The sequence below is a fragment of the Chiloscyllium plagiosum genome, unplaced genomic scaffold, assembly GCF_037043375.1.
Source record: "Chiloscyllium plagiosum isolate Xiang-an unplaced genomic scaffold, Cpla_swu_hap1 HiC_scaffold_13, whole genome shotgun sequence".
NCBI lineage: Eukaryota > Metazoa > Chordata > Chondrichthyes > Orectolobiformes > Hemiscylliidae > Chiloscyllium > Chiloscyllium plagiosum.
In genome coordinates, this window is record NW_028270151.1 from 103916437 (window position 1) to 103988525 (window position 72089).

At 44.9% G+C, this 72089-nt stretch overlaps 1 long non-coding RNA gene across 1 annotated transcript; it reads right to left on the reverse strand.

Annotated features, from left to right (window-relative positions):
- Positions 1-24040: 24040 nt before the first annotated feature.
- Positions 24041-47242, reverse strand: LOC148148399 (uncharacterized). Its single transcript, XR_015759058.1, has 6 exons — positions 47178-47242; positions 43885-43967; positions 40657-40743; positions 31798-31904; positions 27249-27355; positions 24041-24152 (listed from the first exon to the last, which is right to left on the reverse strand). It is a non-coding gene; the product is annotated as an uncharacterized LOC148148399 (long non-coding RNA).
- Positions 47243-72089: the final 24847 nt, after the last annotated feature.

Sequence of the window (72089 nt, forward strand, 5' to 3'; positions counted from 1 at the left end):
ACATAAAGTGTTTTGAGTAAATGTACAGGATGCTGGGCTTCATTAATAGAGGGAATGATAATATACTCATGGAAAAGATGCTGACCGTTGACAAAGTTCTAGTTAGGTCACAGTCAATCATTGCATCCAATTGTGGTCAACAGATTCCTGGTCAGGATGAGGAAGTTAAAATACCACAGAGGGGCCTGTTCCATACTTTGCTTCTCTTTCAGGATGCATTGGTGACTCAAGGGTTAAACATTATCCTGCCAAAGGTCTTACTGCCGTATTGTAAGAGTACAAGGCCTGTACTCTTCCAATACAGACTGAACACCTTAGTAGCGGTGAGGCAGACCGTATCTTCGAAATAGAACCTCTTGGAGCCACACATGTGGATTCCACCATAACCCCAGACAGAGCAATTTACCCTTTCCAGACAAGACTGAGAGCCCTGGGCACAACCCTGTTAAACTGCCTCCTGCTCTGATTGTCTCACTTCCCCTCCATATGAGCATAGGTAAGTGAATCCCCCATTTACTGAAAGAAGAACCCTTCTGCCTTAATCTCTTCCCATCAACACATAATCATGGACAATACGATAATCAGTTTCTGTAATCCATCACACATTATCACAGGACATTGGCATTCATCAAGCTTTGTAAATTCATAATTACCAGCTTTAAACTATGTAGTAGCAATCGCCCATGTGACTGATATGCCTTTGTCTACTTCTTATTAAATATACTGTCTCTGTGGGTAAGGCAGAGGTTCGTGAAGATGAGTCTGTACAGGTAGACACTCGACTACTTTAGAGATGCTTTGAAACTCTTGCGGGCTGTCCGATAATAAAGCTACTGCTGTTGTCCAGAAAACTTGTGTTGTCTGGATTTGTGGAACAAAACAGACATTAAATACATTTTTGATAAAGCTGTATAAGATTATAACAGACCTAGATATAGCAGACAAAAATATCTGTATTTGATATTAAGACCAGATGTAAGGTTTAGAGAGAGCGGAAGATGAGCAAGTGTTTCTGTTGACTGTATTGGCTGGAAGTATGCAGAACATGTTGCCTATTATGGTGGTGCAAGTAGAGAATATCAATGATTGATAAAAACAATTAGATCAGTTCTGAGGGAAATAAACTTGCAGAGTTTGGGGTACGTATGGGGAATGAGAATATGGGATTCTGCTACAGAGAGCCAGCTTGGATTTGATGGGCCTCTTTCTGTGCTATAATGATTTTATTTGGACTTGCTTAACTTGCTCTGGTCACCGATTAAGTTGTCATTTAGGTAAATCTGCTCAGTGTTCCTACTCAGACCAATACAGGCTGTCCCTCCACAGCAGGAGATAATGTTTACTGCTTTATACTGGGTTCTTTTGGGGGGGGGGGGGGGGGGGGGGGGCGAACGGTGTGTGTAACAGTCTGCTAGCATTTATCTGAAATGGCAAAACACCAGTGCAGCCAGACTAGGGATCGACTCTGGAAATGTGGGGAATGCCAGAAGGGAATTCTTTACCCATCCCACCTGGAAACTGGCCAAACCAGTCAGACTGAGGAGCTGTTCACTTGCTCTGTGTGTGTGTGGTGGAAGGGATTCACTCAGGCAGCCATCCTGCTGAGACACCAGTCAATTTACTGATAGCCACAGTTGAAGGATGTTTTTCTCTTTTTCATGCCAAGTAATGAACAATGGTTTTGGCAGCTGATAAAGTTGTGCACACAGAGATCTTAGCTTTGGAAATGTTCACAACATTGTTGAACATGCACAGATTCACACTGGGTACAGATTTTTATTTTCCTTTATTCATTCACAGGATGAGGGTGTCGCTGGCCCGGCAGCATTTACTGCCCATCCCTAATTGCCCAGAGGGCAGGTAAGAGTCAACCACATTGCTGTGGGTCTGAGGTCACAATGTTGGCCACACCAGGTAAGGATGGCAGCTTCCTTCTGGAAAGGGCATTAGTGAACCAGATGGGTTTTTCTGACAATCGATTAATGGTCATCATTAGACTCTAAATTCACAAGTTTTTTTTTAATTGATTTCAAATCCTCCCATCTGCTGCAGCAGGCATTGAACCCAGGTCTTCAGAACACTATCTGGGGTTTTAGATTAATTGTCTCGCGACAATACCACTCGGCCAATACTTCCCCACATCGCTGTCCATCTGCACAGAGTGAACAGTGATTTTCTGGTTCATCAGAACTGGGTAATCACACATACGTTTGCTCAATGATTGCAGGAGTTGGATGTTGATTGGCAATTGACATCCATCTCCAAACCATGTATCCTGGGGTTTGTTTCTGGTGATGATTGGAAGCACCATCAGTCTTGTTATCTTTTGGGGATAAAAACAGTTTCAATTAGCTTTCTGTTAAATGCATGGCAATCAATTCTATCTCACAACTCTCAGGCAGATTAGTTTCTTTTGAAGGGCTCTCCATCTCCCCAACCTCCTCCATCCTCACCCCCAACAGTACAATAATCTCATAGAGTCTCTTTGTGACTATGAATGAGACAATCTGATCTGCTGCTTCTTTCCCTAATCCTGTGTCAAGTTGGATCTTAAACTCCCCTTACTGCAGTTGTGATCCTGCATCATTGTACAGTGTTGCTCGTATTTCATGTCTTGGCCTATCAGTGTTCATGATACTGCATGTAGTATATGGGGCCAACAATGTAGGAGTTTAGCTCTTTCCTTCCACCAACAGCAGTAGAATTGTACTCCAACAAAACTTACAGAATCACGGCCCCGCATATCCCCCAACTTACCTCTTACCATCAAACTAGAGTATCAATCCTCATTTAACTGAGAGAATTCAGGAGGGCATGTCAGTCACAGCAGCATGAATACCTAAAAGTGAGGTGTTAACCTGATGAAGTTACCAAAGAGGACTACTTGTGTGCGTAACAGCATAAGCAGCAAGTAAGAGACAGAGTGAAGCAATCCGGGAAACAACAGAACAGATCTAAGATCTGCAGTCCAACAAAATCCAGTTGTGAATGAAGTCAGAGCACAGCTGGAGTTCTGAGAACAATTCTCTTCAAGATATTAACCAACAAGAATGTCAAACTGGATTAATTATCATAAAACTCAAGTCCTTTTGATATTCATATATTTACAATCAGTGTTCAATTCACCAAATGTAGCTGAAGGTAAAGATAATCTTCAAGTGATTGTAACCGTGGAGACATCTGAATACTTGATCAGCAAATTAAAGCCTGTTGTGTTAAGATAGTAATAATTTTAAAGAGATTTTAAAAAGTAAGGTGACTTGAGTACAATGGAAGAAGTTGATTGGTGGGTAGCTGATAATGTTGTTTTAATCTGAAGTTAATTTAAGATTAGTTAACAAATAAACACATGGTATGGAATCCCAGCCCCATGGAGTGCACATCCAGTTCCATGTGGGAAAACCAGGACACTTCTTGTGTGAGCGACAACCACAAGAACACGGAGGTGACGTGGGAAATGTCAGGAACACTCGTTTGACCACAGTTAAAGTACTGCACACACTTCTGATACCCTTATTCCAGGGTTAATGTGATCACACCAGAGAGGGTACAGAGGTGATTGATCAAAATATTTCTACAATTGGAAAATTTCTGCTCTGAGGAAAGGTTGGATAGGCTGGGGATGATTTCCGAGGAGGATGAGGTGAGATTTAATTGAAGTGATAAAATGCTGAGGAATCCAGATCGAGTGGATAGGAAGGAGCTATTCATTAACTGAGAAGTCAGAAACTGGAGGATTTAGATTGAAATTAATTCCCAGAAAGAAGGGGAGGGGAGAATTCATTTCACTCGGAGATGGTGGGGAGCAGGAACTCATTGATGGGGTGGCAGGGGCAGTAACCAGCTTCACATTACAATAAAAGGACATGGATGTAACTGAGATGCTGGAACATGCAGGGCTGCGGACTAAAGTCTGCAGAATGGGATCATTGTGATATATTTAATATTTCTCCAGAATATTAAACTCAAGTCCAATTTGAGAATTTATGAACATCATCCGACCTGAATTCCAAATGTCAGAATAAATTTATCAGAAAGTACAGCACAGATCGAGGCCACTTGGCCCATCCTGCATGTGTTGGCTGTAATAGAATGACCCAGGCTTTACAGCGTTCTGTACTCACCAATGAGAGCAACAATTTCAGATTGCATACTCTGCCCTCTATGTTGTTATAATCTGTTTTTTCAATGTATTTCTTTGACAGCTGCTCACCTTGTTTCCTGGTTTCTTTCCCAGCCCCAACTCCATTCCCCATGGCCTTGAGGGGCTACCATTTCTGCTGTTTAATCTCTCCTGCCTTCCCCCATGTGACAGACTGTCTTTTTGTCCTTGTCTCACCCCCACCTTGCTCACAACTTGTTACATTTCTGATGGTTCCCAGACCTCTGTGACTTCACTGCGCCCCCTGGGTCAGTGGCACGAGTTTTGAATTCTCTTCCTCATGAGATAATCGGAAATCTTTCTGGCTGCAGTTTCCCCCAGATTTTATTTTGAAAAAAAAGAGGATTTGCGTCAGAGTCAAGTATTTGTGAGCCTTCATCCACAATCCTGAGCACTTAGACATAATATGTGACCCTCCCACAGATGTGCAGGTTTGATGGATTGGCTGTGCAAACATGGCCTGTAGTGTGTAGGTTAGGTGGGTTGGGTTAGCCATGGTAAATGTGGGGTTATGGAGGTAGGGTGGGACAGTAGGTCATTGCAGACTTGATGGTCCGAATAGTCTCTTTGTGCGCCTAAGAGACTCTGTAATTCTAACTAGTTGTGATTGTTGTCACGTTTTCCTAAGTCCAGGTTCATTCAACTCAGGTACACATACTGCCTTTTGTGTTTCTGTGGGTGCTCACTCAATCCTTTCCTTCTGTTTTACATCAATTTCACACTGTATGTGAGGGTGGGAATGAATGTGTAAACCGAAACCCGTCACAAGTCAGGAACTGTTTCTGCTACTAGCATCACTCAACAGGAAAATAAAGATTCAGTCACAAATCTGACAGAAACACAGAAGTTATAATCACCAGGAAAGGCTTAACAGCTTAAAACTCTTTTCTTAAGAAAAGAGGCGGCTGAGAGACAACCTGGTACAAGTAGGAAGCTTTGTGTCTGTGTTTTCAGAGATTTGAGGTTGAAATCATTGGGTTGGAAGCATGTTTCATTGCCCCAGGTCATCAAAGGTGCTATCTAAATGTGCATCTTTCTTTTTGCCTATCTGTCTGAGTCAACAATCAGACAGATATGTTATTGTCTGACTGTTTTCCCAAATCCCTGATTGAATTTGCCTCCCCCCACAATCTCAGATGCCAGCTGCCTCTAGCCCACCCACATGGACATGTTGAAGAGCATGACAGGAGAATGGATTGAAACCGAGTTCAATGCCAGAATGAAATAGGAAGAAGGAAATAAACGGGATTTTTGGATCCCAAGGGATACAGACTCCAGGATTAGTCCTTGTGGGCATTCCCGCAGTAACACGAGACAGCATTCCATGATGAGAGTTAAATCCGGGTGGCAGTAGAGGGAGCCACTGAACATGAGCAGGTTTAGTTCAAACACAGGAGGTTTGTTCAGTCACTAACAGTGTGTTAGACATGGGTGTGAAGTGAACAGTGAGGGGAAATGTTACCACAAGCTGCAGATGGATAACTTTCATTGGAACAGGAGGAAGCCATTCAGCCCTTCATGGCTGATTTGTGGCCTAAGTTGCAATGTTCAAAACTCTCCAAACTCATCAATAAACTCCTCTGCAACAGACAAGATCAATATTCAAAAACGAAACATCTGTAAATGCTGGGAAATCAGGAACAAAAACAGAAATTGCTGGAAAAAAATCAGCAGATCTGGCAGCATCTGTGGAGAGTGAACCTTTGGGTCCAGTGACCGGTCAGGTGACCAGCTGCAGCTGACCTTTCTGCCTTTTCTGTAACACTCTCTGGAACAGGTTCTGGTGCGAGGGGAATGAGACTGTCAATAACAACTGAGAGAAACAGGAGGACGTGCTCAATCAGAATAAAACACATTTTGGTCTTTCACTTTTAATTCAACTGCAAAAATTATTCATTATCATTTCAGAAATAAGATAATAGGCCAGAAATCAACTCTTCATGTCATGGTGTCTGAGAAACTGTTAATTCTGACCTGGTCCAGCCTACATGTGAATCTAGACACTGAATAACGTGGTTGACTCTGAACGATCTCTTGGGCAGTTAGAATGGATGACAAATGCTGCCCCAGCAAGTGATGCTATGATCTAATGAACAAACAAAACAAATCCAATCGCTGTGGTTAGTTGTGAACTCGCTGGTGTTATTGGAAGACGACGAATGGGAAGGTTTATGGGGTAAAGGGAGAAGAATAGCATTCGGTGAGGTGATCCTTTGGAGAGCTGATGAGGCAATCAGCCTTCTTTTGCGCAGTGACAATTCTGTGAATATTTCATTCTGAGCCCTCTAAGGAAATATCAGGGCAGGGTTTGTAAAGAGGTCAGATTGAATGAGTGTCTTGGTGAACACAAGTGAGACACAAGTACAGAGAGGCTTTGGGATGGATTAAATTATATTTTATACATTTGCATAGTCATCAACATTACAGCAGTTAAAACTGGGAGTATAATTAGAGCAGCAAATAAATCTTAAATATTGATGCAGATAAAGGGAATGCTGGGTAAACATACCGTAGTTAGTGCTTATTTTATTTCAGGCACACCAGCCTAGGAGCACATCCTTCCTGTACCTTTCCTCTCGAGCTCTTTAAGATTTTTGTTCATTGAAGTGTTTCATGTTTAGATACTCCAGAGAAGACAGCTTCAAGCTCCTCAATCTCTCCTGCCAGGGCAATGCTGCTGTTAGAATTCAATTCACTGGCATGTTACTGGCTTCTTCACGGACTGGAACTGGCAATTGAGACTGAAAGGTTACTGTATAAAATATCTTCAATGGTATTGCCAGACGTGAGTGGTTTTAGGACAATGACCTTGGCTTGCAGGCATTGAGTGTCAGAGCACTTCCTGTTGTGGGGCATCCTGTTTAGATTCAATCTAAACAGATTAACTATTAGAACTGACTTGCACTGGCTCCGTCAAAGTGGTCAGAGCATTATGGCTGTCATCGAAGCTGGTAACAAACTTCCCATGGGTTAAAAATCGTAAATGATAGAGTAGGTACGAGGTCTGATAACACTGTTGGAGTATCGATGTTGTTGTTAATCAGATTAACTCGGCAGGAGTTGACTGAATTTATATTGTCTCTTTCTGAATCTCAGGATGTCTCTCTGGGCAATAAGTCTCCACAAACAGCAATGTGACAAGGAGCAGGGATCATCTGTTTTGATTTAAATTGCTCTATAGCATTGCTGCTTCACAGCATCAGGTACAAGGTTGGAGTCCAGCCTTGGTCAACAGCCTGGGTGGAGTTTGCACATTCTCCCCAGGATAGTGTGGGTCCACTCCAGGTGCTCTGGTTTCCTCCCACAATCCAAATATTTGTGGGTGGATCAGTCATGCTAAATTGTCCATAGTGTCCAGGATTGTGCAGACTCGGTGGATCAGCCATGGGAAATGCAGTGTTACAGGGATGGAGTGCTCCAGATGGGATGCTCTTTGGTTAGTTGGTGGGGTTTGATGGATCAATGCTCTCCTTCCACACTGTAGGGATTTTATTCCATGATTGAGGATAAAGGCGACACAACAGGGTGTCCTTGGAGAAGGAGCATGTGGTGTGCATCAATTCTCCCGATGCCTTTAGATAGAGGTGGGCACTGCAGTGGATACAGTGCTTTATCTCCATCGCTGCCTCCTTACCCCCAACTCTACTTTGATTTGGTCCCTTCCCACTTTGTCATTTGTAATGGTTTGCTTTGCCTGTAAGGGGCGTTGTTTATAAATATTCAATTGGTTACATGGGTGGTTTACTGCTGGTGATTATATGTGAACCAAAATGGTGTAATGATGATGTTGATGGTGAGAAGGTTGCTCAGCTGTGTGAGAGAAATGGGGAATAAAGAATGCTTCACAGCTCACAGAATGAGAACTGAACATCAGTTAAATCAAACCAAAGGTTCAGACAGGGAGGGAATATTTCCCTGGAGCTTGAGTAACTGGAAAGTGATGGTGTCCGGGAATAGACAGGATTTTGTTTTACAAGGCATTTGAAATTTTAAAAACTGTTATATTCAGATAGTTTCATTTCTTTTCTTTTAGTTTTATTTATTGTGGAATAAATAGCTACAATATTTTAAAATCAAATTCACAAACCTTGTGTTAAAGACAAATGTTAAATAAAATCCATCAAACCGTCCCTCACTGAAAACTGATGTGGACGCGCATTCGCCTGCAGAATCCCTTCCCTGCCTACTTCTTCCTACCCGGGCTCCATGGCTATATACATACCTGGGAGATAGCAGCAGGAGGCCATTCGGCCTTTCAATCCTGCTCCACCATTCAATGGGAATCAGCTGGCCATCTAGCTCAGTCTCCTGTTCCTGCTGTGTTCCAATCCCCTTTCATGACTTTACCTCGAAGAACTATATCTAAGTCCTCCTTTGGCTTCACTGCCTTTTGTTCCAGTGGTGTTGCGGTGTTACTGTGTAGGTGTAGGCAGGGGTAATGTGATGGTTCTGCCTTCTGGAGGACGCACTCAGCGTCCCTCATCATCCTGCAGTAACATCAACGGGGTTTCAGCAACTAAAGATAGAAACCGTTTCCAGGATATGGGCATCACTGGCTCAGCCAGCATTTATTCCCCATTTCTCGTTACCGTTGAGAAGGTGGTAGTGAGCTGCTGTCTTGAACCACTCACAGTCCGTTTGGCCCAGATAGACCGACAATGCTGGGAGGGAGAGTGTCGCTGGATTTTGTCCAAGTTATTCTCCATCTTTGGTTCTTGAAATGCTGGTTAACTTAATCACGATCTGCACATGATTTTGAGATTTCAGTCTGCAAATCTTCACCATCGAGCACCCTGTATAAAGGAATATGTACAGGTTAGAAATTCAGAGCAGACAATTCTAGCTTCTCTGGAATATCTTTTTCCCTTTCTTCTGCCAAAGCTGTAACGCTCCAGCCCACTTACTCTCTCCCACCATTCTGCCTCTGCTGTCCCGAATGTACCCGCCGCCATTCTCATGGAGTTACTGGTAAACAGATCCATGCCACCAATTCCCGTCCCTGGTTAGACTCTGCACCCTTTCTGGGTTTACTCCATTTCCCTTCAGTTGCTGCAAGTCAATAATGTAACAGCAGAATGAATCAAAAGGAGACAGAAAGGGAGGTGGCAGATCCTGGACAGAAGAGGAACCTTCAGTCTGGGAGAATGGGTCACATCCTTCTTTGTTTCCCATTGGTTGATTCCCAGCATTATGACAAGTTGGGGATGGAACTTGGGCCCATGTGGGTATGGTGACACTTTGACCCCACCAACCTGTCAATACCAGAAGCTGATACGTTTCTCCTCCAGCCAATCACAATGTCAAATGCTTCCCGCTAATTGCTCCAAAGCACATGCTCCAAAATCCACCCATATTATGTACATGTGCAGTGCTGGGCTTCCCCGCACATGCGTGGTCCCTGCCTCAGGGATTGTGGGAGTTGTAGCCCCCATGAAGCCACTGAAGACATGTTTCTGGATAGTGAATGAAAGGTGAGGGCTGGAGGGTGTTGTGTATAGGATCCCCATTCAGGCACGGGTTGTTACTGGATTTTACTGAGACATCGGCTTCCACAACCTGATTTCTGACATAAGGAACATAGATTCAGCCAATTGTGGGGTGGGGAGGTTAATAAGGGGTAGCAGATTTTAAGCAGATGTAGCTCAGTGGCTAGCACTGCTGCCTCACAGCGTCAGGGACCCAGATTTTATTTCAGCCAGAGGCGACTGTGTGGAGTTTATACGTTCTCAGCATGTCTGCATGGGTTTCCTAGGGTGCTCGAACTTCCTCCCACAGTCCAAAGATGTGTAGGTTAGGTGGATTGCCTATGCTAAATTGCCCACAGTGTCCGTCTATGTGCCGGTTAGGCCATTAGCTATGGGAAATGCAGGGTTACAGGGATAGGGTGGGTCTGAATGGGATGCTCATCATAGGTTGGTGTGGACTCGTTGGATGAATACCCTGTTTCTGCACTGTAGGGATTCTATTATATTCTCATGAAGAAGAATGTACTTATCTCAATGTGTTGTGAATCTGGGGAATTCCCTATTCAAAATGCGGTGGTTGCCAGGACAATGAGCAGATTTAATGAAGAGATGCAGATGTTTATTTTGCAATGAGATGAAGGGTGAGAGAGAACAGGTGGGAAAATCCAGCTGAGACCGAGGTGAGCTCAATCATCATGGTATTAAATGGTGGAGCTGGTTCGAAGGGCTGCATTGCTTCTCCTGTGCTCAGTGCTTATCTTCTTACGGTAATAACTGGAAAGCTGAATCCAAAAATCACCACCTTCACCAAAGGAGATTTTGAAAAATTCAGGATAGTCAGGTGGATTAGCTTTCCAAACTTAGGTAGTGAGGAGGCATATAGGAGATATTGATTTTGCAATTTTAAACTGAGGGGAGACAGTGATTTATGGTTTTAGACTGTGCAGTACATTCACACCGTCCAGAGTACTCTGTTGTGAATATCTATCCTATACTTTACTACAAAGCCAAGGTCTTTGACAATGAAACGCAAAACACCCAGGAAACATCGCCTCACCTTGTAATCTGATAAAAGACTTCTGACAAATCTGGTTGAATTTAGAACACAGATGGAAAGCTGGAAGATTAGATCCAATCCCAAGATCCTGTGCTTAAACAAAGGAGACTACAATAGGATGAGGCAGGAGTTGGCTAATGTAAACTGGAAGCAAAGACTTTACCGTGGGAAAGTTGACGGACAGTGGGGGAAATACCAAAGCAATTTTTCGAAGTGCTCAGCAAAAGTATATAGCAGTGAAAAGGAAGGACTGTAGGAAAAGGAGTAATCTGCCATGAGTGGCTAAGGAAATAAGGGAGTCTATCAAATTGAAATAGAAGGCATACAAATTGGCAAAGACCAAGGAGAAACTAGGAGATTAGAAAAACTTTAAAGATCAACAGAAAGCTAGATGGGATTGGGGGAGAAAAGTGATGAGTAGCTATCCCCAGGGCCGGAATAGCAGTTTACACTGCTGGAGGGGAACCTATTGTGTGGGGAACATATGGCCTCTGTAATTGTTGAAGCACTTAACTGTTACCATAGAGATAATCCTGACCAAGTTACAAATCACAGCACACTCCAAACGCTTGTATTCCCAAATAAACCTGTTGGACTATAACCTGGTGTTGTGTGATTTAGAAGTTTGTCCACCCCACCACCGGCTCCTCCACATCAGAATCCTGATAGATACCCCACTGAAACTGAAGCGTCTGTCAGATACTTGAGGGAGCCACAGGGGCGTGGGGGAGGGGTGTGCGTTTTAACCACAAAGTGTTGGGCTGAACTCGAATTTTTAACTGCCGTTGCCATGGAGATAATACTGAGAGACAGCGTCCATTCAAAACCACAAACCACAAAGGTATAAGAATGGGAGCGGCACATCGGACAGGCGGGGAGTTACCTGATGCTGCCTGGAGGTGTTCTGCATGTACACTATCCAGGTAACTGCCATGTCTCATTAATGAAGACTCAAAGAAGACCTCTCAGAGTTCTGTGCCCAGTTATTCCTATCCAGCAGGGTTCAGGAATATGGGTACACAGCAGTCAGTCTTCACAGTGGAGGATACGAAGTACATGCCAGTAATTGATAAGGAGACTGAGGAAGGTGAGGACCTAGAAATAACCATTATCGTGAAAGAGTTAGAGCTGGGCAAGCTAATGGAGCTAAAGGTAGACAAGTCTCATTGCCCTGATGGAACACATCCCAGGATACCAACAGAGTTAGAGGGAGAAATAGCAGATGGACTTAGAGTTATAGCATCCTGCAGCAGATACAGGCCCTTTGGCCCAAACTGGCCCATACTGACCAGAATGTCCATCCACGCTAACCCCATTTCCCTGCACTTGGCCCATTTGCTTCTGACCCTTTGCTATCCATGTAATTATCCAAATGTCTTTTACCTATTGTGAGTGTACCCACCTCAACCACTTCCACTGGCAGCTCATTCCATATACATACCACCCTCTGTGTAAAACAGTTGCCCCTCAGTTTCCCTTTTATTAGTTCCCCTCTAACCTTCAACTGACGCCATCCAGTCCTTGATTCCCTGGGAAAAAGACTGAATGCACTCACCTTACCCATGCCTCTCATGGTCTTATACACTTCTAGAAAAGTACCCCCTCAGTTTCCTCTGCTCTAAACAAAAAGATCCTCGCTTGTCCAACCTCTTCCTATTTCTCAGACCCCTGAGCCCTGGCAACATCCTTGTTCTGCAGTTTTTACAGTTTAATAACTGAAACCTACACTACATTCTTCATATTTCCAGTATTTCCTCATGGTGCTGGAACAGACGTGACAACGTCAATGGATTGCAATCCATGATCGAGAATGAACTCTTTTCTAACAATCCTGTTTTCATAGTGTTTCCCATGGTGCAGGTATCCTTGTGTCTTTCTGGTTGCATGGTTAATTAAAGACTTGTCCTTCTACAAAGCAAAGCTGTGGCTTACTTGTTCCTGGGAAACGTGCCATGATTTTTCAGACTTTCAAAAACAAATGAAACCTCTCTCTACACTAACATGGACTTGGCTGTACCTTAGTAATGTTTCCAGTCACACTGACATTTGAAATATTCACCCACGGACAGAATACACAGCTTTCCTTCCACATGAAAAAGCCAATGATATTCAGATCGGCACGGATCAAGTAACTATCAGATCTGAACATGAAGTTCAATTTGAATTTCTCATCCACAAATCCACCCTTTCAGTACTCGACAACTGAGAAAACAACTCACCACGTTAATACAGGATGGATCTTTATAAGACAATTATAGTATTAAATTGTAGTTTCTTGTTCCCCAAAGTTTTAACTCTCAGTCAAACAATTTATTTCTTCTGTGAACTGAAATCCAAACCAATCTCCTCACTCCTTTCCTCCACGCCCAGTTCTCACACTCTTTCTCCTCTCTTTGAATTCACTTTCCTAGCTCTTCCTGCATACACTGCTTCCTGCACACTCTGGCCAAATCTCGTCTTACTAAAATGAACCAAATTAGAGCTCTAATTGCAGGCCCGTCCTTGTCGCTTTGCATAAAAACCCTGAATCTTCACAAAAGAGTTCTGATAACTTTTTGCAAAATGCTGCACCACTGATACTCTGATCACGTCAGGGGGTCAGGAAACGGGCCACACCCCTGGGTCCTGCTCCCAGAGAGAGGAAGATGCCCATGACAGATTAATCCCTCACACCACAACCTCCTTCCCAGGCACTGTGCATACTCCCACAATTGGCTAGCACTGCACCCATACACTGGTCTCCTCTCCTACAGCACGTGCTCCCGAACATACAGGAGTCCGGGTGATTGACAGCAGCTGCTGCCCAATATATCAAAATCCCTCCAGTATGGAAACTGGCCCTTCGGCCAAACAAGTCCATACTGACCCTGCAAAAGTAACTTACACAGACCCATTCCCCGACCCGATATTTACCCCTGACTAATGTAACTAATACTATGGGCAATTTAGAATGGCCAATTCACCTGTCCTGCCCATCTTTGGATTGGGGGAGGAAACCGGAGCACCCGGAGGAAACCCGCTCAGACACGGGGAGAATGCACAAACTCTGGGTTTGGCTGGAATCGAAACCGGGTACCTGGTGCTGTGGGGCAGCAGTGCTAACCACTGAGCCGTCTCTACAGACGGGAAGGGGTGGGGCTGGAGAACTGGGGTAATGAGATTGTAAACAATGAATGAATGTGGAGGACATTGGGGGATGGACAGGTCAGTGAGCGACAGGATCTGTGCAGCAGCAGGAGGGAATCCTGGACAAACTGAGCAATGGGAGAGTCTGACAGGAGAGAAACTACAGGAAGGTTCTGTTTGGAGGCTCAGGCAGGGACAGCTGGGAGACACGGTGGCACAGTGGTTAGCACTGCTGCCTCACAGTGCCAGAGACCCGGGTTCAATTCCTGACTCAGGCGACTGACTGTGTGGAGTTTGCACATTCTCCCCGTGTCTGCGTGGGTTTCCTCCGGGTGCTCCGGTTTCCTCCCACAGTCCAAAGATGTGCGGGTCAGGTGAATTGGCCATGCTAAATTGCCCATAGTGTTAGGTTAAAGGGGTAAATGTAGGGGAATGGGTGGGTTGCGCTTCGGTGGGTCGGTGTGGACTTGTTGGGCCGAAGGGCCTGTTTCCACACTAAGTAATCTAATCTAAACAGCTTTGTGCATGGGAAATCATGTCTCATGAATTTGACTCAGTTTTTTTGAAGAAGTAACAAAGAGGATTGCTGAGGTCAGAGCATGGACATGATCTACATGGATTCAGTAACGTGTTTGACAAGGTTCCTCATGGGAGACTGGTCAGCAAGGTTAGATCGCATGGAGTACAGAACTGGCCCGAAGGTAGAAGGCAGAGGGGGCTTTTCAGGCTGAAGGCCTGTGACCAGTGGAGTGTCACAAGGATCGGTGCTGGATCCACTACTTTTCATCACTTATATCCATGATTTGGATGTGAACATAAGAGGTATTGTTAGTAAGTTTGCAGATGACACCAAAATGGGAGGTGTAGCAGACAGTGAAAAGATTACCTCAGAGTACAAGGGGATCTGGATCAGAAGGGTGAATGGGGTGAGGAGTTCAGTTCAGAAAAATGCAAGCTGCTGCATTTTGGAAAAGCAAACTTTAGCAGGACTTATACAGTTTATAGTAAGTTCCAGGGGAGTGCTGCTAAACAAAGAGTCCTTGGAGTGCAGGTTCATAGTTCCTTGACAGTAGAGTAGCAAGTAGATAGGATAGTGAAGGCGGCAATTGGTCTGCTTGCCTTTTTTGGTCAGAGCATTGAGTGTAGCGGCTGGGAGGTCATATTGGGGCTGTACAGGACATTGATTTGGCAACTTTTGTAATATTCCATGCAATTCTGGTCTCCTTCCTATCAGATGGATGTTCTCAAACTTGAAAGGGGTCAGAAAAGAAGTAGAGGATGTTGCCAGGGTTGGATAGGCTGTTTTCCCTGGAGCGTCAGAGGCTGAACGGTGACCTGAAAGAGATTTTTAAAATCAGGCCGGGCATGGATAGGGTAAATAGACAAGATATTTTCCCTGCGGAGGGGGGAGTACAGAACTAGGGGACTGGGAAGGGAGGGTAGGCAGAGAGGGGGTGGGCGGAGGGTCAGAGAGGGTGGATGGATCGAGAGGGTTGGGACAGAAATGGGTGGGGACAGAGGAGGGGATAGAGAGGGGAGGCACAGAAATGGATGGGGACAGAAAGTGGGATTAGAGAGGAGGGGAACAGACAGGGCGATCAGAGGGGGCGACTGACGGTTGGGGGGGCGACCGACAAAGAGGGGGAACAGACTGAGGGGGGGGGGGGGGGGGGGCAACCGATGGAGGGGGGGAAGAAGACGGGTGTGCGACCGACAGGGGGGCGACTGACAGAGGTGGGACAGACCGAGGGGGCAAAAGATGGGGGGACAGACCGACAGATTGTGGGACAGACCAACGGGGGAGGGGCGACCGACGAGGTGGGGGGGCGACAAAGGACTGACCGACAGAGGGGGGGAACCATACAGAGTGGGGGGAGACGGGGGGAACAGAGAGGGGGAAGATGGAGAGTTATTTTATAGATCTACAACTCAACCCTGTTCGTGTTTTCTCCTCCTCACCTTAATTTCCTCTGAAGGGCTCAGAACAACTGCATAGTTCCTGGAAAGTGGAGTTTCAGGGAGATCAGGTGCTGAATGTGGCATTTGGGACACTGACCTTTAATGGAATGTGCTGGTCAATAAATGGACTCTGGTTTGATTCCACTGTCTGTGTGGTATTTGCACATTCTCCCCGTGTGTCTGCGTGGGCTTCCTCTGGGTGCTCTTAATTTCCTCCCACAATTCCAAAGACATGCACTTTAGATGGATTAGCTTTGGGTAATGGTAGGTTACAGAGTTAGGGTGGAATACTGTTCCGATGGTTGGTATGGTCTCATGGGCAGAAAGGCCTGCTTCCACACTGTGGGGATTCTGTCACTGAGATAGGGGTTAGGAGGTCACGTTGTGGCTGAGTAGGGCATTGGTGAGGCCAGTTTTAGGATACTGCATTCAATTGTGGTCTCCATGATTTCAGAAAGATGTTACCAGAATAGGACTCAACCTCTTAATGGCAAGTTCTTGGGAAGTATTGACAAACAAACAGACCACGCAGTGTAGGTTGATTGTTCCTTGAAAGTGTGGTTGAAGGTAGACAGGTCGGTGAAGGTGGTGTGCTGTATGCTAGCTGTTATTGGGCAGTGCATTGAGGATAGGAGTTGGGAGATCATGTTTCGGTTGTACAGTTTATTGGCTCGGCCACTTTTGGAATCCCCAGACTGCTTTCAATTCCAGTCTCCCTGTTACAGGAAAAATGTTGGGAAACTTGCAAGAGTTCAGAAAAGTTTTACCTTGTGGTGCCAGTATTGGAACATTTGAACCATAGGAAGAGGCTGAATAGGCTGAGGCTATTTCCCTGCAGCACTGGACACTTTAGGTGGCTTTATCGAACTTTATAAAATTATGAGGAGCAATGATAGGGTGACTAGTCATGGTTTCTTTTTTCCCAGGGTAGGGGAGACCAAACAAATGTGAATCTTTTTTCCAATGTGGAAATGACAAATTCTAGAGGAGAGATGGCAAGTTTAAAGGATGTGAAAACCGAAACAACTGAAGATCCTGGAAACCAGGAAGAGAAACAGAAGTTTCTGGAAAAAGCTTAGCAGGTCTAACAGCAGGTGCGAAAATAAATTAGAGTTAACGTATCTGAGGAAGGGTGACCAGACCAGAAACCTTAACTGATTTTCATTCACAGATGCTGCATGACCTGCTGAACATTTCCAACAACATCTGTACAAGTTTAAAGGAAGTTGTTTGGAGTATATACCTGAGAGTAACTTTATAAAGTGCGAGTCAGACCACATCTGGAGAAATGACAGAAGTTTTGGTCCCTTTATTTAAGGAAACACATCATTTCATCAGAGGCATTTCACAGAAAATTGACTGGGATGATCCCTGGTTTGCAGGGATTATTTTTTAAGAAAAGACTGAAGACGTTGGGACTCTACTCACTGGATTTGGGAGGAATGAGAGGGGATCTCATTGTAACATGCAGGATACTTAAGGAGTTTGACAGGGTAAATACTGAGTGGATTAGATTAGATTAGATTACTTACAGTGTGGAAACAGGCCCTTCGGCCCAACAAGTCCACACTGCCCTGCCGAAGCGCAACCCACCCATACCCCTACATTTACCCCTTACCTAACACTACGGGCAATTTGAGCATGGCCAACTCACCTGACCTGCACATCTTTGCACTGTGGGAGGAAACCAGAGCACCCGGAGGAAACTCACGCAGACACGGGGAGAACGTGCAAACTCCACACAGTCAGTCGCCTGAGGCAGGAATTGAACCCGGGTCTCTGGCGCTGTGAGGCAGCAGCGCTAACCACTGTGTGCCGCCGTGTGATGTTTCCCATGTGAGGGGTTTCATTAGCAATGGAGCTGGAATGAGGTGGAGATCAGCAACATTTTAAGAGATTGGAATTCCTGGTGTTTGTGATTGTGTAGGTGTCTGATCAGAAGGTCACCTTGGGGTCAGATATGAGAGCAATATTATGAAGAGTGCGGTTCTGCCTCAGACAGTTCCCAGGGAGAGGGAGGGGCTCAGCAGTAAGGGAAAGTAATTTGTAATAGCAACTGAAGGCAATGGGTTTAATCATTGCAACGTTCCGTTGTAGGAAATTGCAGCCAATCGCGTAGTGGGAGTGTGATGAGCAGTTTGATAACTGAGTAATGGAGAGGGATGATGGGGAGGGAGAGCTGGGCATTGTCAGTGTACATGTGAAACCTAACACGGTGCTTTTGGACGATGTCACCTCCTGGCAGTGTGTAGGTGAGAAACAGGACGGACCAAGGCGAGATCCTTGAGGGACACCAAATACAAGGAATTCAGAAAGGAAAGGGAGAGTCGGGATGGAGCAGGTTTTCCAACAACGGTGGGGTCAAATATTAGTTTGTAGCAGAATGGGAGAGAAAGACATAACCAGAAAAGACAGACAGGTAGAACAAGGAACAATATGTGATTTGGTGAGGGGGAGTGATGAGGAGGAGGAGCAGCCCAACTCCAAAAGCACTATTTCTACATTAGTGACATCACCCAACTCCACCCTAGTCTCAGCTCATTGACCGAAATACTCGTCCATCCCTGTGTTATCTCCAGACTTCATTATCCAAACACTCCTGGGCAGCCTCCCACATTCAACTTAAATGTAATCTCAAGAGTATCTAAAACCCTCCTGCCCAAGTGCTCACTTGTACCAAAACTTGTTGATCCATCAAAAGGCTCCTATTAACAAGCAACAATTTAAAATTCTCACCCTTGATGTAATTCCTGGCTGTGAACACCCCTGTCTCCCTGCACCACACAATCTGTGAGACCCCGACAACTCATTTTCTTTCAGACTCCCAACGATGTGTTTATTCATTGCTTCAACTGTCCAGCTGTTTCTACTGTTGCCAAGGCAACACAGTCTGGAATTCCCACCCTAACCCCCTCAGACCTGCTTTCCTCCTTTAAGGTATTCCTGAAAACCTGCTTATTTGGCAATTCTTTTGATCACCTGACCTAATATCCCCATCTGTGGCCTTATGTCAGAAGTTCTCAATAGTATTTCTGTGGAATTATAAACATGTTAAAAAAACTGTTGTTGATTTGCACATACATTGTCAACTCTTCACTGTCGCTGAGTGAATAATCTATAACAGCTCTTACCCAACCACATTGTGGGAGCACCTTCACCACACGAATTGCAGCTGTACAAGGAATTCAAACATCACCTTCTCCCCAGGCAATGGGGCTTTGGCACTGAGCAATGGTATCTGTGGAGCGAAAAACACACAGTTGATATTTCAGGGAGTGCAAAATGCATTATAGGGAGGGAAAATGGTGCAGAATTTGGATTTTGAAATTTGCGTTTTACAATGTGCACTAAGTTCTATAAAACCTCTCATCCCATACCATGAAAATTTCCTACTCTTCCTGGTCTATGTCCTTCCTTTCCCCTGCCCTTCACCTTCACACATTTCCAATGCCTTGGTCACAACAACACTATGCTGTCAGTGAAGTTTATCACGTGGTTGAGTATTGTCCCGCCCCTCATTCACTCCGATTGGTTGAAGGACCAACTAGCACCTCTAGCCCCCGCTCCCCCACTCTTATTGGTCGTGCGCTGACATCAATAATTCGAGGCCCATTGTGGGCTGGAGCATGCTCAGTGCTTCCTGCTTTTGCTGCTGTTCATTAGGTATGAGAGAGAGAGGGCTCATCCCTATTTCTCTTGATGTCAGACAATAACAACAACTACCTGCATTGTATGGAGCCTTTCACATTGACAAATCTCCTAAAATGCATCACGAATGATGGAAACGTTGATTAAAGAGAACGATTTTTAGATACACCCTTAAGGCGGACAGAGGGGGTTCGGGAGGATATTCCAAAGGTTTGTGTCCTTGGCAGCTTCAATCGTGGAGTGATATAGGTGGGCAACAGTTTACAATGGAGACAGTGGCTAACCATAGGTTAACAACCTCATGTCGTAGCCCCCTACCCCACACACCAGGCCTTGTTCTCACAGCCTGCCATTACACACTACCTATGGTTAGCCACTAACAGTCTCCATTAACAGCTAGTCACCCTCCCCCAGCCAGATGGTTATCCTTTATCCAACTGTTCCTCTCACTCTATCCCCACCTATCCTTTACTCCTTTTATCCTCCCCCCACACTATCTTCTGCACAAACTGACTTTTATTCTCAGTAACATCTGTTCTGTGGAAGGGACACCGGATCTTAAACTTTAACTCTGATTTCTCTTCACAGATACTGCCAGACCTGCTGAGCTTTTCCAGAACCTCCTGGTTGTTGTTTCTGATTTACATCTTCCGCAGTTCTTTTGGTTTTAATTTACTGGGAGTTTGTAATTCAGGTCCAACAGCCTCTGTCCCAGTCTCTGCTGTCTCTCCCAACCCCAAACAGTGACACTGCACTTGCACAGCTCATGGACAGGTGTTGTCTTGCTGGCCACACCCCTCATTCAATCCCATTGGCTGCAGGACCACACAGACTCTTCTCCCATTGGTCTAGAGCTGCTGTCAATCAGCCGGGCCCGATTGCGATGAGAGTGGAGGGCTAATCCCTCTCTCTGCCCTGGGATGAGCTTCATCATTCACAGTGAATGGTGCAGTATCACAGAGCACAGGGGCTGGGGGCTATTCAGCCCATTGGGGCTGTACTCTCTCCCTCTGGAGATGCTGCAAGTCTGTCCCAAGTCCCCTCCCATGTGCCCACAGCCCCCCAAATCTTTCCTTAAAAAGTAAATCCCAAGTCTGTTTCAGAATACCTGCTGAATCTGTGTCGTTCAGACTGTTCCAGATGCTCAGAACTTTGAGTAAAATAGTGTTCACATTTTCACCTTGTATTATTTGCCAATTACTTGAATGTAGTTACTAAAGATTGTGAAAGTGTTAACAATTCCTCTCTCTCTCTCTGCAAATTCAAGACCTTGGAACCAAATCTGCACCAGATCGAAATCACTGCTTCATCTTCTCAGCTCCAAGGATAATTATCTGTGCTTCAGCTAGCTCTCCACAAAATAGAGGAATACATCTTAATTTATTAAGATCAAAGAAACAGACCTTCGGTCCAATTCGTCCGTGCCAACAAGGAATCCTAAACTAATGGATTCCCATTTACCATCTATTGTCCTGCATCCATCAAAACCCTTCCTATTCATGTACCCAATTGGAAGCCTTTTAAATGTTGTGATTTTATCAGCCTCCACTACTTCAGCTGGTAGCCCCTCCATACACACACCACACTCAGCTTGAAAACGTTGCCACTTAGATCCCTTTTAAGTCTTTGCCCTCTCAACTTCAACCCATGTGCTCTAGTTTTGGACCCACCTAACCTGAGGAAATAGGACTCCGGCTGCTCACCTTATCCACGCCCCTCGTGATTTTATAAATCTCCATGAAGTCACCTCTCAGTCTTTGACTCTCCAGAGAAAATAGCCCCAGCCTATTCAGCCTCTCCCTGTAGCCCAAATCCTCCAATCCTGGCAACGTTTTTGTAAATCTCGTCCAAACCTTTTCAAGTTTCACAACATCCTTCCCAGAACAGGGAAATTCAAACTGAAAACAGAATTCCAGATGTGGCTTAATCAACGTCCTGTCCAGCCACAGTATGACGTCCCAGTTTCTGTATTCAATGCATTGACCAATAATGGAGTGTGTTAATGGAGTCCCATTTGCCAGCGGTTCACCCTTATCCCTCTAAAACCTTCCTCTTCATGTACCCAATCAGAGGCAATTGTACTATCTTCCACCCCTTCCTCTGGCAGTTCATTCCATACTTGCAATGCCCTCAACATGAATAAGATGCCCCTTAGATCCCTTTTAAATCTTTTCCCTCTCACCTTAAGCCTGTACCCTCTAGTTCTGGACCCACCGAACTTGGGAAAAAGTCCCTGACTGCTCACCTTATCCATGCCCTTCATGATTTTATAAGATCACCTCTCAGCCTCCAACTCTCCGGGGAAAATAGTCCCAGCCTATTCAGCCTTTTCCAATAGCTCAAACCGTCCAACCCTGGCAAAATCCTTGCAAATATTTTCTGAACCCTTTCAAGTTTCTCAACATTATTCCAAGAACGGGGAGATTGGAACTGAAAACAGAATTCCAGAAAGGCCTTAATCAGTGCCCTGTCTTGCCACAATATGACGTCACAACAGCTGCATTCAATGCATTGACCAATAACGGGGGGTGGGTGCGTACCAAATGCTGCATTCACTACCCCGCCTACCTGTGACTCAACTTTCAAGGAACTATGAACCTGCACTCCAAGGTCTCTTTGTTCAGCAATGTTCCCCAGGACTTTACCATTAAGTGTATAAATCCTGCCCTGATTTGCCTTTCCAAAATACAACAGCTCGCATTTATCTAAATTGAACTCCGTCTGCCATTCCTCGCTCCAATGGCCCATCAGATCAAGATCCTGTTGTATTCTGAACTAACCTTCTTCACTGTCCACTACACCTCCAATTTTGGGGTCTTCTGTAAACCTACTGACCATACCTCATATAGTCACATTCAAGTCATTTATTTAAGGGCCCAATATCCATCCTTGCAGCACATTGCTCCTCACAGGCCTCCAGTCCGCAAAACAACCCTCCATCATCATCCTCTGTCTCCTACCTTCAAGGCAGTTTCGTAATGGCTTGCTCTCCCTGCATTCCATGTTATCTAACCCTGCTAACCAGTCTGCTTTGTGGAACCTTGTTGAATGTCCATATAAACAACATTCACTGCCTGGCTTCATCAATTTTCTTTGTCACTTCAAAACATTCAGTCAAGTTAGTGAGACACAATTGTGCATGTACAAACCCACATTGACTCTCCCTGTCATTCCTTACCTTTCCAAAATAGATGGATATCCTGTCCCTCAGAATCCCTTCCAACAACTTGCCTGCCACTGACTTCAGGCTCACTGTTTTCTTGTTCCATGGCCTCTCCTTACCACCTTTTTAAAATAATGGCACCTCACCTGTCGCTATCAACGATACAGATACCTCAGGAGAGGCCCAACAATCACTTCACTAGATTTCCAGAAAGTTCCAGAATACACCTGATCAGGTTCCAGGGCTTTATCCACCTTGATGCGATTTAAGACATCTAGTACCACCTCCTTTGTAAAATGGATACTTTTCAAGTTATCACTGTTTATTTCTCCAAACTCTCGAGCTTCCATATACTTCTCCAGTAAAAATAATGTGAAATATTTGCATATCTTTCGCACCCCCTGTGGTTCCATAGACAGCCTTGTTGACCTTTAAGGGGTCCTATTCTCTGGGCCAGTTAATCTTTTGTCTGTGGTATATTTGTTTAATCTCTTTGGATTCTATTCCAGGACATCCCAGAAAGGCCTACTTCACGGACCGTAATTTTCCTCTGACTTGATCAACAATGCCCTCCAACACATACCCTCCACTTCCCGCACCTCCACCTTTACCCCACCCCTCCAGCCACAATAAAGAATATAACCCTGCAGTCTTCACCTTCCACCCAGTAATCTCCAGATACAGCACATTAACCTCTGTTATTTCTGCTACCTAAAGTCAGACCCCACCACCAGAGACATATTTCCCTCCCCACCTCTATCTGCGTTCCGCAGAGACCATTCCCGCTGTGCCTTCCTTGTTCGGTCCACTCCCTCCCACCAACCCACGCTCCACACCCTTGACCCTCCCTTGCCGCCATGGGAAATGTAAAACGTGCGGCCACACCTCCCTCTGACATCTGTCCAAGTTCCCAAAAGAATCTTTTCACATCAGGCAGAGCACATCCCAAAACCTCATATACTGCATCTAGACACTATGGGAAGAAGGGCTTATGCCCGAAACATTGATTCTCCTGTTCCTTGGATGCTGCCTGACCTGCTGCGCTTTTCCAGCAACACATTTTCAGCACTGGGAAGAATGTGCCAACTCCAACAAAGACAGTTGCCCGAGGCTGGAATCAAACCCAGGTCCCTGGTGCTGAGGAAGCAGTGCTAACCACTGAGCCACAATACTCTGGGATCTTTGGTGCTGATGCTTCCCCACTGATACCTCAGTCACTCACCCTGCCTCATTTCCTAAGTGGCAGTGATGACGGAGTGAAATTATCGCTAGACAGTTAATCCAGAGACCCAGATAAGGTTCTGGGGACCCGGGTTTGAATCCCATCACGGCAGATTTTGGAACGTGAAGTCAATAAATATCTGGAAAAAATAATCTAGTGATGACAAGGATTCCACTGTCAATTGTTGGAAAACCCATCTGGTTCACTAATGACCTTTAGGGAAGGAAAATGCCATCCTTACCTGGTCTGGTCTGCATGGGACTCCAGACCTATAGCAACGTGGTTGACTCTTAACTGCCCTCTGGGTAAACGCAGCAATAAATGCTGGCCAAGCCAGTGACAGCCTCATCCTGTGAATGAATAAAGAAAACAGATCAGGTTTTGTTCCTTCTCTAGTAGGTACATCCTACAAACTGATTCTGAAATGTTCTCGTACACACTGAACAAATACCTTTCCATCCAAGCCCTTAACACTACAGCACTCCGAGGCTATGTTGGTAAAGTTAAAACCACTTATCATTGCATCCATATTATTCTTACAGATAACTGAGGTTTCCTGGTAAAATTGTCTCAATTCCCCGCTGACTATTGGGAGAGAGTCTATAATACAATCCCAGTAAGATGGTCATCCCTTTGTTATTTCTCAGTACCAACCAAATAACTTGCCTGGATGTACTCCCAGGAATATCCTCCCAAAGCCCAGCCATAATGTTATCCCTAATCAAAAACACCTCTCCCCCTGCTCTGTTGCCCCCTTTCTATCCTTGCTATAGCATCTATACCCTGGAACATTAAACTGCCAGTCCTATCCATCCCCGAGTGAAGCCTCTGTAATTGCTGTAATATCCCAGTGCCATGTTCAAAACCATACCCTGAGCCTACCTCCCTGACTTGTAAGGCCTCTTGCACTGAAATAAATGCAGTGCAACTGGTCCATCGCACCTCATTCTGTGACTTGCTCTTGCCAGCCTTGACAGTCTGACTGGTGAACAGTACCAGCCTCAGACTCATCTCTTTTCTCACTATCTCTTTAGGATTACCCCAACTCCCTCACTGGTTTAATGCCTCCCGAGTGGCACTAGCAAATCTCCCTGCTAGTCAGGACCCCATGCTTTCCCCTTCCTATGCCATTGGTACCAATGTACAATGACCTCCCACTGGTTATTTTCCCTGTTGAAAATACTCTGCTCCCTCAGAGACATCCTTGACACGGCACCAGGGAGGCACCACCCCATTCTGATGTCTCACTGTCAGCTGCAGAAATGGCAGACTGTGCCCCTGACTAGAGAGTCCCCTATCACCATCGATCGTGTGGAACTGAATATACCTCATATTATGTTAAAAGCCAGTCTCAGTACCAGTAACTTGACTGTCAGTGCTACATTCCCTTGAAAGTCTATGACCACCTACATTTTCCAAAACAGTATACTTGTCTGAGATGGGGATAGCCACAGGAGGCTCCTGCAGTACCGACCTACCCCTCCTAGCTTTCCTGGCGGTAACCCATCTACCTGACTGTATCTGCAGTATCCTGCATTCCTGAGACTGCCACCTATCACACCCCCCGGCTCCTGTCAATTCCTCACTGCCTTTAATCACTCCTCCACCAATCCATGCGATCCAAAAGGATTTGCAATCACACTTGCTGCAGACATAATCATCAGGATCATTGAAACTCTCCCTAATCTCCCACATCCGACAGGAAAAGCACGCCACTCTACAACAGGCCATCTCTCCGCCTTAACAACCTACAGACCAAGACAAACGCACAGTCTTCCTGCTCGAAAAATACTGCCCGAGAATAACTTAATGCTTACGGTTCATATCTTAAACATTTAATCAAGACACCCTAAGACATTAAAAAGAAATCCTCACCTTACTCACGATTGTAGATTTAATAAAATAAAACCGACTAAGATTGATATTTGAAGAGACTGAAACTCACTGAGCTAATCCCCGGCTTGGAGTACTTCCAAGGGCGAGGTCTCTCTGAGGCCAGCTGTGAAATGTCTCTGTTTCTCTTCTCTGCCCACTCCATTTCCAAAGAGGTTTTTAACTTCACAGCAAGTCAGCTCAGAGAGGTCACTGCTTGGTTTTACTCACTGGGGATTGCCTTTGCTGCCCAGACCAGTATTTACTGGCCACCTTTACTTGTCTTGGAGAAAGTGGTGGTTAACCGCCTCCCTGAAATGCTGCAGTCCATGTACACCACAGTGATGTTTGGACAACAATCCCCCTCTGGGCCCACAACCCTCCCTGTCTCTGTAATCCCCCTCCGGCTTCAGAAATTACATGTCCGTGGCATAAGATTTTTATTTGGATTCATTTTTGTTTAATAACCCACCCCCCCAAAAAAAAAAGGTGAAATATTTGGCCCCAAACAAATTTCTGTTGATTGACCTTTTGGAGAGGCTGACACATGGACGTTGCAGTATTTTATCTCACATTGTACACCTAGAATGATGGAACTTTCTTTTAAACATTGCTAAAAAGGGAGGCAATGGCTTAATGGTATTCCTGCCAGATGAGTGATATGTACAGTGTTCCGAGGATTAGGGTTAGAATCCCAACATGGCTGATGGTGGCATCGGAATTGAATACCACCTAGAATGAAAAGGTGAATGAGGACCATGAAACTATTGTCAATTGAAACCCACCTGGTTCACTAATGTCCTGCAGGGAAGGAAACGGTCATCCTCACCTGGTCTGGCCAACATGTGACTCCAGACCCACAGCAATGTGGTTAACTCAACTGCCCTCAGGAAAAATACTTTAAAAACTGTTAACAAATAATCCGCAGGTATCACTTAAAAACTGGCTGTTCACATTGGGACCATGTGAATATCTGAAGGGCCTGAACTAAAACTGAGTTTCAGCCTCACCTTCTCCCCGTCTCACATCAGTCTGTTTACACCCAACTCCAGAACACTCTCATTGAGCCAAGCAGCCCTCACAGTGCAGCCCTGTCATTTTCATTGCCTGCTCATACCTACATTGCCTTCAGCCTCCTGTACTGTTCGAATGCATCTCAATGGGAGCTCAGGGGCAGCACCTCATCTTTCAATTCAGCCCTTTGTAACCCCAGAGTCAACATGGACCTCAGCAGTTTCTGGATGAACAGACAGTTGTCAGAAGCTGGAACATTCCACCTGAAAAGGTACTGGAATTTGAGTCCAAAAGGATTTTTAATGGGAAGTTTGCAGGTAATAGAAGTTGACAGGTTAACATCATGAAGTGGGTGATTGGGTCTAAATCTGAGAGTACTTACAAAGAGACGAGGTGTAATTTGGATAAATCTGTGCTCCCTCGCAGGCCAATATCTCCTTCCTCAGCTGCAGGGCCCAGAACAGAGCACACACCCAAAGAGTGATCTAACCACGAATTTGTACATCTTTCTGCTTAACAAGAATATTGGAGATATCTTCCCACAAACAGAACAGACAAACCTTTCTCCTTCCACAGTTAAATGCCAATGATATTCAGATCCCGATGACTCCATTGACTGTAAAAACTGCTTTTGAGATCCCAGCCTCAATTATTCTGATTTAATATCCTATGAAATGAATTCACAAAACAAAACTCACAGTCAGTCCAGGAAGAATATAAAGACATAATTTTTTCTAAGTATGTGCTTGATGTGTAAATGCCTCTCTTCAAATCGCACACCGCTACCCCACCCCCCAATCCTCGGAAGGGGACATGCACATGCACCTCACTGGACCTTACCCCCAATTCAACTAACCTGCAGATCTTTGTACTGCAGGAGATAAGGGTTTTAGAGGAAGTCATCGGCACGGTCAGAACCCAAAGACAGATCGGAACATTTGGAAAGACAAAGGAGTGGATTACGATCTGGCTGGGAGGGTGCATAGCTGTTAATTGAGGGGACAGGAACCTGTGTCTGGCAGCATCTCCGTGGAGGTGGTGGAAATGGCGACTGATGATCTACGTTCTGCTGCAAAAACAGACCCCGAGCTTCCAGCTGCCTGCCACTTTAACACACAAGTCTGTTCCCTGGCCAACATCTCTGTCTCATGCTTACTGCAGTGTTCCAGTGAGGCCAGAACATACAAAATGGCCCCGTATTTCAAGGACTGCAATTTCCCCTCCCATGTGTCGCTATCATCCACTATATCTCCTCCACTTCCCGCACCTCTGCCTTTGAAACCCACACCTCCAACTGCAACAAGGATAGAACACCCCCCCCGCCCCCCAAGTCCTTACCTTCCACCCAGATACAACACATCATCCTCTGTCATTTCCACCAGCTACAATCAGACCGGACCACCAGATTCTTAAGGGGTTTGACAGAATAAATACTGATGTATCTGAGGGTAAATACTGAGGGGGGAGTTTGAAACCAGATTCTGAGTCAGTCACAGAATCAAGGGTTCTGTTTCAGATTCGTCAAGTTTAAGGCAACACTGACACGGGTAAGGGGTTTCAGTAGCAATGGAGCTGGGGTGAGGAGGAGACAATCAACGTTTAAGAGATTGGAATTCCTGGTGTTTGGGATGTGTAGAAGTCTGATCAGAAGATCAGCTTCGCGTCAGATATAACTGCAATACTGTGAAGAGTGTAGTTCTGCTGCATAGTTCCCAGTGAGAGAGAGAGAGGCTCAGCAGTAAGGGAAAGGAATTTGTCAGGCAACGGGTTTAACCATTACAATGTTTCATTGGAGGAAACTGCACCTAATCGAGTAGTGGGAGCGTGGTAAGCAGTTTGATAACTGAGTAACAGTGGAGTAATGGAGAGGGATGATGGGGAGGGAGAGCTGGGCATCGTCAGTGTACATGTGAAACCCAACATGGTGCTTTTGCACAATGTCACCTCCTGGCAGTATGTAGGTGAGATACAGGAGGGGCCAAGGATAGATCCACGGGGGACACCAAATGCAAGGAATTCAGAAAGGAATGGGAGAGTGGAGATGGAGCAGGATTTTCCAACAACCGTGAGGTCAAATGTCAGTTTTTCACAGAATGGGAGAGAAGCATATAACCAGAAAAGATAGAACAAGGAACAATGTCTGTGAATCGGTGAGGGGGACTGAGGAAGAGGAGGAGAAAAGAGAGTTGGAAAGTCTATGGTTTAGTAAGATTAGGGTAAAGGGTCAAGATGAGCTCTGATAAGGCTTGACATGAGATGAGATTGGAGAAAGATGTAGGTTTGGACAAAAACCGGGAACACCACGTGAGGCAGTTTGACTCAGTGGGCTAGTGGGAGGGAGGAGGGAGGAGGGAGGGGGGAGGGGGGAGGAAGGGAAGCAGCAGATCGGATTATCTCAGTCTTAGTGACAGAGAAACTCCATGTGCTCCAAACTCTTGTTGTTGGAGCGAAGGATGGAGGAGACAGGATGATGAACAGTGTTTCACAAAGAAACAAAACCTGGGTAAGTGATATTTAAAGTGAGTGAACAAACGTAATGTGTTTAAATTTTATCCAAAATATTAAAACAAACGACTGAAGTCCTGGTTCGAATCCCATCTTGGCAGATGTGGAACCTGAATTCAAGAAAAAATAACTGGAATTAGGAATCTCCTGATCTCCATGGAATCATTGTCAATGGCGGAAAAAAAACCTGCCAACCTAACAGTGGCCCAGCCAGCTACTCACTGTATTAATCACTACAAAGTCTCAACAAAGGAATGAAATTGGATGGACCACTCGGCATCTAAGAAGGCACCATTTAATACAACCACAGAATCAGCCCTCTCGATGGTGCAACGTCCTCCAGACTAACATCTGGATTTTGGTGCCAAAATGTGGAGAGCTGTCTCACAGACCAATCAAGGAACAGCCTGACATAGTCATACTCATGAAATCAATCCTTACAGACAATGACCAGACACCACCATCACCATCCCAAGATATTGAGATTGTGGTGATGGAAAAGCACAACAGGTCAGGCAGCATCCGAGGAGAAGGAGAATTGATGTTTCGAGCCTAAGCCCTTCATCAGCCTGACCTGCTGTGCTTTTCCAGCACCAGACTCTTGACTCTGATCGCCAGCATCTGCAGTCTTCACTTTCTCCTGAAATCTCTGGATATGTCCTGTCCCACCGGCAGGACAGACCAGGCAGAGGTCGTGGCACAGACAGGGAGGATTTGCCCTTGGAGTACTCAGCATTGACTCCGGACACCAGAAAACCTCATGGCTCCTGCTGATTACCACGCACCGTCCTCCTTTGGCTGATGGATCAGTTCTCCTTCATGTTGAACAACATTTGGAGGAAGCACTGAGGCAATAAAATGGTGTCAAACGTACTCTGGGTACAGGATTTCAATGTCCACAATCGAGACTAGCTCTGCAACAGAATTACTGACTGAGCTGGACAGGTCCTGATGGACATAGCTGCTCAACTGAGTCTGCAGTGGGTGGTGAAGGAACCAAGAGGGAAAAACATACTTGATCTCATTGTTATGAATTGACCAACTGCAGATACATCTGTCCATGACAGTATCAGTACGAGCGACCATCACACATTCCTTTTGGAGACAAAGTCTTGCCTTAAAAGTTGAGAAAAACCTCCACTGTGTTGAGTGACACTATCACCGTTCTGAATGGGACTGACTTTGAAGAGATGTAGGATCTCAAACTGGGTATCTCTGAGGCACTGTGGGACATCAACAGCAGCAGAACTGTACTCCAGCACAATCTGTAATCTCATGGGTTTGTAAATCCCGCACTCACCCATCACAATGGACAGGAAAGGAGGGCATGCCATGAGCAGCACCAGGCAGACTTAAAAATGAAGTGCCAACCTGGTGAAGCTACCAAACAGGACCATCTGCATCAAACAGCATCAGCTGCAAGCAACAGAGCTAAGTGATCCAACATCCAATGGAACAGATCGGAGCTCTGCAGTTCTGCCACACCCAGTTGTGAACGGTGATGGACAATTAAACAACTCACTAGAGGAAGCATCACAGATATCTCCACCCTTACTGATGGAGGGGCCTCACATACCCATGCACCAGATAAGATGACAGCATTTGCAGCAGTCTGCAGCCAGAAGTGTAAAGTGGGATGATCCATCTCAGCCTTCTCCAGTGGTTTCCAACATCACAGATGTGAGTTTTAAGCCAGTTCGGTTCAGTTTGAATAACATCAAGAAATGGTAAAGTAGTGCAAAGGCTACGGGCCCTGCCAACATTCTGGCAATAATACTGATGGTTTGTGCTCCAGAACTTGCCACCCACCAAGTCACGTACCGCTCCAGCACTGGCATCGACCGACAATGTGGAACATTGCCCAGGGATGTTCAACACAAAAACACAGGGCAATCCAACCCAGGCAATTTCCCTCTGTCAGTCCACACTCGATCAGCAGTAAAGTGATGGAAAGTGTCATCTACAGGGCTACCAAGCAGCAGCTGCTCAGCAACAGCCAGCTCAGCGACACTCACTTTAGGCTCCACCAGGGCCACTCAGCTCCCGATGGTGTTACCGCCTGATTCACAATCTGGCAACCAGCTGAATCCTAGAGGTGAGGTGAGAGCGACAGCTCAGTCCCACTCCAAGATCACTATTTCTAGCTGATTCTACCCTTGTATCAGCTCATATACTCTCATCCACCTTGTGTTATCTCCAGACTTCATTATCCAAACACACTCCTGCCAGCTGCCCACATTCAACCTCCCTGTAATCTCAAGAAAAACTATATCTCTGCTGCCCAAGTACTCCCTCGTACCAAAATCTGTCGATCCATCAAAAGGCTCCTATTCATAATCAACAACATAGAGCCACAGAACAACATAGAGCCAAAACCTCACAGGTCTGCTTTCCCCCTTTAAGACATTCCTCAAAACCTGCTTATTTGGCAATGCTTTTGGTCACCTGACCTAATATCACCATCTCTGGCCTTATGTTTAAAATTCTCAATAATATTTTTGTGGAATTATAAGCATGATAATAAAAATACAAACTGTTGTTGATTTGGACATTACCTTCAAATAATGACTGTTGCTGTCATGAATACTCTGTAATGTCTCTTACCCAACCACACTGTGGGAGCACCTTCACCACACAAACTGCAGCTGTACAAGAAAGTCAAACATCACCCTCTCCACAAGCAACAGGGCTTTGGCATTAATCACTGCTGTCTGTGGAAGGAGAAACACAGTTGATGTTTCAGGGAGTGCAAAACGGATTACAGGGATTGAAAATGGTGCAGAATTTGATAGTTAGAGATGGAAGGAAAATGCACTTGCTTATTGGAAAAAAAGAATTCTTGACTGTCAAAGATTTTCCAGAAAAAAATTAATAAGCAGCACATGGTCACGGGCTGGGCGGCAGTGAAAAATTAACTTACAAAAATGTCTGTAAAAGTAATAGTAAAATACTAAACAGACCAAATATACACCCATTGTTTGAGACTGAGGAAGCTAGATATTGACAAAGTGGTCATGAGGGAGCCCAGAGATGAAGCAGAACAGTGTAAGCTGTTCTGATCCCACAGTCATAAAGTTGTATAGCACCAACACAGACCCTTCGGTCTAACTCATCCATGCCAACTAGGTATCCAAGCCTAATGTATTCCCATTTGCCAGCACTTGACCCATATCCCGGTAAATGCTTCCTAATCATATCATGTGTCTATTTAGATGCCTTTAACATGTTTTAATTGTACTAGCCTCCACCACTTCCTCTGGCAGCTCATTCCACCCACTGCATGAAAGAGTTGTCCTTTAGGCCCCTTTGAAATTTTCTCCGTTCACCCTAAATGCCCTCTACATCTGGACACCACCACTCCAGGGAAAACACCTTGTTCATTTACTCTATTCATGCCCCTCATGATTGTATAAACCTCCATCACATCACCACTCAGCCTATGGCACTCCAGGGAAAACAGCCCCAGCCTTTTATGCCTCATCCTGTAGCTCAAATCCTCCAACCCGAACAACATCCTTGTAATTCTTTTTTGAAACCTTTCAAGTTTCACAGCACCCTTCTGATAGGATGCAGGCCAGAACTACACACAATATTCCAAAAGTGGCCTAACGAATGTCCTGTACAGCAACATGACCTCCCACATCCTATACTCAATGCTCGAACCAATAAAGGAAAATATACTGAACATCTTCTTCATCATCCTATCTACCTGCAACTTGACTTGCAAGGACTATGAACCTGCAATCCAAGGTCTCTTTGTTTCGCAAACGTCTCCAGGGCCTTGCCATTCAGTGTACAAGTCCTGCCTGATTTGCTTTTCCAAACTGCAGCACCTCATATTTATCTAAATTAAACCCCATCTGATCAATATCTCATTGTAATCTGAGGTAACCTTCTTCATTATCCACAATACCTCCAATTTTGTATGACCTGCAAACTCATTTACGATACCAAATCATTTAAATGAATGGCGAAACAAATCCAGAAATAAACATCCATTTCTCTGAGTTAGAATGTGCTCTGTGTAAATCCTGCCCAATGACTCTGTACCAGAGAAAGGCTGAACATGCGCCTGGCTGCACCTTGCCCCCTACAAAGCTGGCGGCTCCGCACATGTCCATTGAATTCTTGCCCTGAATAAAGATGGCGGCGCGCACTCATGCCTGCAGCCACACTGAGGCAATTCCCCGTTTACTGAAAACACGAGACTGGGACGTTCAAATTTGTGTTTTCTGACGTGCACATTTTGTTTGTAAAACCTCTCCGCTCATACAGAATCGCTCTCACCTCCTGCGGTTCCACAGACAGACTTGATGACTTTTGCGGGTACCTATTCTCTACCTGGTTACTCGTTTGTCCTTAGTGTATTTGTACAATCACCTTCGATTCTCCTTAAACCTATTTCCTAAAGCTATCTCATGTCCCCTTTTTGCCCTCCTGGTTTACCTCGAGTATACTCCTACTGCCGCTACACTCTTCCAGGGATTCACACAAACACAGCTCTCTGTACCTGCCATATCCCTCCTTCATTTTCTCGACCAGGCCCTCAATTTCTTTCGTCAGGCAGCACTCTTTACACCTACCAGCCTTGGCCTTAACAGGAACATACTGTCTATATACTCTCATTGTCGCAGGCCTATGGAGGCAATGGCAGATGAGGATACAGAAGCAATCATTCTCAGTAAAGAGGTAATGTTGGGAAAGATAACAGCCTAAAGGTAGATGGGTCTCCTGACTCTGATGGAATGTATCCCAGGGACTAAAAGAGATGTTGGGGGGGGGAGGGGGGAGAATAACACATAGACCTCGTGATAATTCACTAAAATTTGTTGGATGTCTGGTTTTGACAGACTGGAAGCTGCAAATGTGGTGCCACTATTTTTCAAAAAGGATCCGATGGCTTAACTTCTGTAGTGGAGAAAATGCTTGAACCTCTCAAGGAAGTAGTGGTGAGATATCTGGGTAGAAATTGTCTCATTGAGCAGACACAGCATGGATTCATGAACGGCAGGTCACGTTTAACACGTTTATTAGAATTACTTGAGGATACGACGAGTGCATTGAACAAGGGGGACTCGGTGGATGTGGTGTACCTGGATTTCCAGAAGGCATTCGATAAGTTGCCACATAAAAGGCTGCTGAATAAGGTAAAGATGCATGGCATTATGGGTAATTATCATTGATACAGGATCGGTTAACCAACAAAATGTAAAGAATGGGGATAAATGTGAGTTTGGATTAGTGTTGGCACGACAACTGTTTGCAATTTACACAAATGTTTTGGAGTTGAGGACCAAGTGTACGGTGTCAGAGTTCACATTTGATACAAAGATGAGGTAGAGCAATGTGTGCAGAGGCCACTGTAAGTCTGCACAGTGATACAGATCAGTTATGTGGGTGGGTAAGGGTCTGGCAGATGGAGTTCAATGTTGGGATATGTGAGGTCATCCATTTTGGTCGGACTAACAGCAAACTGGATGATGAAATGGTGAAAACGTGCAGCAGGCTGCTGTACAGATGGAGCTGGGTGTCCTTCTGCATGAATCACAGGAGGTTGGTTTGCAGGTGCAGCAGGTAATTAAGGCAGTGAAGGGAATATTGTCCTTCCTTGCTAGAGGGATGGTTATGCTGCAGCTGTACAGGGTGCTGGGGAGGCCACACCTGGAGTACTGTGTACAGGTTTGGTCTCCTTACTTCAGGAAGATGTACTGGCATTGGAGGGAGTACAGAGGAGGTTCACTAGTTTGAATCAGGAGTTGAGAGGATTGGTGCATGTGGAGAGATTGAGAAAACTGGTTCTATAGTCATTGTAATTTAGAAGAATGGGAGGTTGGATAGGAAACAATAAAATTATGAAGGGAGTAGATAAGACAGAAGCAGGGAGGCTATTTCCACCGGGGGTGGGTCAAACTACAGAGCACTACCTCAAAATAAGGGGGAGCAGATTTAGGACTGAGTTCAGGAGGAGCTTCTTCAGCTAAAGGGTTGTGAATCTGTGGAATTCCCTGCCGAGTGCAGCATTTGACGTTATCAACTTGAATGCCTTGAAGGCAAAATGTAGATTTGTGAACAGGAAAAGAATTAAGGGTTATGGTGAGAGATCAGGAAAGTGGAGCGGAGGCCATGAGAAGATCAGGTCTGATCTTGTTGAATGGCAGAGCAGGCTTGAGGGGCCGGATGAAAGTTCTTGCCTTGGGCCATCAAAATCGGCCTTTGTCCAATTCAGAACCTTAACTTTTAGATCTGGTATATTATTTTCTGTAACTATTTTCAAACTTGTAGAATTATCAGAGACTCCCAACAGTGTGGAAGCAGGTCATTCAGCCCATCATACTAATACTGACCTGGAGAGCCTCCTAACCTCCTCCTATAACATTGCACTTCTCAGGGCCAGCCAACCGACACATCCCTGAACATTATGGGCAATTCAGCCTGACAATCCACCCAACCTGCACATCTTTGGACTGTGGGAGGAAACCAGAGCACCCGTTCGAAATCCATGCAGAAAACCCCAATAAGGTGATTATCCCTTTCTTATTTCCCAGTTCCACCTAAATACCTTCACTGGGCGTACTCCCAGGAATATCCTCCCTAAGCAAAAACATAATGCTATCCCGAATCAAAAATGCCACTCCCCCTCCTCTCTTGTACCCCTTTCTATTCTTCCTATAGCATCTATACCTGGAACATTAAGCTGCCAGTCCTATCCATCCCTGAGTGATGCCTCTGTAATTGCTATAATATCCCAGTGCCATGTTCAAAACCATACCCTGAGCTCCTCTGCCTTCCCTGTCAGGCCTCTTCCAATGAAGTAAATGCAGTGCAACTGCTCAGTCCGACTTCATTCTGTGCCTTGCCCTTGCCTGCCTTGACTATTTGACTTCTGAACTGTACCAGCCTCAGACATATCTCTTTCCTCACTATCTTCTTGGGTTTACACACACTCCCTCACTGGTTTAATGCCTCCAGAGTATCACCAGCAAGTCTCCCTGTCTAGACATTAGACACCTTCCAATTCAGGTACAATCCATCCTTCTTATGCAGGTCAACTCTACTCCAGAGGAGATCACAACGATCCAAAAAACGTGAATCCTTTTCCCCTGCACCAGCTCCTTAGCCACTCATTGAGCACCTCCTCCTCCTCTGTAATATGGACATTTTCCAAGATGTCACCATTTATTTCCCCACATTCTATATCTCCCATGTACTTCTTCACAGTAAACACTAATGCAAAATACTTGTTTCCGAACTCGCCCATCGCCTGCATCTCCACACAATGGCTGCCTTGCTGATGTTTGAGGGTCTCTATTTTCTCCCTAGTTAGCCTTTTGCTCCTCATGTATTTACAAAAGCCCTTCGGATTATCCTTAACCCGATTCGCCAAAGCTATCTCATGTCCTTTTTTTTGCCTCCTGATTTTCCTCTTAATTATACTCCTACTGCCTTTATACTCAAAATTTTTTTGGATTGGAATAAATGCAAAATATAATATCCTGACAATACAAACGAGGGTAGGACTTACACTCAATAAAAGTAGGGCCTTGAGTAGTGATATGGGAACAAAGAAACCGAGGGCTTCACGTCTTTGAAGTTTGTGTCACATGTGGACAGGGTGGTTAAGGTGCTTAGCACACTTACCGTCATTGTTCAGACCTTTGCGTACAGGAGTTGGGACGTTATGTTGAGGATGTACAGAACGTTGGGGAGACCTCTTCCAGAATACTCTGTCCAGTTCTGGTTGTGCTGTTATAGGAAGGATATTATTAAATTGGAGCAGGTTCAGGAGAGATTTACCTGCATGTTGCCATGAATGGAGGGATTGTGTTCTAAGGAGAGGCTGGATAGGCTGGGAATTTTTTCACTGGAGTGCAGGAGGTTGAGGGGTGACCTTATTAGAGGTTTATAAAATCAGAAAGAGTGTAGATAAGGTGAATGGACGAGGGAGAGGGGGATTCAAAACTCGGGTGCATTCATTTTGAGAAGAAATGAGAAAGATTTGAGAAAAGACATTAGGGTTTTAAAAAAAATTTATATGTGTGAAATGAACTTCCAGAGGAAGTGGTAGCTGTGAATACAATTACAATATTTAAAAGACATTCAGATAAGTGCATAAATAGGAAACATTTGGATGGATGTGGACGAAGCGGAGGCAGGTACAATTAGTTCAGTTTGCAATTATGGTTGGCATAGACTGGTTGGACCACAGGGCCTGTTTCCTTGCTGTGTAACATTATGACTCTAATCCTCACTAACTCTAAATTCCTCCATCCTCAACTCTCCCGTTCACTGCCACCTCATCCAGCCTCACAACTCTTACTTGTTTATATAATTCCTCACCAGCCACAGAACACTCCCTATCTCATGTCCTCCAGTTTCTCAAATCTCTGCGATATGTGCCTTTCTTTAGTTCCAGCCTTGAGGATGCCCTCATTCACTCCGATTGGTTGGAAGACAAACTGGTACGATCTGGTCCTCCAGTACGGCCCGCTGCCCCCTATTGGCCTGCGCTGACATCAATCATCGGGGCCCATTGTGAGGTGAGTGGTGGGATCCTGCCTCTCTCTGCCCTGGGATGAGCTACAACATTCACAGTCAATGGGGCAGTATCACAGAGCACAGGGGCTGGGGCTATTCAGCCCATTTGAGATGTACCCTCTTCCTATGGAGATGCTACAAATCTGTCCCAATTCCCTTCCCATTTGCCCATAGACTCCCAAATCTTCCCTTAAAAAGTAAAATTCCAAATCTGTTTATGAATAACTGCTGAGTCTGTGTCCAGCTGCCATTCAGACTGTTCCAGATACTCAGAACTTACTGAATAAAATAATGTTCACATTATTTGCCAATTACCTGAAAATTGTTACTAAAATTGTGACATTGTTAACATTTCCACTCTCTCTGCAGATTCGATATCCTAGAACCAAATCTGCACCTGATCAAAATCACTGCTTAACCTTCTCAGCTCCAAGGACAATTATCTGTGCTTCTGCTAGCTCTCCACAAAAGAGGAACACATCTTATTTTAATTTATTAGTGTCATAGAGATGTACAGCACAGAAACAGACCTTTGGTCCAATTTGTCCATGCCAACTAGGAATCCTCAACAAATGGAGCCCCATTTGCCAGCTATTGGTCCGTATCATTGGAAACTCTTCCTATTCATGTACCCAATCGGATGCCTTTCAAATGTTGTAATTGTATCGGCCTCCACTATTTCATCTGGCAGCTCATTCCACACATACACCACACACAGCTTGAAAACTTTGCCCCTTAGATCCGTTTTTAATCTTTGCCCTCTCAACCTAAGCCCATGTGATCTTATTTTGATCCCACCTAACTGGGGGGAAAGGACCCTGGCTGTTCACCTTATCCATGCCCTTCATGATTTTATAAATCTCCATGAAGTCACCCCTCAGTCTTCGACTCACTAGGGAAATTAACTCTGGCCTATTCAGCCTCACCCTGTAGTCCAAATCCTCCAACCCTAGCAAAGTCTTTGTAAATCTTGTCTGAACTCTTTCAAGATTCACAACATCCTTTCCAGAACAGGGAATTTCGAACTTCAAACAGAATTCCTGAAATGGCTTAATCAATGTCCTGTCCAACCACACAATTTAACGTTCCAGCTTCTGTACTCGATGCAGTGACCAATAAATATAAGCATACCAAACACCACCTTCAATAGTCTGCCTACCTGCGAGTCTACTTTCAAGGAACAATGAACCTGCACTCCATGGTCTCTATGTTCAGCAACATTCCCAAGGACTTTACCATTAAGTGTACAAGTCCTGCTCTGATTTGTCTTTCCAAAATCCAACAGCTTAGATTTGTCTAAATTGGACCCAGTCTGCCATTCCTCGCTCCAATGGCCCATCTGGTCAAGATACTGTTGCATTCTGAACTTGTCCACTTCTTCATTGTCCACTACACCTCCAATTTTGGTGTCTTCTGTAAACCCACTGACCATATCTCATATTCACATCCAAGTCATTTATTTAAGGACCCAATATCCATTCCTGCAGGACAATGCTGCTCACCGGCCTCCAGTCCGCAAAGCAACCCTCCATCACCACCCTCTGCCTCCTACCTTCAAGCCAGTTTTGTATCCAAATGGCTCGTTCTCCCGCCATTTCATGTTGTTATCTAACCTTGCTAACCAGTCATCGTTCAGTGTCCATATAGACAACGTCCACAGTCTGCCTTCATCAATCATCTTTGTCACATCTTCAAAAAAACTCAATCAAGTTAGAGAGAGAGAATTTCCCACACATAAAGCCATGTTAGCTATCCCTAATCAATCCTCGTCTTTCCAAATACATGTAAATCCTGTCCCTCAGAATCCCTTCCAACAACTTACCTACCACTGACGTTAGGCTGACTGTTCTCTTGTTCCCTGCCTTTCCTTACCACCTTTTTTAAATAATGGCCACCCATCTTCCAGCACCTCACCTGTCACAAACAATGATATAAATACCTCAGGGACGGGCACTGCCATCACCTTCCTAGCTTCCCACAAATTTCTGGGATACATCTGATCAGGTCCCAGGGATTTATCAACCTTGCTACTGTTTAAGACATCCACTACTTCCTCCTCTATAATCTAGACACTTTTCAAGTGATCACTATTTATTTCTCCAAACTCTCTAGAATAGAATAGCATAGTATTTCTCCCACCTCCTGTTGTTCCATAGATGGCCTTGTTGATCTTTAAGAATTCCTATTCTCCGTCTGGTTATTATTTTATCCTTAATGTATTTGTAGAATCTCTTTGGATTCTCCTTAAAAACTATTTCCTAGAGATATTTCAAGTCCCCTTTTTGCTCTCCTGATTACCCTCGAGTATATTCCTGTAAAAACGTGATCCTGTACTCCCAATTCCTCTGCCTCTGTCATATCTGCTCCAGGCAGAAGCAATTCCACTCCAGGACATCCCAGAAAGGTTTCCTCTTTCAAGGACCGCATTTCCCTCCCACTTGATCAACAATACACTCCAACACATATCCTCCACTTCCTGTACCTCCGCCTTCCCCCCACCCCTCCAACCACAATAAGAATATAATCCCCCGGTCCTCACCTGCCACCCACTAATCTCCATGAACCTCTGCTATGTCCGCTACCTACAGTCAGACCCCACCACCAGGGATATATCTCCCTCCCCAGCCCTTTCTATATTCCGCAGAGACCATGGGATCTTTGGTGCTGATGTGCTGCCCCATGGATACCTCAGTCACTCACCCTGCCAAATGGCCTCGTGAGATTATCACTAGATGGATAATCCAGACACCCAGATAACATTCTGGGGCCCAGGGTTTGGATACCATCACGGCAGAGAGTGGATATGAATTCAATAAAAATTTGGAAGTAAGAATCTATTAAAGACCATGAATCCATTGTTGATTATTGCGAAAAAAAATCTCATCAGATTCGCTAACATCCTTCAGGGAAGGAATCTGCCATCCTTACCTGGTTTGGCCTACATGTGACTCCAGACCCACAGCAATGTGGCTGACTCTTTACTGCCCTTTGGGCCCAGCCAGTGACACCCCCATCCTGTGAATGAATAACAAAGAAGGTCAAGTCTTGTACACAACCATACTATTCTTACAGAGAAGTCATCTCTTTGTAAATTTGCTTCTCAACTCCCTGCTGACTATTGGGGAAAGGGGGGGGGGGGGGGTCAATAGTACCATCCCAATAAGGAGATCATCCCTTTCTTATTTCTCAGTTCCACCTGTATCACCTGCCTGGATGTACTCCCAGGAATACCCTGTTGAAGCCCAGCTGTAATGTTATCCCTAATCAAAAATATCTCTCCCTTTGCTCTGTGGCCCCCTTTCAATCTTTGCTGTAGCATCTATACACTGGAACATTAAGCTGCTGGTCCTATCCATCCCTGAGTCATGCCTCTGTAATTGCTATAATATCCCAGTGCCATGTTCAAAACCATATCCTGAGCTCCTCTGCCCGACCTACCGGGCCTCCTGCATTGAAATAAATGCAGTGTAACTGCTCATTCGGTGCCTTGCCCTTGTCTGCCTTGACTGTTTGACGTCTGAACTGTACCAGCGTCAGACTTAGCTCTTCCTCACTCTCTCTCTGGTTTTACCCACATTCCTTCACTGGTTTTTTGCCTCCTGAATAGCACGAGCAACTGTTCCCTTCCAGTGCAGGTACAATCCATCCTTCTGATGGAGGTCAATTCTACCCCACAAGAGATTCCAATGATCCAATAATGTGAACTCTTCTATTTCTATGTCATTGGTACCAATAAACAACAGCCTCCCCTCAAAATGGTTATTCTCCCCTTTAAGAATATTCAGCTCCCTCTCTGAGACATCCTTATACAAAAATTACACATTCGAATAATAAACCTTACACTCATCAGGTCATCATAAAAGGATTACATCACACATTGAAGGTTTGGGGAGACCTTTTGCGAGAATGCGATGATTCAAAGGAGAATTTTTAAGCAGCAAATGGGATTTATCTGGAACACAATGCGAATATCCAGATCCTGATATACTGAGTAATTCAATCAGAGTTTAGCAGAATATTTACTAAGATTACCATCTGAATGTCCACCTGTAATATCCTGCAATACAAGTTTATAAAATCTGTCACTACCAGTTCAAGTTAGAAACCCACACCATTCCCTCCTTGTGGCCCAGGATGACAGTACATATTACCCTTGATGACATCAGCAGACAACTAAGGGGGAAATCTGTGGGTTTCTAGGAGATTCCAACTTGAGATCTCATGTGACTGAACACAGCAGTTCTTTGACAGGTTGGAGAAAATGATCCAAGCGTCAGTGAGATATGGGGAACAAGAATGACTTTCTTTTCTTTCATTCCGTGCTGCTGCTCTGCCTCATCAATAAGACATGGGTGTGAAAGGCTAATGCCTAACGATGGGCAAGTTGTCTCCATCCTGACCAATGGGGAGGAAGATCCTCTCAATCACTCCAAAGCGTATCCCTAAAAAGATAGCAACTCTGCCTGCTTCCCACTGCCCAGTGCTCCCAGTAAATGTTTGGAAGAATGGGAAGGGGGGGGGATATCTCCTAGAAAAGGCATAACTGTAAAAATGTCTAGGAGGATTATGAAAAGAGAGAGATGCACAGGAGAAGGGGGCAACAAGTTGCCAGACAGGGCGTAACTTGGAAAAGTGGGAAGTTGCTCAGTTTGGAGGAGATAATAAAAGAACAAAGTACTATTTAAATGGTGGAAACTGTAGAAAGCTGCACCACAAAGGGACCAGGGGTAATTGTTCAGGAAACACAGAAAGCAACCACACAGTTACAACAGGGAATCAGGAAGGGGAATGGAATGTTTTGTTTCAAAGGTTCTCAGTACTAGAGTTTGGAATATATACCTGAGAGTAACGTGTGGAAGTGCTGGTGAGACCACCATATCTGCAGTAACGAGAGCAGTTTTGGTCCCTTTAGATAAGGAAATATGTCACTTTATTGGAGGCATTTCAGGGAAGATTCAATGAGATGATCCCTGGTTTGGAGGCATTATCTTTTAAATAAAGGCTGAAAAGGTTGGGACTCTACTCACTGGATTGTGGAGAAAGAGAGGTGATCTCATTGAGACAGTTGGGATTCTTAAGGGGTTTGACAGGATAAATACAGAGAGGATGTGTCTGAGGGTAAATACTGAGAGGGGAGTCTGAAACCAGATTCTGAGTCACGGAATCAAGGGTTCTGTTTTGGATTCAAGGTTAAGGCGACACAGACAGGGGTAACGGGTTTCAGTGGCATTGGAGCTGGGGTGAGGTGGAGAAAAGCAACGTTTAAGAGACTGGAATTCCTGGTGTTGTGATTGTGTGGATGTCTGATCAGAAGGTCATCTTGGGGTCAGATATAACAGCAATATTGTGAAGAATGTAGTTCTGTCTCAGAGAGCTCCCAGTGAGAGGGAGGGGCTCAGCAGAAAGGTAAAGGGAAGGCAATGGGTTTAACCGTGACAATGTTTCATTGGAGGAAATTGCAGCTAATCGAGTAGTGGGAATGTGATAAGCAGTTTAATAACTGAGTAACAGTGGAGTAATGGAGAGGGATGATGGGGAGGGAGAGCTGGGCATCGTCAGTGTACATGTCAAACCTAACAGTGTTTTTGACGATATCACCTCCTGGCAGTATGTACGTGAGATACAGGAGAGACCAAGGATAGATCGTTGAGGGACACCAAATGCAAGGAATTCAGAAAGGAAATGGAGAGTGGAGATGGAGCAGGATTTTCCAACAACGGTGAGGTCAAATATTAGTTTTTCACAGAATGGGAGAGAAGGACATAACCAGAAAAGACCAACAGACAGAACAAGGAACAATATCTATGAATTGGCGAGGGGGGGTGATGAGGAGGCAGCGGAGGAAAGAGTGTTGGAAAGTGAGTTTAGTGAGATTAGAGTAAAGGGTCAAGTTAAGCTCTGATAAGGCTTGACAAGAGATGGAGAAAGATGTAGGTTTAGGACAAAAACCAGCAACATCACCTGAGGCAGTTTGGCTCAGTGGGCTAGTGGGAGGGAGAGAAACAGCAGATCGGATTATCTCAGTCTCAGTGACAGAGAAACTCCATGTGCTCCTCACTCATTGTTGGAGGGGAGGATGGAGGAGACAGGATGATGGACAGTGTTTCACAAAGAAACAAAACCAGGGTTAGTGATATTTAAAATGAGTGAACAAACCTGATGTATTCAGCTTTTATCCAGAATATTAAAACAAATGACTGAAGTCCTGGTTCGAATCCCATCTTGGCAGATGGTGGAATCTGAATTCAAGAGAAAAAACAACGTATTAGGAATCTCCTGATCTCCATGAAACCATTGTCAATGGCGAAAAAAATCCTGCCAACCTGTCAGCGGCCCAGCCAGCTACTCACTGTACTAATCACTGCAAAGTCTCAACACAGGAATGAAACTGGATGGACCATGTGGCATCTAAGAAGGCACCAGAAATTACAACCACAGAATCAGCCCTCTCGATGGTGCAACGTCCTCCTCACTAACATATGGTTTTTGGTGCCAAAATGTGGAGAGCTGTCTCACAGACTAGTCAAGGAACAGCCTGACATAGTCATACTCACGGAATCATCCCTTACAAACAATGACCGGACACCACCATCACCATATCTAGATATCGAGAATGTGGTGCTGGAAAAGCACAACAGTCAGGCAGCATCCGAAGAGCAGGAGAATCGACGTTTGGAGCCTAAGCCCTTCATCAGCCTGACCTGCTGTGCTTTTCCAGCACCAGACTCTTGACTCTGATCTCCAGCATCTGCAGTGTTCCCTTTCTCCTGAAATCTCTGGATATGTCCTGTCCCGCCGGCAGGACAGACCAGGCAGAGGTGGTGGCACAGTGGCGTACAGACAGGGAGGATTTGCCCTAGGAGTACACAGCATTGACTCCGGAGACCAGGATGTCTCATGGCTCCTGCTGATTACCATATACTGTACTGGCTGATGAATCAGTTCTCCTTCATGTTGAACAACATTTGGAGGAAGCACTCAGGCAATAAAATGGTGTCAAACATACTCTGGGTACAGGATTTCAAGGTCCACAATCGAGACTAGTTCTGCAACAGAATTACTGACTGAGCTGGCCAGGTCCTAAAGGACATAGCTGCTCAACTGAGTCTGCAGCGGGTGGTGAGGGAACCAACAAGAGGGAAAAACATACTTGATCTCATTGTTATGAATTGACCAGCTGCAGATACATCTGGCCATGACAGTATCAGTACGAGCGACCATCACACATTTCCTTTGGAGACAAAGTCTTGGCTTAAAGTTGAGAAAAACCTCCATTGTGTTGAGTGACACTATCACCGTTCTAATGGGGACAGACTTTGAACAGATGTAGGATCTCAAACTGGATATCTCTGAGGCACTGTGGGACATCAACAGCAGCAGAACTGTACTCCAGCACAATCTGTAATCTCATGGGTTTGTAAATCCCGGTCTCACCCATCACAATGGACAGGAAAGGAGGGCATGCCATGAGCAGCGCCAGGCAGACTTAAAACTGAAGTGCCAACCTGGTGAAGCTATCAAACGGAACTACTTGCATATCAAACAGCATCAGCAGCAAGCAACAGAGCTAAGTGATCCAACATCCAATGGAACAGATCGGAGCTCTGCAGTTCTGCCACACCCAGTTGTGAACGGTGATGGACAATTAAACAACTCACTGGAGGAAGCCTCACAGATATCCCCACCCTTACTGATGGAGGGGCCTCACACATCCATGCACCAGATAAGATGACAGCATCTGCAGCAATCTTCAGCCAGAAGTGCAAAGTGGGATGATCCATCTCAGCCTTCTCCAGTGGTTTCTAACATCACAGATGTGAGTTTTAAGCCAGATCGATTAAGTTTGAATAACATCAAGAAATGGTAAAGTAGTGCAAAGGCTACGGGCCCTGCCAACATTCTGGCAATAATACTGATGGTTTGTGCTCCAGAACTTGCCACCCACCAAGCCACGTACCGCTCTAGCACTGGCATCTACCAACAATGTGGAACATTGCCCAGGGATGTTCAACACAACAACACAGGGCAATCCAGCCCAGGCAATTTCCCTCTGTCAGTCCACACTCGATCAGCAGTAAAGTGATGGAAAATGTCATCTACAGGGCTACCAAGCAGCAGCTGCTCAGCAACAGCCAGCTGAGCGACACTCATTTTAGGCTCCACCATGGCAACTCGGGTCCCGATTGTGGTACCGCCCTGATTCACAATCTGGCAACCAGCTGAATCCCAGAGGTGAGGAGAGAGTGACAGCTCAGTCCCACTCCAAGACCACTAATTCGAGCTGATTCCACCCTCCTCTCAGCTCATATACTGAAACTCTCATCCATCGTGTGTTATCTCCAGACTTCGTTTTCCAAACACACTCAGGGCCAGCTTCCCACATTCAACCTCCCTGTAATCTCAAGAAAGTCTTAATCGCTGCCTGTTGATTCATCAAAAGGCTCCTAATTAGAATCAACAGCATACAGCCATAGAGATGTACAGCAAGTAAACAGACCCTTCGGTTCAACCCATCCATGCCGACCAGATACCCCAACCCAATCTAGTCTCACCTGCCAGCACCTGGCCAATATCCCTCAATTTAAAATTCTCACACTTGATTTAATTCCTGGCTGTGATAATCCCTAAGGTATTATCCCTACTGCGAATCCTCTACAAGGATGCCTGCCTTGAAGAAGTTTTCCTCCTCTCTCTACAAGAATCTTAGGGAGTCTCTCTCCCACTGCAACTCCCAGGTCATTTCCTCTGCCCTGAAGCTCATCAACCAGGTCCTGAAACAAACCCGCTACTGCAGCCACATTTGCTTACTTGTCCGACCTGCCCAGCTCCTTTTCCACCTATCCACTCCACCCTCTCCTCCCTGACCTATCACCTTCATCTCGTCCCCCACTGACCTATTGTACTCTATGCTACTCTATCCCCACCCCCACCCTCCTCTAGCTTATCTCTCCACGCTTCAGGCTCTCTGCCTTTATTCCTGATGAAGGGCTTTTGCCCGAAACGTCGATTTCGAAGCTCCTCGGATGCTGCCTGAATTGCTGTGCTCTTCCAGCACCACTGATCCAGAATGTGATAATCCCTAGCTCCCTGCACCACACACACTTTGAGACCTTGACAACCCATTTTCTTCGAGACTCCCAACCATTTGTTAATTCATTACTTCACCTGTGTGGCTATTTCTACATTTGCTGAAGCAGCATGATCTGAAATTTGCAGCCAAAACCTCACAGGTCTGCTTTCCATCTTTAAGACATCCCTCAAAACCTGCTTTTTGGCAATGCTTTTGGTCACCTGACCTAATATCTCCATCTCTGGCCTTATGTCTAAAGTTCTCAATAGTATTTTTGTGAAATTATAAGCATGATAATAAAAATACGAACTGTTGTTGATTTGGACATTATTCATTCAGCAATAGTGATGATCTGAAAATAACCTATAGTGCCACTTACCCAACCACACTGTGAGAGCACCTTCACCACACAAACTGCAGCTGTACAAGAAAGTCAAACAGCACCCTCTCCACAAGCAACAGGGCTTTGGCATTAATCACTGCTGTCTGTGGAAGGAGAAACACAGTTGATGTTTCAGGGAATGCAAAATGCATTACAGGGAATGAAAATGGTGCAGAATTTGATAGTCAGAAATGGAAGGAAAATACACTTGCTTATTGGAAAAAAGAATTCTTGACTGTCAAAAATATTTTAGAAAATAATCTGATAACAGAGTAGCACATGGTCAGGGGCTGGGCCGCAGCGAAAAACTCATTTACAAAGGGTCTATAAAAGTAACAATACAGTCGTAAACAGACCAAAAATACACCCATGGTTCGAGACTGAGGAAGCTAGATATTGACAAAGTGGTTATGAGGGAGCCCGGGGTGAATCAGAGCAGTTTTGCCTGCTATGATCCCAATAACTCTAAACTGGAGAAAGTCTGCACATGCGCCTGGCTGCACCTTGCCCCCTACAAAGATGGCGGCGGTGCACATGTCCAGTGAATCATTGTCCCGAATAAAGATGGCGGCGCTCACTCAGGCCTGCAGCCGCGCTGAGGCCATTCCTCATTTACTGCAAACACGGGACTGGGACGTTCAAATTTGTGTTTTCCGACGTGCACAATTTGTTTGTAAAACCTCTCCGCTCATAGCAACACAGTTTTTCTCCAGTTCCCCGTTTATTTCTTTCCTTACCGTATCCTTTCTCTCCATAACTTCCCGAGCATTCATTACAGCGACTCTGCGCCGCGCGTGAGGGTGATCACATGGTTTAGTTTAGCTCCGCCCTTCATTCACTTTGATTGGTTGGAGGACCAACCGCCCGTTAGGTCCTCCAACACCGCCCACCGTCCTTTCATTGGTCCGGTGCTGACATCAATCACCCGGGGTTCCTTTGTTGGCTAGAGCATGCGCAGTGTGTCCTGCTTTAGCTGATATGTTGGGTAATGTGATGGGAGAGTTTGCTGAGGGTAAGAATTCCCTTTGTATGAGCTCTGCAGTAGATTTCCTTTATTCATAAAGGGAATTGCCTTCCTACTCATGACTGAATAGCTATGATTGATGAATCAATGCCACCTGAATCAGTACATAAACACCACTTTTTCACAACATCTGAGATCTTTAGCACATTGTATCACGCTCTTCTTTGGAAACAAAAAAAACATGAAATGGAGCCTCAAGGAATCGGAGCAGGAGTAGGGCATTCATTCCCTTCAGCTTGTTCCCCCATTCTATCAGATCATGGCTTGGCCAACCCAGACCTCAATACCTCTTTTATGCTTGATCTGCATAGCCCTCAACTGCTCAATATTTCAAAAATCTATCTGCCCTCTTTTAAAATAATTTGTGATTGAATCATAGATTCCCTACTGTGTGGAAACAAACAGGCCCTTCAGCCCAACAAGCCAGAACAACCCTACAAAGAGGAACCCAACCATTCCCCTCCCACATTTAATTTTCACAAAAGTTTGGGCGAGAAAATTCTAGCCATTCACTGAGAGAAAAAATTCTGTACTTTTTCTAAAATGAATGTTCCCTTATGTAATGTCCCCTGGTTTGAGACTTCACTGGTGCTAGAAGATCTAGTCAACATCCACCCTGTCAAACTCATCAGAATCTTGTTTCCATAAGATCACCCCTGCATATCTATTCTTGATAGGTGAACCCTTTTGTCCTCAAAGCAGCGAAGTGAATCTTATTTTGAATGGTCTCTGATGTTGGTTTATCCTTTATTAAATATGGGAACTAACATTGTATACAGTACTTCAAGTGAGGACTCAACAACAGCCAGTGTGGTTAACCAATCCTCAGTCCATGCTAATACATTACCCTGATACCATGAGCTCCTAAATTGTGCAATTAACTTTTATGTAACACCTTATCATTTGCATTTTTAAAATCCAAATACAGAACATCATTGGATTGCCCTTTATCAGCTCTGCTTGTTATCTCCTCAATGAACTGTCGCAAATTTGTCAAATATAGTTTCTCTTTCACAAAACCCAGTCTACCATGTTTAATGATAAGCTTTTCTAAATGTCCTGCAATTTCTTACTTTAATATTCTGTAGATTCTTTCAGTAGATTTGCTAAGTATGATTCCACTCTCATAAATCCATGCGGACTCTGTCCAATCCTGTCACTGTTCAGTAAGAAACTTGACTGTACTCCAATGTAGTTAGTAAATGTATCTGTATTTATTTTTAAAAATTGATTACTTATAAATGCTGGACCCATGCAATATCAATGAATTAGTGTGGTGTAAAATTCCAAGCAGTGGAATGTGGTGAAACGGTTAAAAATTATGTCCCAATACATGTGTGAATCTAACCGGAATGGAGGTGTTGCTTAGTCCCGTGTGAATCTTCTTATCTGTATGTAACCAGAATGGAATGTGTTTTTTAGCCTTGCTCTGCTGTTCACATGAATGTTTATATCTGGAAAAGAGTATATCAGCTGAAAAAGTCTCCAGTTCGGTGAGTCTGCTCCGGGGTTACGTTTAACCGCCGAGCGTGGGTTGTTGGCAACCGCTCTACGAGAACTGACGGCTCCCAGTTTTGGTAACATGTAGAGTGAGTATAAGCCAGACCCGTTGTTTGGACCTGGTTGTGGCGACGATGCGGGGAATAAAATGCCCATATTCTAGCAGACTCGCCTCTTGGTCGTTTGTTCTGTGTCAGACTACTCTCCTACGAACCTGACCTTGAGAATTTTTTAAAACAATTAGTGACTCTGAATTGGGGTTAGAATTTTTTTTTGTTAATTCCTTTTTGTACTGTGTTATGCAGACAGCACCAAGTGATCACTCTTAATTGTGAGTAACGTTAAAAATAATGTTAAAAATGACATCCGAAATTGTGCAATGACAATTTTGCATTCAATAGTTTGCAGATAAAATTGAACAGATTTTTGCTGCAATTTGGCCAGACTGCAGGTTACACCAAAGTGGCAACCCTGTTGTCAAATTCTTACTTGAAACTGCCCAAGGCGATACTGATGGGACTTCACTTTGCCATTCTTGTTCACCAGCTTTATTTCCAGGTTTAATTCTATAATCATTCCAGAGCTTGTAATTTTAGACAACTTCTCCTTTAGGTACATATGTAAATATCATACTGAAATGTTGCACTGAATGGTACCAATTCTGAAATTAGTCTCTAATCTGATCGTAACATACTCTGACCCTTCTACATATGTATTGGCATAAGTCTATGCCAGTTATTTTTCTGTAGCGTGTGATTCCTGATGAAGGGCTTATGCCTGAAACATCAAGTCTCCTGCTTCTCGGATGTTGCCTGACCTGCTGTGCTTTTCCAGCATGACAGTTTTCGTCTCTGATGTCCAGCTTCTTTGAGTAGATTAAACCAAGAATAAGTTTTGTTGATCACAGTGCAATAGGAACCAATTCATGAAATTCAGATATCTCACATTTACCTTAACTGTGTGAAAGCTAAGACATTACTAAATTATTGTCAGTAAATTATTGAAACCGTGCTGACAAACTTGTGCAGTATCAGTGCCTCACCTTTAGAGTGTTCCCAGATAACACTCAGCTGCAGTATTTTGTTTTGTGCTCAGCTATATGTTGTTTTCACTTGTTTCTTTGTGAAAGATTACAAAATTAACTTGGATGAATGAACTTATGATTTCTTAAACCAATATTGGGAGAAAAAAAAATGTCAGTATTTCAAGTGCTGATAAAGTAAAATAAACTGATAATCAGTAGAAAGGGTTTAAGATGGATATGGAACAAATGCTGGCAAATAGGACTAGATTAATTTTGGATATCTGGTCAGCATGAGCAAGTTGGACTGAAGGGTCTGATTTTGTGTTGTACAACTGTGACTTCATTCTCTCAGTTATTCAAGAAGTTGAATACTTCGAGGAGGAAAAGGAGAATTTATGCAGAGAATGCACTTGAAATGATGATTGAGGTATATCAAACTCACATTATTTCATGACCTTTTCCTCTGGGTTCTTCAATGAACAAACTTGTTTTATTATCTGAATAACTATGTATCATGTGATTTGTTTCACACAAAATATTTCGTCAGGATCTGGTGAACTATTAAGAAGTGTTCATGTTTAAAATTTAGGCAGCGTGATTGTTAAGCAAGAAAAGGTTAGCGTTTTACTCCCACTGAATCATTGCTCTATATAAGGTAACAAGATTTTTATCTGTTCTGGGCACTGAATATATGGAAGTCAATTCTGAAGGAAAAAAATCCTCGTCAGTAATGTTCCCACATTTGTGGAGTAATTGCTTCTGGTCACTCTTCAGGCAATAGAGGCTCGGAAAGAAATGAGTTGGCCAAAGTTAGCCACATCATTTCGATGGACTATGCTCATTGGGGAAACTTGCAGGATCTGTAGAAGGAACATGTGTTTCAGAGTGTATGCAATAAACCTGAACATTGTTATTTTTTCACAGAGCTTGAGACCCGACTGGAGCAGCAATGAAGCTCGTATTGTTTTTTAAATTTCCGAGTTTGCCAAATTATTGTTGGTAAATGCAGGTGACTTTATCAAAACACATTTCACATGTCCCAGCCAGGAATTTGGTCCCAATTCTGTCAGTCCATCCATTCATATGGATAACAGGTATTTTAAATGTGAACACTCCATTTAACTATTTGAATTGAATAATTCAGTGGTTACGTCCTCTTGGATTCTTAATTACTCAATGTGATTTTTTTGCCCCCCCTGAATTTGCCAAGCACTGGGCAGTTCTGGAATATTCCAAATATTTACAATAAATGCATTCACACTATTGAAGGCAACCTGGCAGATTTGAATACCATTCAGGTAGTCAACAATACATAAGTAACTTTATGAATTGCTTACTGTACACCAACAACGCAAGCCAAGTATTAGTGAAACCATAGATTGTTTCCCATGGATTCCCAAATCGAAACAGTGCATTCCAGATGTGCTCACTATCACCATCTGGCAGCAGTCTCCCAAAGTGCTCCCAGAATTTAGAATGCGCATACACTGCCCTCCAAAGCTAAATCTGTTGTCACAGGCTTCACTCATTGTATACAATGACATTTATTGTCCAGTTCTTTAATGTGACAATGATTTTACAAACAATTTATAAAATACTTTAAATCCTGAAGAAATGTGATGTCAGCCCTTTGTAGAAGTGAATGGAAAGTGTGATGTTTGTTTGACCTTTGGCTCTATGTATCAGACTGAACTGAACCTTTACCAAGATGTGGGATGTTTCCCACACTCTTTGTTTAAAAAAAGCAAAGATTATGCTCTGAGATTTAAATGTTCAATCAGGTTTAATAAAAATCTTTCCAAAAATTGAGTTTGACTTCAGCTCCTTTAAAGAGACATGCTCTTGGCCTTCAATTTTGTGACATGTGATCATTCTTTGGTAAAAGTGGCTGTGTGCAACACTGCAGGATGTTGTGCTGAAGTGCCTCATTGGGTGGATGAGCTTTATTACTGGTGTAACTCGGCTAATTTTGAGATGGAATGTTACTTTGAGTTAAATCTTGTTTTTAAACTGAGGCGTACTTGTGTAACTCAAGTGTGGAAACTATGCTCATGTTTGCAATGAACCTTTCACTTTTGGAGATTAGTATTTTTCCGATCTGCTTTGTAAATAAAGTTCACTATAGAAAACACAGTGCTGGAGAACCGCAGGTCCAGCAGCATCTCTGAGGGGGAAAACATTGTAAGCTCCAAGTCTCATGACCATTTGTCCGTCCAGACGAAGAGTCACTGAAATTGAAATGTAACATGTTTTTCTCTTCACCGATGCCCTCAGAACTGCTGAGTTTCTCCAGCACTTTGTTTCTGGGGTTCAGATCTCCAGCACCTGCAGTTTATTGTTTTGTTATCGATCCTATGATTTGACTTGGGGAGCGAGAGGCAGCAACTGTGATCAACGCGGATAAAACTCCCCAACCATGAAAAAAAACCGCATAGTTCTTTATACTTTGCAAAACACGACTGTAAATAAGAAATGCAATTAAGCTAAGTGCAAGAAGGCAAACCACCTGCCTTGTCTCAAACTTGCTACTCACCTTTGAGGACTAATCTGGCAGAATTGTGTTTGCTCGCTTCCTTTGAGATCACAGTCCACAAATGTCCCAGTTCCAGTTCCTGGGCTGGGCCCAGTTTCCACATTGCAGTGGGGTGGGGAGCTTTGTGTCAGCCTGAAGTTTTTGTTAATAACAACATTGCAGGTTGAAGTTGACGGTTTTGACGAATATTGTGTCATCAAACTTGGAGGAAATCCTTCCGAATGTATTGATTAACTGGACTGAGCCTGTTTACATGCAGTCCTGTTAGTAGTGCTGTAATATTCTAAGTTAGGAATCACACAACACCAGGTTATAGTCCGACAGGTTTAATTGGAAGCACACTAGCTATCGGAGCGACGCTCCTTCATCAGGTGATTGTGGAGGGCACAATTCTAAGGCACAGAATTTATAGCAAAAGTTTAGTGTGATGTAACTGAAATTATCCATTGAAAAATACCTTGATTGTCTGTTGAATCTTTCATCTGTTCGAATACCACGATAGTTTCACTTCTTTCATGTGTAAATCACAAAACATTTTTTAAAAAGTTGCATTCCTGACAGTGGCCCATCAAATCACTCATTGTATTAATCACTGCACAGTCTCAACAAAAGGTACGAAACTGGATGGACCACATTACAGCTACCAATGCACTGGAAAATACAACAACACAATCAGCCCTCTTTACCCTGCATCTTCTGTCTCACTGTGGGCCAAAACAGCAGCAGAACTGTACTCCAGCCCAATCTGAAATCTCATGGCCTGGTATATTCCCCATTCAACCATTAACATCAAGCCAAGGGATCAACTTAGTTCAATGGAGAGTTCCGCAGGGCATGCCAAGAGCAATACCAGGCATACCTAAAAATGTGGTGCCAACCTGGTGAAGCTACCCAACCTACATGCCAAACAGCACAAGCAACACCAAATAGAACTATGTGATCCAACAACCAATCGATCAGATCTGAGCTCTGCAGTTCTGCCACACCTCGTCAGGAATGGTGATGGGCAATTAAACAACTCACTGCAGGAAGCATCACAGATATCCCCACCCTTACTGATGGAGGGGTCTCACACATCCATGCAACAGACAAGGCAACAGCATTTGCAGCAATCTTCAGCCAGCAGTGCCAAGTGGATGAGCCTTCTACATTGATCCCTGACATCGCAGACGTGAATCAAATTGGTTGAAAACTTATTTCAAATCAGATCAAGAAACGGAGAAGTATTGTAAAGGCTGTCAGCCCTACCAACATTGTGGCAATAATACTGATGGCTGTGCTCCAGAAATTGCTGCCCACCAGACAAGTACTGCTCCAGCACTGGCACCTACTGACATTGTGGAACATTTCCCAGGGATGTTCAACACAAAAACGCAGGACAGAGCCAACCCAGCCAATTTCCCTCCATCAGTCGACACTCGCTCAGCAGTGAAGTGATGGAAGGTGTCATCAACAGTGTTGTCACGCAGCTGCTCAGCAATAACCTTCTGTGACACCCAGTTTGGGTTTTGCCAGGGCCACTCAGCTCCTGATCTTGTTACAGACTTGATTCAACAACTGACAAACAGCTGAATTCCACAGGTGAGGTGAGGGTGATAGCCCAGTCCCACTCCAAGACCACTATTTCGACTTCAGTGATATTACCTGACCTCACCACAGTCTCAGCTCATTTACTGAAACTCTCATTCATTCATTTTGTTAACTCTAGATTTCATTATCTAAACCCATTCCTGGCCAGCATCCCACAATCACCCTCCCTATAATCTCCAGAATATTTAAAACTCTACCGCCCAAGTGCTCACTTGTACCAGAACTTGCTGATCCATCAAAAGGCTCCCATTTATAAGCAACAACAATTTACTTTCACATCCTTGACTTAATTCCTGGCTGTAATCATTCCTATATTCCTGCAACACACACCCTTTTATATCTCAATAACTCATTTTAGTTTAGACTCCCAATGATGTGTTTATTTTTGAGTTCAGCTGTGTGACTGTTTCTATAGATTCCAAGGCAACACGGTCTGGAATTCCCACCCTCTAAGATCTGCTTTCTTCCTTTAAGGCATTCCTGAAAAATTGCTTATTTGGCAATGGTTTTGGTCACTGGACATAATATTCTCCAGCTGTGGCCTTATGTCAAAAGTTCTCAATGTTTTTGTGAAATTAAAAACATGTTGATTTGTACCGATATTTTCTACTTTTCACTATCGCTGAGTGAATAATCTGTAATGTCTCTTACCCAACCACGTTGTGGGAGCGCCTTCACTATTCAAACTGCAGCTGTACAAGGAAGTCAAACATCACCCTCTCCACAAGCAACACGACTTTGGCAATGATCACTGGTATCTGTGGAAGGAGAAATACACATCATGTTTCTGGGAGTGCAATATGAATTATAGGGAATGAAAACGGTGCAGAATTTGACTCTCAGAAATGGAAGAAAAATCCACTCACTATTGGCAAAAATTCTTGACAGTCAAAGATATTGTGGAAAAAATAACCTGATAATGGAGCAGCATACGGTCAGGAGTTGGGCAGCAGTGGACAATCCATTTACAAAAAGATCTGTGAACGTAGGAGTAAAATACTAAACATGGCAAAAATACACATGTCAGACTGAGGAAGCTAGATAATGAACAAGTGGACATCAAGGAGCCCAGAGGTGAATCAGAGCAGTGTTCACTTTTATGATCCCACAGTCAGAGATGTCTAGCACAAAAACAGACTCTTCAGTCCAACCCATCTATGCAAACCAGATATTCTAACCTAAACTATTCCCATTTGTCAGCACTTGACCGACATCCCTCTGAACCCTTCCTATTAAATGCCTTTTAAATGTTACAATTTTGGTTGCCCTTTAGGCTCCTTTTGAATTTTCCCCTCTCACCCTAAACCTATATTCTCTATTTCTGGGCTCCACCACCCCAGGGTAAACACCTTGTCTATTTACGCTATCCATGCCCCTCACGATTTTATAAACCTCTTCAACATCACACCTCAGCCTATGACACTCCAGGGAAAATGGCCCCAGCCTATTATGCCTCTCCCTGCAACTCAAATCCTCCAACCCTGGCAACATCCTTAAAAAATCAATTCTCAAACCTTTCACGTTTCAGTGCCTCTTTCTGATAAGAGGGAGACCAGAATTGCACACAATATCCCAAAAGTGGCCTAACCAATGTCCTGTACAGCTCCTTTACTCAATGCTCTGACCAACAAAGGGAAGAATCCCAAACAATTTCTTCACTATCCTATCTACCTGTGACTCTACTTTCAAGGAACTGTGAACATGCATTCCAAGGTCTCTTTGTTCAACAATACACTCCAAGACCTTACAATTCAGTGTGAGTTCTGCTCTGATTTGCTTTTCTAAAATGCAGCACCTCACATTTATCTAAATTAAACCTGATCTGCCACTCCGCAGCCCATTGGCCCATCTGATCAATATCCCATTGTATTCTGAGACAACCTTTATGACTGTCCACAATACCTCCAATTTTGGTGTCATCTGCAAACTTACGAACCGTACCGGCTCTATTCACATCCAAATCATTTAAATGGATGAAGAAACAAATCCAGAAAAAAAACATCCATTTCTCTGGGTTTGAATGTGCTCTGTGTAAATCCTGCCTATGACTCTCTACCAGGGAGGGCTGCACATACACAACGCTCAACTTTGCCCCCGACAAAGCTGGTGGCCGCACACGTGTCCAGTGAATCTTTGCCCCGAATAAAGATGGCGGCGATCACACGATGAGGTTATTTTCCAGTTTACTGCAAAAACGGGACTGGAAGTTTCAAATTTGTATTTTCCGACGTGCACCAAATGTTTGTAAAACCTCTCAGCCCATACCAACACCATTTCCCACCCACTTCCTGCTGTTTATTTCTTTCCTGACCAACAGCTCTCCATCCACACGTCCCACACATCCGCGCCCACCATGAGGATGATCACGTGGTATAGTCTAGTCCCGTCCCTCATTTACTCTGATTGGTCGGAGGACCAAATGCCCCGCCAGGTCCTCCAGCCCTGCCCCTGCCTTTCCATTGGTCTTCCGCTGACATCAACCACCAGGGGCCCATTGTTGCCTGGAGCATGCGCACTGCTTCATGGCTTTTGTTGTTGTTTATCAGCTACAAGAGTGAGACACAAAGTTAAAAATCACACAACCATCTGATGAAGAAGCTGCAAAGCGAGTGCTTCCAAATAAACCTGTTGGACTATAACCAGGTGTTCTGTGAATTTTAATTTTGTTCATCCTAATCCAACACCAGCACCTGAAAGTCAAGAGTGCAGGAGGAATGCAAAATATAACAACAAAAGAACTAGGAACAGGAGAAGGCCGTCCTGCCCTTTGAGCTTGCTCTGCCATTCATTAAGATCATGGCTGATCATTTCGTGGACGCATAACCATTTACCAACGTTCTCACCATAATCTCTTAATTAATTAATTAATTAATTAATTAATTCTTTTAAATACCTTAGCTTTAAAAACGTTTACTGAACTAGCATCAACTACTTCCCTGGGCAATGAATTCCATAGAGATCAAGAAGTTCCTTCTCAATTCAGTCCTAAATTTGCTGCCTCTAATCTTAAGGTGATGCCTTTTTGTCCTGGCTTCACCTGCCAGTGGAAACATTCTCTCTACTTCTGTTTTATCCATTTCATTCATTATTTTATATGTTTCCCATTCTTCTGATTTCCAATGAATATAATCCCAATCCAATCAGTCTCTGTTAAGCCAACCCCTCAACTCCAGAATCAACCTCGTTAACCTCCTCTGCACCCCCTCTAGTGACGGTACATCCTTGAGCAAGTGAGGAGACAGAAACTGCATGCAGTACTTCAGGTGTGGCCTCACCAGCACCTAATACAGCTGGAATATAGCCTCTGCTTTTAAACACAATCCTTCAGCAATGAAGGCCAAAATTCCATTTGCTTTCTGAATTGATTGTTGTACCTGGTGACCAACCTTCATGCAGAAGGTTACTCAGGAGCCCCTGCAACTTTTTAAAATTCAAGTAATAATCTCTTTTTTAATGTTACTCCAACCAAACAGTAGGACTTTACATTTATGAACATTCTATTCCAAATGCCAGACCATTGCCCACTCACTCAATGTGTTTATGTTCCTCTGCAAAGTTTCACAGTCCTCCGCACACTGTTTTCTGCAACTCATCTTAGTGTCATATGCAAACTTTGACACCCTACATGTGGTCGCCAACTCCAAATCATCTGTATCAATTCTAAATAATCGCAGTCCCAACACTGATCCCTGAGGCACACTATTAGTCACTGATTGCCAGCCAGAGTAGTACTCATTTATCCCCACACTTTGCTTCCTATTAGTCAACCAATCTTTTATCCATGCTAATACTCTACTCCTAACGCCATGCACATTTATATTATGCAACAGCCTCTTGCACATCACCTTGTTGAAGGCCTTTTGGAAATCCGGGTACACCGCATCCACTGGGTCCCCGTTGTCCACCTTGCTCGAAATGTCTTCATAGAATTCCAAACGATTTGTGAAGCATGACCTGCCATACATGAACCCATGCTCTGTCTGTCCAATAGGACAATTTCTATTAAGATTCCCTGCTATTTCTTCCTTGATAATAGACCCAAGCATCTTTCCCACTACAGAGAATAAGCTAACTGGTGTATAATTCCCCACCTTTTGTCCACCTCCTTTTTAAAAAGTGTGGCATCACTTTTGCTGCTTTCCAATCTGCTGGGACTGCCACAGAGTCCAGTGAATTTTGGAAAATTACTGCCAGTGCATTTGCTATTTCTCCTGGCATCTCCTTTAGTAACATGGGATGCATTCTATAAGGGTCAGAAGACTTTTCTGTCATTATCTCAAATACCTCCAACAGTCCAACACTAGCTGTTCTGTAATAATGATCGTTTCCAAATCCTCACCTATCTTTGTCTCTTTGCTAATTATTGGCAAGGTATTAGGGTCCTCCACTGTGATATCACATAATTAAATGTTCCTTCTCATTTTCCAAAGGACCAACATTTACTTTAGCCACTCTTTTCTCATTCAATATAAAATTTTGCTATCTGTCTTTATAATCTGTGCTAGTTTATTTTTCTCATGATTCGGAGATGCCGGTGTTGGACTGGGGTGTACAAAGTTAAAAATCACACAACACCAGGTTATAGTCCAACAGGTTTAATTGGAAGCGCACTAGCTTTTGGAGTGACGCTGATCAATCACCTGATGAAGGAGGCCTCCGCAGAGTTCCAGGGAGGTGGAAGAGAGGATTAGCAAAATTATTCTGGATAGGAGTGAAAGTAATAGGATGGTCATTATGGGGGACTTTAACTTCCCCAAAATTGACTGGAAATGCTATAACTCTAATACGTTGGATGAAACACCTCCAACACACTGCATCCACCTGGACACCCCGTGCTGGCCTATTACCTGCCCTCGACCTCTTCATTTCCAACTGCCGACGGGACATTAACCGCCTCAACCTGTTGACCCCCCTCCCACCTCTCACCGTCACAACACGCAGCCCTCCAATCCCTCTGCTCTAATCCCAACCTCACCATTTCACCAGCAGATAAAGGGGGTGCAGTGGTAATCTGGCGCACTGACCTCTACCCCGCTGAAGCCAAACGCCAACTGAAAGACACCTCTTCCTACTGCTCCCTTGACCATGACCCCACCCCCCATCACCAAACCATCATCTCACAGACCATACAGAACCTCATCACCTCAGAAGATCTCCCACCCACAGCTTCCAACCTCACAGTCTGGGAACCCCACACTGCCCTGTTCTACCCCCTTCCCAAGATCCACAAGCCTAAGCACTCTGGCCGACCCATTGTCTCAGCATGCCCCTGCCCCACTGAACTCATCTCTACCTACCACGACACTGTCCTATCCCCCCAGTCCAGGAGCTCCCCAAATACGTTCGAGACACCACCCATGCCCTCCACCTCCTCCAAGACTTCCATTTCTCCGGCCCCCAATGCCTCATCTTCACCATGGATATCCAATCCCTCTACACCTCCATCCGCCATGACCAGGGCCTCCATGCCCTCCGTTTTTTCCTCTCCCGACGTTCCCAACAGTACCCTTCCACCGACACTCTCATTCATTTGGCCGAACTGGTCCTCACCCTTAACAATTTCTCCTTTGAATCCTCGCACATCCTCCAGACCAAAGGGGTAGTCATGGGCACAGGTATGGGCCCCAGCTATGCCTGTCTCTTTGTTGGCTATGTAAGACAGTCGATCTTCCGTAATTACACCGGCACCACTCCCGACCTCTTCCTCCGCTACATTGATGACTGCATTGGCGCCACCTCGTGCTCCCGCGAGGAGGTTGAGCAATTCATCAACTTCACCAAAACATTCCACCCTGACCTTAAATTTACCTGGACCATCTCTGACACCACCCTCCCCTTTCTTGTACTCTCCATCTCCATTAATGACGACCGACTTGACACTGACATTTTTTACAAACCCACCGACTCCCACAGCTACCTGGATTACACCTCTTCCCACCCTATCTCTTGCAAAAATGCCATCCCGTATTCCCAATTCCTCCGCCGTATCTGCTCCCAGGAGGACCAGTTCCACCACAGAACACACCAGGTGGCCTCCTTCATTAGAGACCGCAATTTCTCTTCCCACGTGGTTAAAGATGCCCTCCAATGCATCTCGTCCACATCCCGCACCTCCGCACTCAGACCCCACCCCTCCAAGCGTAACAAGGACAGAACGCCCTGGTGCTCACCTTCCACCCTACCAACCTTCGCATAAACCAAATCATCCGCCGACATTTCCGCCACCTCCAAACAGACCCCACCACCAGGGATATATTTCCCTCCACACCCCTCTCCGCCTTCCGCAAAGACCGTTCCCTCCGTGACTACCTGGTCAGGTCTACGCCCCCCACAACCCACCCTCCCATCCTGGCACCTTCCCCTGCCACTGCAGGAATTGCAAAACCTGCACCCACACCTCCTCCCTCACCTCTATCCAAGGCATGAAAGGAGCCTTCCACATCCATCAAAATTTTACCTGCACATCCACTAATATCATTTATTGTATCCATTGCTCCCGATGCGGTCTCCTCTACATTGGGGAGACTGAACACCTCCGAGCAGAGCGCTTTAGGGAACATCTCCGGGACACCCACACAAATCAACCACACCGCCCTGTGGCCCAACATTTCAACTCTCCCTCCCACTCTGCTGAGGACATGGAGGTCCTGGGCCTCCTTCACCGCTGCTCCCTCACCACCAGATGCCTGGAGGAAGAATGCCTCATCTTCTGCCTCGCAACACTTCAACCCCAGGGCATCAATATGGACTTCAACAGTTTCCTCATTTCCCCTTCCCCCACCTCATCCCAGTTCCAAACTTCCAGCTCAGCACTGTCCCCGTGATTTGTCCTGACTTGTCCTACCTGCCTATCTTCTTTTCCACCTATCCACTCCATCTCCGACCTATCACCTTCATCCCCTCCCCCACTCACCCTATTGTACTCTATGCTACTTTCTCCCCACCTCCACCTTCCTCTAGCTTATCTCTCCACGCTTCAGGCTCTCTGCCTTTATTTCTGATGAAGGGCTTTTGCTCGAAACGTCGATTTTACTGCTCCTCGGATGCTGACTGAACTGCTGTGCTCTTCTAGAACCACTAATCCAGAATCTGTACCCCACCACATCACTTTGCCCCACAATCGTGGTATCTGGCTGTGCACAAGGAGGAGTGGCTACAGTCTGTACTGGGATGCCCTGGGGCCCTGAAACACATGGTAAAGACTAAAATGACCAGAGCATTGAGAGCCCCACCACATTGTTTGCATATTCTATTGTTTTTACTCTGTTCCTGCCTTCCCTTGTTTTTTCTTAATAAAGCTGTGAAATGAACTCAGACATCTCGATCCAAGATTCGGGATATTTTCACCACATCACAAGGCATCGACTCTAACTTCCCTTGTCCCTTAGCCTGCTGAGTCGCGACTGAATCAACTCCTCAATTGGGAGGAAGGGGCGGAACCGGAGGACTGAGCAGCGGCCGGTCCGCCAATCAGAGTGAGTGAGGAGCGGGGCCAACGCATTCTCGGGGAGTGAACGCTTCAGGATTGGTCAGAAAACCAACTATTTTGCAGGATTGATCATTCTCACCACATAGTGGAGCATTAAACCTCTCCCATGAATCAATGTGAGATTTTTAAGAAATAGTTGAGATGTAAATCTGATAACGTACATTAGGGAGATTTAAACAATCCTTCGATAAACACATGGGTGATTTTGCAATAGTGTAGGGGACGAGCTGAGAATAATTCACAGGTCGGCGTGAATAATTCACAGGTCGGTTTACACAACTCGAGTAAGAAACTTATTTTCAAACTCCCAGAACGATTGGTACTTTACTTACCTGGCTAATATGGTTAAGTTGGACCGAATAATCTATTTGCATAGTAATCATCTCAATGACTGTAACTCGACAGAGCAATTGTTAATGACTAATATTTCACCCATGATCCTGTGCAGATATGAATATTCTCTATAAACTCACTGATAATCTCAGACGCACGCGCAGTTTGGTTTCCATGTGGAGCATGCGCAGTTTCACATTGATCAGGGCACAGAGAGAGAGCGACATGGAGCTGCTTTCTCCGGCAGCGGCTGCGATCGGCTTCAGAGAGCGGCGCTAGGGGCCGGTGTGTGGGACCCTCACTGGGAAAAAGGAGCGGAGAGATTTCACAAGTCCTGGATAGAGGTATAAAAACCCGATAAAGACCCTCCAGGCCCGGGTAAGGAGGCGGCGGTCTCTGATCAGGGAAGCGGCTCAGGGTCACGGCCGCCATTTGTTTGAGGGAAGAGGGAGCGCTCAGGGCCGCCATGTTGAGAAGGTCAAGGTGCAGGAGGGCGGGGCTCTCGGGGTCTGTAGAACAATCAGAGGAAAGGGAAGACCCATTGTTACTGATTAATCCCACGGACACAGCGTCACTGGGCGGTCCCGCAGGAATATCCTCTCTCAGTCCTGCTGGGATGGTTCACCCAGTCAGAACCAGCAGCTCTCCTCCTCTCTCAGCTCCCCTTCTGTCCTTCCTGCAGCATCTGTCCCCTGGAACATTGAGCTGCCTGTCCTGTCCCTCCCTCAGCTGTGTTTCTGTAATACCTGTGATATCCCAGTCCCACCTTAGATTACTTCACTAAAGACAGGAATGCACCCGATGGATTTTTCTTAACATCAACAATTGTTTAATACTCACTTGCAGGTTTTTAATTACATCGTTTTTGAAGCATTTACTTCACATTCAATCATTTGCAATGGTGGGATTTGGACCTGTGTCCAGAGAACACTTGCTGAGTTTCTGGATAAATTGTCACACAATACTGCCACTAGGCCATCACTTCGCCTGCTCACAGTTTGTGTATCCCAGTGCAACATGAATCAAAACCCTTTCTTCCTGCACAATTGTTTGACCCGGCACTCTGTTGATGTGACTCAGTACCTCTCCATGTGGTATAACTCACTGTGTGGGTCTAATTGCTGCCTCTGTCACCGTCTCTCACTTTTGAAGCTACTCCAGATCATGAGCCAACAGAATTCTCCACTCCAGAGAGATGAGGCAGCACAGGTCAGGAATGGAGACTGGGATTTTCCAGATCTCTGTGGGCTCAGTGCCATTCTATTTGTGTAACCCTCAAAGCATTAGTCTAATTTCCCATTCTGCCTATTTCTGTGTCTTCTACAGGTACTCATGGAGTTCCTGACTCAATAGGCTTGCCAACTGCTGGTTGGGACGATGGTTGGTCAGCCAGAAAGACAAAGTCAGGGAGGTTGGGAGTCTTCAATAAATCCTGGTCCCAGGTAAGATCATTCCAGTGCACAGAGCAGAAAGTAATAAGGGGGATCCAACCATCAGCTAACAAGACATGACATAGAGAATGTGCTGGAGGGGGAGCACAGTACAGACACGCCCCAGGCTCAATCACCAAGCCTGCTGCAAGTTTTGTTGTAATGAGACAGCATCGGCAGTTCCCAGTTATCAGTCCAGGCCTGTGCTTTCTTAGGGACGTCAGAACAACTGAGGGGAAAGCAGGCTTCCCACGAGAGGGTGGTAATGCTGCCTGGGATCTTTCTGTTCCCTATTCCCTCTCCAACACTGTATCTATGGCTTGTATTGAGGACCAGTGTCTTCAATCATTCTAACTCCTATAACAGTTCCTATCTCTGTCATCTCCTCCCCTCTCACCAATTATTTTACATATTTGAAACCTCCAGTCCAGATGACCATCCGTATCGCTGTAACTTGCTTCAGTCTCTACAACATGCCTTGTCTCGATAGTCTCCTCCTCCAATAACTGGAGACATCGGGTCTGTTTCTGTGCAGCATGACTCTTCGGCCGAGGTTTCCTAAATGGAATGAGTCGCGTTTGCCTGTGTTTGGCTCATATCCCTTCAAACCTTCTCCTCTCCATGTACCTGCCAGAGTGTCTTTTCCATGTTGTAATTGTACTTGTTTTTACCATTTCCTCTGGCAGTCCATTCCGTCTATGCACCATCCTCTGCGGATAATGTTGCCCCTCAGCTCCCTCTTTAAATTCTTGCTCTCTCGCCTCACGTTTATGCCTCTAGCTTTGGACTCACCTACCATTTGCAATTCACCTTACTTAGACCCTACATGGTTTCATAAACTTTTATAAGGTCACCCCGTGGCCTCCTCTGCCCAGGAGAAATATTGACGACAGTGTTACCAATATCTCCAACTCATGTTCTCAATGCTCTGACCAATGAAGACAAGTGTGCCAATTGCCGCTTTCAACACCCTGTCGCCCTGTGATGCCAGTCCAAGGAACAATGTAACTGCACCCCTTGGTGTCTCTCTTTTCTACAACATTGTCCAGGGCCCAACCATTACCTGAGTTAGTCCTCCCTGGTTTGTCTTGACTAAATCCAACATCTGAATTAAACTCCATTTTTCATTCCTTGGCCCAGTTGATTAACATCCCCTTCGATAACTATATTCCCTGCCCACTCTTCCACTAATCTTGGTATCCACAAACATACTAACAGGGACTCCTATATTTTCACTCAGATTGTTTATGTAAATGGTGCACAACAGTGGTCCCAGCACCAATCCTTACAGCACACTGCTGGTCAGTGGCCTCCAGTCTGAACAACAACCCTCTCCCACCACCCTCTGTCTCTCACTGTCATCCCATTTTGTATCCAGTTGGCAAGCTCTCCCTGATCCTTTTTATCTACCGTTACTAACCAATGTATCATGCTACACCCTGAACAAGGGTTTGCGGAAGCCAGAAACAACGTCTGTTGCTCTGTCTTTGTCTATCTTTTTGGTCACATCTTGAGCGAACTCCAGTCAAGTTTGTGGGACATGTTTTCCCATGCACAAAGCCATGCTGGCTGTCCGTAATCAGGCCTTATCTTTACAAATGTATGTAAGGCCTACTTCTCAGAATGACCTCCAACAACTGACCCACCATGATGTCTCGCTCATCAGTCTGTAGTTCCCTGGCTTTCTCTTGCAGCCTTTCTTAATTGATGACACCACATTATTATCATAGTCAGAGTCATACCGCACTGTTCGGTTAACGCTAACCATACTCTAAAACGGATCTCATCCCACCTGCCTGTTCCTGGATCATGTCCCTTCAAACCTTTCCTATTCCTGTACTAATCCAAATGTCTTTTGAACATTGTAATTGTCCCCATGTTCACTCCTTCCTTGGGAAGCTCATTTCACACACAACCCACCCTCTGTGCAACAATGTGCCTCTCATGTCTTTTTTTTATATGTCTCTCCTCTAAACTTAAAAACGTAGTGCCTTGTCTTGAGACTCCCCTGTCCATGGGAAAAGACAACTCCCATTTAACTCTATCTATCCTCGTCATGATTTTATAAACTTCTAATAGGTCATCTTTCAACATTCAGGTTTCAGTGAAAAATACCAACCTATTCAGCCTTTCTTTATACTGAAGCCTTTCGTACCCAGCCACATCCCAGTAAATCTCCTCCCAACCCTTTCCAGCTTAATAATATCCTTCCTATAACTGGGCGACCTGAACTGGATACAGTATTCCAGAAGAGGACTCACCAATGGCCTGTATAATCTCAATATGACTTCCCAACTCCTATATCCATAGGACTGAGCAATGGAAGCAAGTGAGGCAAGCACCTTTTTTTAAACTATCCTGTCTCTCCATGTTGCAAACTTGTCAGAATTATGTAGCTGAACCCTGAGGTCCCTCTGTTCTACAACACTACCGAAGGTCTTGCCATTAATTGTATAAGTCCTGCCCGTGTTTGTTGTTCCAAATGCATTACCTCGCATTTATTCAGATTGAACTCCATTGACAGTTTTTCAGCCATTCACACATTTCATCAGGATCCCTTTGTAATCTCAGAAAACCTTCTTCAATGTCCACAATGCCACCCTCCAGTCTACCTGCCTATCACACATAGCTCTCTATGGTACAAATATCTCTGCTAGGGGCCCTACAATTCCTTCACCAGCTTCCCACAATGTCTTGAGATACATTTGATCAGGTCCTGGGGATTTATCTACTTTTGTGTTTTAAAACCTACAGCACCTCCTTTTCTATAATGTGGACTCATTTCAAGACATTGAGTCATAGAGATGTACAGCACGGAAACAGGCCCTTCGGACCAACTCCTGCATGACGTTTCTACTCCCATTTGCCACAATTTTGCCAATATCCCTCTAAACCTTTGCTATTCATACACCCATCCACATGCCTTTTAAATGTATTTCTATCAGCCTCCACTATTTGCTCTGGCAGCTTATTCCATCCACTCTGCGGGAGCCAGTTGTCCTTTAGATCCCTTTGAAAAGTTTCCCTCGCCTGGGGAAATGACCTTGTCTATTGACCCTGTCGATGACCATCATGATTTTAAACACCTTTTATCGGTTAACTCCTCAGCCTCCCATGTTCAACTGAAAACAGCCCCAGCCTATTCAGGCGTTTCCCTGAAGCGCAAACCCTCCGACCCTGGTAACATCTTTTGTCATTTCTTCTGAACCCTTTCATGTTCCACGACATCCTTCCGATGACATTGAGACCAGAATTGCACACAGTATTCCAATAGCAGTCAGGCCAAACACTGTTTAGTTCCCTGAGCGCCCCAGTCTTTATCCTCAGTAAGTTCCAAAGTGAAATATTTGTTTTGGATCTTGAAGTTTCACACATCGTTGGCTTCATTGATCATTAAGAATACCGGGTTTGTCCCGAGCTCTTCTTTTGCTCTTAATACACTTGTAGAGTCTCTTTGGATTCTCCTTAACTTTCTCTTCCAAAGCTATCTCATGTCCTCTTTTTACATTCCTGATTTCTATCCTAAGTGTATTTCTACAGCCCCGATGCTCCTGAAGGGATTCCCTTGAGTCAGCCAGTTATATCTGACATGTGACCCCTTTTTTCTTGACCACAGCCTCGAAACTCAGCCAATGTTTCCTAATTCAGTCAGCATTGAGCTGCACACTAACAGGAACACGCTGCCGCTAAACACTCCTTTTATCTCAGTTTTAAAATATTCCTACTTGCCAGATTTCCCTTTATCTGCAAATAGCCTCCCCAGATCTACTTTAAAAATTCCTGTCTAACACTATCTTGATCCATTGAATAACTTTAACTTGTGGACCAGGCCTGTCCTTTTCCATCGCTATTTTCAAACTAATACAATTGTGGTAACTTTCCCAAGTACTCCCCCACTAACATCTCAGTCCCGTTCCCGACCTTGTTTCCCAAGGGGAAGTCAGGTTTAGCCCCATTCTCCAGTTGGGCCACTTGCATAATGACTGGGAGTTTTTGGAACACACTTAACAAATTCCTTCCATCCAAATGCTTAACTTAGTAAAAAGCCCAGTCCAGGTTTGGAATGGTTAAGATCCCCTATCATTACAACCCTATTATTCTAAGAGATATTTGAAACCTCTTGACATATTTGCTCCTTCATCTCCCATTGCCAATCGCTGTTGTACGACTGTAGAAAACTAATGGCCAATTTTTATTTCTCGGTTCCACTAATATCGCTTAACTGGGCGATCCTGCATGATTACTCCCTCTAGGAACTGCTGGGATGTTTCCCCCAATCAAAACCACCAGCTCTCCTCCTGTTTAGCCTCCTGTTCTATCCTTCCTGTAGCATCTGTCTCCGGAACATTCAGCTGCTGGTCCTGTTGCTCCCTCAGCTGTGTTTCTGTAATATCTATGGTATCCCAATCCCATGTTCCCATCCATGCTCTGGGTTCATCTGCCTTATCTGTCTGGCCCTTTGCATTGAAATAACTGCAGGTTTATCCACCAGTTTTCCCTAATTGCCTGCTATGTTCTTGCCTGCTTTGTCTACTTATATTGCTCTCTTGAACATTTGTACCAGCCTCAACTTTCTTTCTGGCCTTACGACTCTTTGGGGTCACACAGCCCTGCCCGACGAATTTAAATCCTCTCGAGCAGCTCCAGCAACGTTACCCACCAGGATGTGGGTCGCTCTCCTGCTCCCAGTTCAGGTGTATTCCCCACCCTGTCTATCTGTGCTGACACCTCCAGACATCCAGGGACTTGCCCACCAAGGTCCCTGTGTTCCTCAGTATTCCAGGAGGACCTACCATTCATGATGTATATCATTCGTTTATTAGATTTGCCACAGTGCATTACCTCACAGTGATCAGAAGTAAACTCTGTCTGCCATTACTCTGCTCAGTTTATCATCTGATCGATATCAAACTGCAGCCTGAGACCATCCCCCTCACTATGGACAACACCCTCACCTTTCATGTCATCTGCAAACCTACTAATGATTCCTTCTGCTTTGATATCCAAGTTATTAATGTACGTAACAGCCAGCAATGATTCCAGCACAGATCCCTGTGGTACAACCGCTGGACAATGGCTTTCAATCACAAACCCAACCCTCCACCAATTGAGGACCCAATTTGCCAACTTGCCTTGGATCCCATGGGATCTTCCCTTTTGGACCAGCCTTCCGTGTGGGACCTTGTCAAAGACCTTAATGAACTCCATATAAACCACATCATCTTCACGGCCCTCATCAATATCAGAGGACAGTCGTCTAGCAAAGCCATACAGACAATCCCTCATGAAATTGCGCGGGTATCCGTTTTTGCCGAATACATTGTATAGGTGTTCTTCTTCCACTTTTTGCAGTTCTGGTGTACTGCAGTGTGTTGTGGCCCTTTTGAACAGTGTCTTGATGCAACTTCTTTTGTGTGTGTTGGGGTGGTTGCTTTCGTAGTTTAGGACTCGGTCTGTGTGTGTGGCTTTCCTGTTTATCTTAGTGGTGAATTCTCTATTCGGTGTTCTCTGTACCATCACGTCGAGGAATGGGAGTTGGTTGTCCTTTTCTTTCTCTCTAGTGAATCGGATTCCTGTGAGTGTGGCGTTGATGATCCGATGTGTTTTCTCTATTTCTGTGTTTTTAATGATTACAAAGGTGTCATCCACATATCTGACCCAGAGTTTGGGGTGAGTTTGCGGTAAGATTGTTTGTTCTAACCTTTGTATTACCGCTTCTGCTATGAGTCCAGAAATAGGTGAGCCCATGGGTGTGCCGTTGATTTGTTCATATATTTGGTTGTTGAATGTGAAGTGTGTTGTGAGGCACAGGTCCAGTAGTTTGACTATGCCGTCTTTGTTGATAGGTTCAATGTCCTGTTGTCTGTTCTGTAGGTCCAGCAGGTTGGCTATTGTTTCTCTGGCTAGGGTTTTGTTGATAGACGTGAACAGTGCTGTTGCATCGAATGAGACCATAGTTTCTTCCTTGTCTATGTGTATATTTCTGATGATGTCCAAGAATTCCTGTGTTGACTGTACAGAGTGGCTGGATCCGCTGATCAGGTGTTTCAGTTTCTGCTGTAGTTCTTTAGCCAGTTTGTGTGATGGTGTCCCAGGTAGTGATACTATGGGTCTGAGTGGGATGTCTGGTTTGTGCACTTTAGGTAGGCCATAGAATCTGGCGGTGTTGTTGCTTTCAGTTTTCATTCTCTGTAGGTCAAACCTGGTTATCTGTCTGTTTTTTTTTGTAGGTTTCTCAGTGTGTTACCCTATTGGTGAGCTGTGGGGTGGGGTCAAACTCCACACAATTTCATCCACAGATGCCTCAGGGAAAGACAACAGAATGAAGACATGCCACAACCCAAAGGACTAGCCACACTGCCATACATCAAGAACATTTCTGAACTGACAGCCAGACTACTGCGACCACTAGGACTCATAACAGCACACAAACCAACAGCCACTCTCAGACAACAACTCACCAGACGAAGGACCTGACACCCAACATGAGCAAAACCAATGTAGTGTACAAAATCCCATGCAAGGACTGCACAAAACAATACATAGGACAAACAGGAAGACAGCTAACAATCCGCATCCATGAACACCAAATAGCCACGAAACGACACGACCAGCTATCCTTAAAAGCCACACACGCAGATGACAAGCAACGTGAGTTCGCCTGGGACAACACCACTATTATAGGACAAGCCAAACAGAGAACAGCCAAGGAATTCCTGGAGGCGTGGCACTCATCCACAGTTTCAATCAATAAACACATCAACCTGGACCCAATATACCGGCCACTACAGCGGACAGCTGGAACTGACAACCGGAAGCGGCAGATGCAAATCACTATAAATGCCGGAGGAAACATCACAGAAGCGCTTCACAGGAGGCTCCCTGAGGATGTCACCTAGACAGGGGACGAAACGTCTGCAACACAAATTCCCAACTCGGCGAACAGAACCACAACAACGAGCACCCGAGCTACATATCTTCTCACAAACTTTGAAGCCCTTTAGACTCTACAAAGCTCCGTCATGAACAAGCCACCATCTGTCAATTTCCTTTGCCTTCTTCAGTGTCTGCAACTCTCGCTCCAGTAACGTTCTTTAGTTACTGCAGGTCTGCCTAGCTCCCCAGACAACCTGTTTCATCCCCTACATCTCCCTCAATCACTGTAACACCCTCTGCTCTGTCTAATCCTCCTCTTTCCCACTGTCTTCCAGGCACAACGGCGATCCTGTAAGAGAGCAGTGCGGAATGGGATGTTATAAATCGCAGCTGAGGTTTGATGCCAACCATTACCTGGGAGTCACAAGGGGAGAGACCCTGAGAGCGAACAGCACAGAGCGGGAGAATATAAATCAGCAGCGAGGGTCAAGGCCGGCTGGGACTTGGATTTGGATAAAAAGCAGAGCAGGAGGTTCGAAATCAGCACCGAGTCACAGAGGGAGTGACCGTGTGAGGGAGCAACTTGGAGCAGGAGCTTGAGGCTGACTCACACCTGGGAGAATAAAAATCAGCACTGAGGATCGAGGCCTAGTTGTACCTGGGAGTCACAGACGGTGACCCTGTGAGGGAGCAGACTGGAGTGAGAGCTGGACGATTAAACGTCCGAGGAGACACATCACTGTGTGTGCACGTGTTCTGTGTTTGTGTGTGTGTGTCCCCTTCCCTCACTGTGTGTGTGTGTCACCTCGCTGTGTGTGTGTGTTTGTGTGTGAGTGTCCCCTCTCGCTTTCTGAGCACATGTCCCACCCTCGCTGTGTGTGTGTGTGTGTGCCCCTCTTGCAGTGTGTGGGCATATCCTCCCCTCGCTCTGTATGTGTGTGTGTACGCGTATCACTCACTTACTGTGTGTCTGTGTGTTCCTCCCTCGCGTGTGAATATGTGTGTATGTATGTTCCCCTCTCACTGTGTGCGCATCGCTCTTGCTGTGTGTCCCTCATGCTGTGTGTGTGTGTGTGTGTGTGTGTGTATGTCCCTCCCTCACTGTGTGTG